A 65,684-nucleotide genomic window follows, 5' to 3' on the forward strand; every position below is an offset into this window, starting at 1 on the left:
TGGTCATTAGGACAGTCGGCAACCTTGGTGGTATATTCAAGAGGGTCAATCGTACTGCTTTTAAATTGCTGGAGTCAGCACCTTTAATTTCTGTCATTTATTTTATGTTGAGAGCCGGTGGTCGGCATGTTTTACTTTTTCGAGTACTCACGGTGGGCCTTCTCCGACAGCCCTATGGGCGTATCGCGGGATGGAGTTCACGGGTGGTACCCGGAGTATACGCGCACTGTGGTTGTAGTAGCACTAAACCAAAGACTTAGTAATGTTGATTAGGTGGAAGCGATTAAAATGAATTGCATAGCATATAGTGCATATGGTTGTGATTTGTTGTATGGACTGCTGTGTGGTCCTTCTTTTCACTTACTGAGCTAGTGAGCTCATCCCACGTGTGCACCACTTTTAGATGATTTTGCAGGTCATCAATCTGAAGGGCACGGGTCGGGCCCCACAGTTAAATTCCCTAAAGAGGATTGGTGGGTCCCCGAGGAATTAGAGCACAGCACGGATTGCTCGTGCGGGGGCTGTGCTGCGGTACCGCAGTTTTGATACCGAGCTGATCTTTAGTTTGATACCGAGTTGAGCTCTTCTTTTACCGAGCTGAGCTTTACCTTTGCTACCGAGCTGAGCTCTACTTTTTGATACCGAGTTGATATGTACCCTTTGTGTTTTTTATGATCCCTTTTGTGTACTTGATATGTAAATTGTATTCTTTTGTGTAAATATCATGCCTGCGGGCCCACATGTACTTAACTATCTATTACAATTTGGGTATCAAGTATAATGGAAATATTTACAGGTAAATTAAGTCTTCCGCTGAACTGATGAACACTTTCTTAAGTTGTGGGTATGTTGTGGTTGGATACTGTATCAGATGATCCTAGTAGGTTTGGGTTAACCGGTGTTAACCCGGTCACCAGTCCGGTTCTGTGTGAACGGGGTGTGACATGACCACTTGGTGGTGCAGTGTGGATGTGCATACGACTGTGTATGTATGTGACAATGATTACCGTGTGAGGTTTATGAGACAGCTCTGGGCAGCAATACAGGTCATGTGAGTAAGTTTCATGCAACAATAAGAATGGTCAGTAGTATACATAGCAGCTCTGGGCAGCATCAATAGATTGTGCTATTGAAGTGCAAATAATGATTGCCACATCAGGGGTACAGTTGGAAAATGAAAAAATATTTGGCACACTGATTCACCCCCCTCTCAATGTCAATCGGGACCCAACAATTCAGGTGTTTGTTTGATATTAAAAAAATGTTTTGAAATTTGCAAACATTTGAGATTATTAAAATTTCTCATTCCTTGTATAAATTTATCAGGGTTTTCTTTTTCATGCCAACAAAATATTTAGGACAAAGTTTCTCTTGATCGCAAGATAAGGTTTATCACACAATTCAAGGGTCTAGAAAGCACGCCCCTCCTCTCTCTCTCTCTCTCTCTCTCTATATATATATATATATATATATATGGCTCCAATTGCCTACAATGAATGAATTCTCATTCATCATGGGTGTAGAGAAACAAAAATCAGATCCTCTCAAGTGCACTAGTGCGTCTAGTGCTCATCTAACAGCCAAAAGTGTGTGCCCAAATACTGCCTCATATCTAATGTCCGATAGGCACACTGGTTTACTTGAGAGGATCCTGGTCCTAAGAAAACTCGATCTAAACATTTATTAAAAAATTCCATCTTTATCCTTTCTTCCTAAACAATCATATTCTTGAGTCCCACTACAAGTCATCCCCAAAACCGCCACCCTAAAAGGAGGGTCAATATTTGACTTATTCCAATTTCATTGTAGATGTCCACAATGTTATTCTTTTTTATTGGCTCAATGTGAATGCATATCCCTAAAGTCAAAAATGCATTGTGACTTTTTAATATATTGATTCTACCAGTATCGCTATCTGTAGAGGGTGTCAAGAAGTGATTCTTGAAGGTGACAACCTTCTGATTATTGATATCTTTTCTAAAAGGACTAGTCTATTCCATGACGGATTAAACCTATAATGGCCAACTGTTTTGAGTTCATAACCCACTTTCTCAGTATTAGCATCCTTGGTACTTAATAAGGAAATTTGGGTTTGACTTCTCTTCAATTCGTGGGCTACCTAATTAGTGTTTAATTAGTTATTAATCAACGGTTGGGAGAATTCGGATGTGTACCTTCAGATCCGTCAATCAATAACTATTTAAGCGACTCAATAATTGAAGAGTCTTTTTCCAGGAAATTTTGTGGCCGATAGCTTGGCCTCTTTCTCAGTAAATTCGAGGCAATTTGTGATATGACATTTTTTACCATCCCCCTTGTTTGAATCACCTTCTTAATTGTTTTTTTAGTAGAAACTTCTTAATTTTGACCATCGTGGGCTTTAGCCCACATTCTAAGGCCTTCTCCTACACAAATCTAGTAAAGACAATTTTGGGGAAGGTTTTCTAAGTAAGTAGCACGAGGGATTGCATTAATCAAGGGGTGTTTGCTCAGATCATCAAAAAGAGGCTGAGAAGGAAACATAGACATAGGAGTTGTTGATGTCATCCATGCTGACAACTTAGAATGACTTCTCTCGACATGTTTACATTTATCTACCTATATAACGTACCCAACACATGATATATAAATGAAGTTAACAATGATCTAATCCAATATGCAATTTGGATTTTCTATATAGAATACTGTTATTATAACCGAAAAAATAGAGTATCATTTTAACCCCCCCCCCCAAAAAAAAACATAACATTAGAATACTTCATCACTTCATGTTATATTATTAATCAAGAATCTCATTGTAACATTAGGTCTTTTTTTTTTTTTTCTTTTAAATATAGTGTTTGTTGTCATGAAACCGGTGAACTTAAAAGTAGTAATCTTTTTTTATTGTCTTTTGTCTTATTCTCAAAAGTTCTTAGAGTTATAAGTGAAAAATGATTTTCATTATTCTGTCAACATCGAGAATCATTATTACCATGGTTTTTTTTTAATTGACATATGAAAATTAACATGAGTAATATATATTTACTCATGTTGCCAACATGCTGACAACTTAAAAGTAATATATTAAAAATGTTATAAATAAATAAATTAAAAAAAAAAAAAAAAGTGACAAGATTTTCCCCAAGCTTGGGGATGGGCTTTTAGCTTGTGGGCAGTTAAAACAGTTGGGCTCTAGCATAAGTCTATGGAAGGCAGAGGGGTGACTCTTTTATGTCTTCACCTTCTTAATAAATAATAGTAATTTTGTAGTTAGCAATAATTGTGGTTCAATGTGGCACTTCATTTTCTCTTTAGTGTAATACCTTTCTCTAATTCGGTCGCTTCCTTATCCAGGAGGAACATATCATAGATGCCAATGACTGGAGGATTGAAAAAATAGAATACAATAGATTGCCCCACGGAATGGAATAGATCTGGCTTTACGATCAGGGAGACACTCTCAATCTCATTGCCTACGTTGAAACATGTGCATCGATTCACCTTATTTTTCAATTGAAAATTTCATCATTTCACATGTGCTAGACAATGACATAATGGTAAAAATCGCTCATTACCCTTGACATGAAATTTTTTTAAGAAATAAGAGAAAGGACAATGAAAGTAGGTTACAACTTTTCAATTACCATTTTCTACAAAAAAAATAAATAAATAAAAATTACCACTTCAGTCTGGCTTACGTTGAAACACAAGCATCGATTCACCTTATTTTTTAATTGAAAATTTCATCATTTCACATGTGCAAGACAATGACAACTCTTGATGATGACATAATGGTAAAAATCGCTCTTTACCCTTGACATGAAAAACTTTTAAAAATAAGATAAAGGGCAATGAAAGTGGATTACAATTTTTCAATTACCATTTTCTGAAAAAAAAATCAAAATTACCACTTCAGTGACAAAGAAGCACCCTTGAAATAATTAGTACTTCTACTCTGCCTTTATTTTTTTTTTTTGGAAAAGGTTGGATGATGGGCCATCAAGGTGCCTAACATTTGTCACCCTCTTTCCTCTCCCTTTTGGAAATGACCCCCTACCCTCTTGTCAAGACATGTGATTGGTGCATGCTGCTAGCTTACGGAATGCTAGTGGCATGCCCAACCCTCTCCCTTCATGTTTACAATAAGCATCTTTCTTTCTTTCTTTCTTTTTTATTATTATTTTTTGGTAGAAATAAGCTTTTTTCAAGTAAGGCTTATAGAGGGGTGTCAATCGGTCTGGAATTAGGAATTTGGTTTGGTTCCAATTTCAGTTCCAAGGATTATTAGTGTGATCCAAAACCGGACCAAGTCCCGTCTCGATTCTAAAAATTGGTACTCGTACCCAACCTATTCGGTTCTGGTCCGGTTCTGGTCCCTATTCGGGAACAAGTAATAAACGAGGGCAAAGGTCCCTAGCTCAATGGCCCATTGAGATTTCTCTCAAATGCCCAATTATCTGTAATGTGGCATATCGGATGAGTCTCAACATTATATTTATAAATAAAGAACAATAATTTCCAAGTTCCGTTTCAAGAAAATACACATATACATCAGAAAAATAAGAAAGTTCATACAAAAAGTTGTAACGCTTTTGGAAATTGAAAATCAAACAAGTGCAACGTTGTAGGAGATGAAAAACCGACCAACTGTAATGTTGTTGAGAAGAATCGACCAATTAGCCGCTGAAAAATCGTGAGAAAAGGAAGAAGTGACACTTTTAGCTATTATAATTTTGTCTAAGACAAAGAGTCATTGCTATGTTAATCCTGAGAAGAAGAAGAATAGAATCCTTCAAACTTGAAGAGTTATACTTAAAGGAGATTATTTAACTCACGGTTCATGAGTCCTAAGGCAACAAAAACTAAAAAATAAATAAAAATAAAGGTTTTTTACAGTTGGACTATAATTGTAACCCTATAAGATGATTTATCATTTAGGTGATTAATTATGTCAGGTTTCCATATTAGTTACGTCAAGTTTTTAGTTAAAGAGGAAAAAGTGATATTAAGTTATTCAGTCCGGTTTCGGTTAGATCCAACGGTTCTTGGCATAAATCCAAATCCGGACCAAACCGAATTATAAATACTTATTTCAGATCCAGGATTTAACCATATTATAATGGGTTGGATTCGGTTCAGGGTATTCAGTTTGGAACTGGATTCGGTTTTTGATTTCGGTTCTGATTTGACACCCTTACTGGTAGGTTCTTTTTTCAATGAACACTAGGATAGCCTATTGGTGGTAGCTTCGACTTGTGGAGCCGGCACCCAGGGGAGGAGGTCGTGGGATCAAATCATGTCGTATGCATTGTGTGAGTGTGTGTGTGTGTGTGTGTGTGTGTTTGTTTTTATTTATTCTGTACCCACACATGGGTTGCCCAGATGGTTAGTGCGAACTGGGAATTGTGTGGATTAGGCTCACGGTCTCAGGTTCGATTCCCCATCTATACATCTGCAATTTAAGTGAAAATTATGGTGGTGGGTTGCTATGCTAGTCTCCCTGAGGATTAGTCGGTTATCCAAATAACTCACCTAATTTTGCCATGTGGAAAGATGAAATTTCAATTTTTAACTGTTGGATATATAGGGTAAGTCTTGATTAGCAACGGTTCAAGTTTCAAACTCAAATCTAATAAAATACACCTACAAATATCCATGGATCAGTGGTCAATATGTATTTTCCTCTACACCCGATTATAATACTTGATTTTTCAATCTTTTATTTTACCGTTTCACAAACTTTGATTCGGCCGAAATTTAACATGTTATTAGATCGTGAGGTTCACTTATCCACAAGATTACAACCGGCCTGTTTGATAATACAAAAATGTGTTGCATGGAGAACTCTTTCCATAGAGGGTCTACATAGAAGTTGTACACATATTTTTGTTAGTGCTTTTCTTTTAATAAAAAAAATATTTTTCACAAGTCCTACATAAGAAGACCTTCCTCCCCTTTGCCATGTGACAGATTAATTCCATTTGTTGGATAAATAAGGTATGGGAAGAGCATACCTCCCACACCCACACGAGACCCAATCATTTCCTCCATTTTGTTATTCATAAGGGGGCACGCATTGCAAATCATTTTATAAGGAGGAAGAGAGAGACAAACACAAGAGAATTGGCGTAAGAGCTATGTTTCACATCTTTGTCTCAATTTTCCTTGCAGAAATTGTTTCATTGCAATGCTTAGTCAACCCTTATTTCATAGTTGCAAGCGAAAAACAATCTTTATAGGGCTTGACAACACCTCGACTTATGAATACAAACACTAAAGAGAGAGCGATTGTTCTCGACAAGGCCATTTATGGAAAAGTCTAACACACTCCCTAATAGAAACCGTTTTTCCATCTTCCCTCATCAAATTCAAAGTTAAATTCAATCATACAGTTTTATTTATTTATTTCAGTGATCCATTTTATTTTCAATTATTTGTATGTTTCCCACACTATATGAACCCCCAGTTGATTTCCCACACAGACTTGGCATGCTCTTTTGATATATTGATTGTTGACTCAGTCGGTGTTTTGGTCGGTGGGCCGTTCTGAGTCCTTGTGACTGGCGGCGAGCAAAGAAGACAAAAAAGGACGGTAATGAACGGACCCAGGGCTCAGCAACGGTGGAATAGACCGTGAGTTCAAATCCATTAGTTTGGAATCTTTACTAAAAAAAATTTTTTGGTGCAAAAATCTTTACTAGAAAATGGGAATTACTTGAACCCCGAATCTGAAACCATTACTTTGGAGTCTTCATAAGATAACGGAATAATATTGGAACAATCTACACCGTTGGCTTCGTCAATCGCTTTCGTACGATTATTGTAGATCCACTGGTTTTCTTTTTTCTTTTTCGGTAGGTCCTATTTATTCTATTCTATGGGAGGGGAGGTGTGAATCAGGACGCTTAAAACCAAGAGCTCTTGGTAACAATGGCTTCGACGCAGCACAAGCCACCAAGTGCACCAAGTGCGGTAGGCACTTGTTTACGTATATCTACCACTTGACAAACACAATGTGGGTTGTTTTGTTGTATTTGGATCTTTCCAACTAATTTTTCCTCTAACCCTCTCATTGTACACATTTGAACACAAGTTTGGATCTTTTACGCTGAATGGTAAGTGGTAGTGAATATTCAACAACTGGGAGGCCCTGACATGCACTCTCCAACTATTGAATACTCACTAACCCTCACTGTAGAGGACCTAGACATGCCCAACACATGGGAGAACGCAACCCTAGATGGTTGGCATGTAACACCTCTACATGCCAAGGGTTGAAAGAAGTAACGAAAAATCAATTGAATAGTATCCCAATCCTTATTCTCATCATATGAAAATCATTAGATTGGAAACATTTATTGATAGGCCAGAAATAACTACCAGACCTTGCATTAGTCAAGGGTAAGGTTTTAAGACTCGGAGCTGGTCTCAAGCAGTATCAGTAGAGATCAGACTGATGCTGCGTTTGTTAGTCATTTAGAAAAATGTTTCTAAACTTTTTTTTTGTTATATGGGAACAAAAAAAACAGAGTAAAACATTTAGGATCAACTTAGTGTTTTTTTATTTTTTTGGAACGAAAAGGAAAATAAAAAAACGCTAAAAATGCAAAATGATGGAATGATGAAACCTTGTTCCGTTATTTAAGTTCCGTTTTAAATACAAACAAAGTGAACAACTAGGATAATCGTTCTTGAAAGAGGTTCACCAAACACTATTTTTTTTTTAATTTTAAAATGATATTTTGACACAGAAACTGGAAATTTTGTTTTTAATACGAACGTCATTTTTGAAACTGAATGACTACCAAATGCAACCTGAATTTATTTATTTATTTACCATTTTATCCTTATATTTTACCAATAGATTGGTATTGGATCATCTTAGGCTATACTGATTTGATCCGGGCGATCCTATTTCTGACCGATACGTTTCGATCCAATTTTTAAAACTATGGTCCAAGCCCACCAGGGTATTCTAGTCAATTCACAGTAAAGTAAGCCAAGCCAGCACATGTCACAGTTCAGCTTTCACACTTTTCCCGAAAGCGGACCAGCGCATTCCGCACAAGCGTATAACACTATGGCGTATCCGTAACAGTGATGCATAAATCATCAAGAGCTTTTCAATTTGCTCATTTTGCTGTTGCTCAGTCTCACCTCAAAGCATATAAATAAGGATTACAATACGATGCAAGAGGGTTTTTTCTTTTCTTTTCCTTTCCTCTCATCTCTCTTTCTAGAAAGAAAGGAACTGAAAAGAAATGGTCTCATAAACCAATTCATAATATTAAGCATTGAAATTCGAGACGATCTGCAGAAACATACATGGCGCGTGTAGAGATCGTGTTCGGGTTCTCCTGGATAAGCGGCTGACCTGCAATTCGCCACGCAAGGCTCTAAGACTTCTCCGATTTTCTCATCATATCCGTAAACAGTAGTTTTGCTGATCTTTCGGTTCCCAAGAGTTTCCTTTATTAGCGCTTTTATAGCGATTTAAATTTCCTTTTGTTTTTTCAGCTTTGGTGTGTTGAAGTTTGTGTCTCCTTCTGATCAGTGCGGTTTTGCTGTATTGCGATCGACATTTTTTAGTTATTGTGGTTCAATTGGACGGTAGGTTCTCTGTTTTAGTTTGAACTAGAGGATACATTTTGATTTGAGTTCTGGAAGAGATGGAGTTGATGAAGAATTGCTTTCGTTGATGACCTAGTTGTGTTAGTCTAGTTGATGAAGGATTCCTTTGTTGATTTGGAATAGCGGAGGAATTTTTATATATTTTTGGGTTGAAGGAGTAGTTTGTTGATTTGCGGTTTTGGACGTTATTGAAATTCGGAATCGGAGGGAAGCGTGTTTTCTTTGAAGAAACGCTGAACAGTTGTCGTAGACGTATGCTGGTTTAGAATTGAAGCAACCTTGTGGAATCTTGTAAAAGTGGAATCTTGTTTTATCTGTTTTGGGTTCCTGTGAAGTTTGTTTTGATCTTGACCATCAAGGGCTTGTTAATTCATGATCGTGAGAACTTTGATCCGTAGAAGTTTTGCTTGTGTACTCTCCGTGGGATAGAATTTGATTCAACATGGTTACCGGAAACCTCTTCAACTGTAGAAAGCATTCGTGGCCTCCCGAAGAGTATGTCAGCAAGGCGACCTTGCAATTGGTGAGCTTTTCCCTGAGCTTTTAATCTTTTGAGTTTTTCTTATGTCTGATCAGATTGGCTGGCGTTTGTCTGTTACTGCTCTATAACATGCCTTTGTGATGTGCTTCGTTTCACTATTATTATCTTTCTTCCAAAAAATCTAGAACCTTTCTTTTAATGTGGATTAAAAGACGCAGAAGAGAAACAAATTACTAGGAGAAAGAAGTATGGATGTACAACAGCATAGTAACTCCAGCCATACAAGGTAGAGGGAGGAGTGGGGAACTGATAGAGGAACAGATTCACTGAATATACTGGTTGACTTTATAATGGTGAATTGTGTGAGTTAATAAAATAATAATCTACAGCCTTGAAATATAACAACCCATCAGTAGTTTGGGGCAGTTCAGGCTTCCTACTATATTGAACTCCAGAAAAAGTTAGCATTCCGAAAGTTTAGCTCTGTGAACTTCATCATACTAGTACAAAGTTTCCATTTTTATGCCTATGCTGCTTGTTTTTCTGAACTGACTTTCCTACTGTATGATGCATTTACTCTTCATTATAAGAACCTTCATTTTCATGGTTTTATCTGTCTGGCCAATTAAAGGATGCTTTGTAGACATCCCTTTGTGAGATTATTTTTATTAACAGAGGTGCCTTTGTTAGGCAAATTTATCAATCAGGTAGCTGAAATTTTCCAGTACTTCCTAAGAAGCTAGTAATGGGGCTGAGTACAAGGCCAAGATCCATTTTAAATGCCCAAATCTTGCTGTGGAAAACATGATGAGGATGGAAAGCCTTTTTTGTTTTATCCAGATTCACTTTAGCCTTCTGGGTTTGCAAGGAGTTGAGGGCTGTCTCATTCAAGATCAACATTGCATATTTCCATTTACTCCACTTTAAACATTGGCCCTTGTCATTTCACTTGAAAGTACTAACCAATGAAAGTTGGATATCAAGTTTTGATTTCCAGAAGATCTTTATGTGTTTCAGTTAGTAGTAATTGGTCTTGTATATTTTGGTCGTGAGTTTAAGCTGTGAGAGAGAGAGAGATGATGGATATTACATGATGCTTTAGTATCCCAAAAATTAATATCTTTTATTTACAAGCACTGTTTCTAGGTTCATTGACTTCAAGTTCACTAATTTTCTCTGCTTATCAATGGTCCTAGTTGGACTATGACAGTGCTGCCCCCCCACAAGAAGCATGGAGAAGGAGACTAAACAGCCATGCTAACATTCTCAAAGAATTCAGTGTCACATTTGTGGAGGCAATAAAGATGGTGAGATATTCTCTTCTTTAAATATTCATCTTATTTAACAAATGAAAAAAACAAAGCTGTGCATATCTTAACATTTGTGGTGAGTTGCTTTTGAGATATTCTCTTCATTAGATCTTCATCTTATTTAACAAATGAAAAAACAAAGCTACTCATATCTTATCATTTGTGATGAGTTGCTTTTGCTGCCTTGTTCTCACCTTCTTGTTCCTCTGCTCTTTGCAACCAAAATTTCAGGTAGGACTCGGCATTCGTCTTTGGTCATATGTCAGAGAAGAGGCTTCTCAGGGAAGGGTAATTCCCTTATTCCTAGTTGATATGTGTATGAACTTACTTTATTCCTTATCTCTGTGGGGACTTAACTCCACCTATAAGATGTTTACAGGTGGATAAATAGTCTCGACATGAGTAAGACCATTGAAACTCCTGTCTATGAAATATTAAAAGCTGAAATTTACTCTTTGCAGAAAGCACCTATTGATCCATTCACGCGGGAAAGTTGCAAGCCCTCAGCATCCCAAGGGGTTCCACTTGGGGGTATGGGGTATGTATCCAGTGAATTGTGATGTGGCCTCTTTTAGTCTACCATAACCTGTGCTTTTGATTTGATTGGGTTACCTTACCTTTATCACAGGAGTGGTAGCATATCAAGAGGTTTTAGAGGGGAGTTCAGGCAATGGCAAATTATTCCTGGTTTACGTGAAGCATCTCCTGTCATGGCTAATCAGTTCTCGGTGAATTTTTGTTCTTAGTTATGCTATCATCATGATATTATGCTTAATGTTTCTAGCAATGTAGCTACATTCTGATGTATGTTAATGCATATTTTATGATCACCTGTGCTGAATTTTCTAGGCTTTTTTGACATTGTTGTTTGAAGGCTTCATTGCTGAAGAATTTCTTCTTTTACATAAGAAAACAGTCATAAATATGATGCGCCTCAAAATTTTCAAAATGAAATTTAAAACGCAGTTCCCTCTCATAATTGTATGGGAAGCAAGACATAAAGTCTCGATACGTATTGGGCATATCGGCTCGATACGTATTGGGCATATCGGCTCGATACGTATTGTGTTAGGCACCTAGCAATACAAGATATGTGCAATACGAAATGAATAATAAGAAAAATTTGTATCAAACCATATCGAACCATCTTGGTCGATGCGGCCCAAGACGGGTCAATACGATTGAGACGTTCTTGCCAGCAGCAGTGGCCACTGCCATCGGCAGTAGCAGCCACTGGCAGAGAGGCGATGGGGGCAGTGGCATCACCATCAGCAGCCACAACAGAAGCAGCGGTGGAGAACCCTCACCTACCATGTTGCTTCTCCAATATCTCATGCTTTGTTTTATTTGGCTATTGGATCATAAATTTATTATTGGACCATTTAATTTAATCTTGGTGCTTTTCTCTTGGTGATCTGGTCCATCTTTTTGGTACTGCAGATCTTCATATCCCGAGATCGAGGAAATAAAACCTATGCATCGGTTTTAGCACCTGGACAGCATGAAGGGCTAGGGTAAGAGGCGCTGTCAATTTGTCATGAAGGTTTCATTTATCTGTTTGAAACTTAGTGACCTGCTTATTATTATATTAATTAAATTTTTTTTTTCCTTGATGGGGAGATGATCAATAATTGTTGATAATATGTTGAATAGATTCTAATATAAGTAGTGGCATGTAATGTAGTTACAAAATCATGACCTTGTGCCATTTTAGTCAAATGTTTTGTCCAGCTAATGATAGGGTTTTACACTGTACAGTACGATACTCAAGTTTTCTAATGATGGTCCTGAATCTCGGCCATCAAAATTCCAAATGAATAACTGCAAGGCTCCAAACTACTTTGAAAACTACCAATGGCGACATGGCCCTCTTGTGTACACATCCTGGTCCACTGTTGAGGTCATATATTTTGGTAATTGCAAGTTTTGAGGCTTTGCCAACTACCTCAATAAGTGCCCTTTTTGTCTTTCCCCTATCTATTTAGAGCCTTCATGTTTCTCTTATTTATTTAGTGTTTAATCTCCATAAAATTTTCCTTGTCAAATTAACTGTTGCTGCCATCATATTTTTATCACGGCACTTGGGAGAACTAGGCCATTTTTATTAATGATCACCAAGGTACTTGTCACCCACGGCCATCGGTTATGTGAAAGGCTACTAAGCTTCCATGACTCCAGGCAAGGGCATTCTCCTGCTCCAAGGTCTCATTGCCATTGTTTAGTCTTCCAAAATAGATTGAATACAATCTATCTCCAGCAGCTTGGAGACATTGTTTAATAATTTTGGAAACAACACAGGAAAAAAAATGGCTAGAGACTTATAATTTTTCTTTTCTATTATGTAATAACTATTTGGACCAGCATATAGCTTGGCTTGGCACCATTGATAATATATTTAAGCTGTGTTTGTTTCATGTGGCTAATCCTAACTGTTGGATAGATAGAACATCCATTGGACCACGACCTCTTCTTTATTATCTTATTATGTACAATATAATGGCATCAGCCAGAAACCGAGAAAATCCACCCTCTTCCCCATTCTAAGGTTTCCTTCAGTTAATTCCATTTGTTGCAGTCTTTTCTTAGGGGCCAATGAGACACATCTAGGCTTTATAATCACATGTACATGTCATTGAGTGTCAAAATAATCCCAGTTAATAGGAACAATTGATGTTATTAAAGATGGAGGGTGGTTTCTCGTTCAAAATATTAATGAAAAGAAGGCCTTTTGTACAAATGCTAGTCTGACATGCGGGCAAAAGTGATGCACAGTTTGGGAATAGGACTCACAGAATAGTTAGAGGATTAATCCAGTGTACTGTGTAATAGGAACTACTGTTATTTCCGGACTGCATTGTGCTTGTACTTCCCTATACCCCCCACCCAAAAAAAAAAAATCTTGGTGCCACTGGTACCACCTTAGAATAGGGATGGGCTTACTGCTTTAAACTTCAAGTCATCAACCTCTTTTGATTATGAGCATATTTTCTATTTTTCTTCTGTTTGTCCCACACTATCTTTACATGCACACATACATGATACATATAAGCATAAGAAAGGGGGCATTCTCCGTGCATGAGGCTCCCGTCACTGCTGGGTCCGGGGAAGGTCATCATGTCGCAGTCTTACCCCTACTTCTCGGAGAGACTGTTTCCTGACTCAAACTCGAGACCACTAGGTCTCAATGGAGCAACCTTACCATTGCGCTGAGGCCTGCCCTCATATAAGCGTAATACACCATTTATTTGTTGTGTTTATGCATCTGATTGTCATAAGTCACTCATACTCCATTAAAATGGTGCTTGCTACACCATTTATTTATTGTGCATAAATGCATCTGAATTTGATACACCATTTATTTTTTGTGCGTATGCATCTGAATGTAATACTTCATTAACATAGTGCTTGCTAGTTGCTACCATGTGTGTGAATTTGTGAATGAAGGCTTAAATTTATACACAAACACTTGCATCCATTTATTACAGATTTTCAAGTTATGTTTGTATGGTCAACAATCTATGTGGTAATTTGATGTGTAAAGTTTGTTTTCATCTTCTTTAAGGAAATCCTGTGATAAGGGTATTTCATCGTGGGGTTGGAACTTGGGTGGTCAGCATTCTACATATCATGCACTATTTCCCAGGGCATGGACAATTTATGATGGTAATCTTTCTAAGTCATCTTTTATATTTTCTCGAGACTCAAAAGTGTTTTGAGTTTCACCCTTTTCGTGACCATACATTTTAATATTTGCTTGAGAGAATTTCTTTAATCATGGTAATCTTATCTCCAGGTGAACCGGATCCAGAATTGAAGATTTCCTGTCGTCAAATATCACCTTTCATACCACATAACTATCGAGAGAGCAGTCTTCCTACTGCTGTATTTGTTTACACGGTATGTTATGTTAAGGAGCAAATCTCGTAGAGTTGTTTCCTTGTTACCCACAAAACATGCAACTATGTTTTAATTTATTTTCCGAAACTATGAAGTCTTGCATGTGGGACACTACTCAATAATACGGTGCCTTTGAGTGCAAAGTGTGGCCAGCTTGACTGGACTCACCGCTAGAAAATTTTTATCAGCCACTACATCTCAAGGGTTGTAAATTGGGACAAACTTACGCCCATAACATCGTGTGATTCTATACCCATCTCCTCTTCTATTGTGCAATTTTTTTTTCGTCCTGTAAGTTGTTGATACCCCCCGCCCCGTGCGCTGAAGATGCTCCTGTGCACCCTCCCATTGGCTCTATGTGCTGGTGTTGCCTACACCAGACTGCTGGGTTCTTTCTCCCCGAAAAAATTTGTTCATTATTGACACCTTCTGGTTAAGGTTTTTAATTGGAAATGTATCAAATCAAATTAAGGTTAGTCCGGTCGGAATATTGAGTTGTGGAATGATGGACGGAATGGAGAAAATTAGAGAAGAGGATGCACTTAGTACATCCGAGACCGCAGATAATGATTAACTTTTATCTGGAGGTGGTAAAACCTTTCTCAATCTAAAAATACATCCTTTCTTTTAGTCTTTATTTTACTTAAATAAGCATAACCTCAAAATAGTCCTATTGCTTGCATACCCATATCCATCTAATACTGATTTGTAACTGAAGTAATCAAGATACACTCGATTAATCTCTTGTTTGATCCAGACAAGTAAATTTCTATAAATCACAGAGCCAATTTGAAATGGGAATGATTCAGTTCTTAATGTGTATGTATGTGTACACACTTCATTGCCTTGTCTCCATGGATTCTAGTTCTCATAAATCACCAACTGGTATCTTACCATCTTTTCACCAGGCTTATGAATCTGAACCCCATGCAGATCTACTAACTGTGTGGATCTTCTGGTTGGTTTATGTACTTAGTTCTGTCATTGCAGTGTGCAATTTTATTTATTTATCATGTTAACTGGCAGAGATGAATATTGATTTTTATAGTCTGCTGCATGTTTTCTATTGTAGTTGGTGAACACTGGGAGAGAAAGGGCGAAAGTCAGCCTTCTCTTAACATGGGCAGTGAGTAAACTTCTTCTTGACGGTTATTGTCTCATATTGATTTAAGTGTTATATCAATGCTCTACCACCTTTATGCTGCAAGGAGTTCATCCACCATGTCTTTGTTTGACAGAATTCAATTGGAGGAATCTCACACCTGTCAGGAGATCATGTGAACGAACCCTTCATGTCAGTGCATGCCATATTTATTGGTCATCAACATTTCACTCTACTATGTTTTGAAGTTGATATCAATTGTTTCTCTCTTGTTTGACAGAGGAAAAGATGGAGTTTCTGGTGTGCTTCTTCATCACAAGCAAGTGGTCAACCCTTGATAGCTCTATTATGAAGATTGGTTAGCAGATTTCCCTTAGGTCATTTCTAATGCTGGCGAGACATGTGCCCAGCTTATGGCATCTTGTCACGACTAAATTTCTCCTTCTAGCTCTTTTATGACGAACTGCTTGCAGATTTCCTTAGGACTTCTTGTGATCTTGTCAAGTCTGTTGCCCATTTAATGGCATTTTGTCACGAGTCATGACTAAATTTTTCCTTCTAGCTCTTTTATGGCAAACTGCTTGCAGATTTCCCTTAGATTCTTTTGTCCTGTCAATCCTTTTCCCATTTAATGGCATCTCATGATACTAAGTTGTCCTACAGATGGGATCTATTATTGTTTCTTTCCGCCTTTACTTTTGGGCTCCTAACCTATTAGTGGTAGTGTCTCTTGGAATTTCAAAAAATATTGTTTTGACTCTCATCTCTTGGCCCCTTTTTCTTTGACAGTTGTTCTGCTGATTTGTTACAACTTGCATTTTTTTTTTCTTCTAAATATTATGGAGTAAGTATTTCTAAGTTTGTTGGGATAATGCAGGACCTCAAAAGATAACCCTCCAGTCACTTTTGCTATAGCTGCTTGTGAGACTCAGAATGTGAATGTGACTGTTTTGCCATGTTTTGGACTCTCGGATGCAAGTCGAGTCACAGCCAAAGATATGTGGGATACAATGGTAAAGGTAATGGCGGCTTCTTCTGTCACATGTTACTTCTATGGATTCCCATTTTTCGATCGTTTCTTTCATTATCTGAAGCTGATCTATGCCTGCTGCATCACAGCTATAAAGGTTATATGTTTAGGTCCAGCTTCCCCTCCCCAAAGCAGGAGGGAAACTCTATTTGTGGTTGTCTTGCTATTACCCTGATATGTCTTCAACTTTGCATTTTGTTCTAGTTGATAATATCCTGGAGAGTAGCAATTTGTTTTTTCACTTAAAAGACATGTCTCATTTTGGAAATTTTTCGTAGGAAAGTTTCATTTTGTACTCCAGTCTTGTATGAGAATGCACTTAGTGTGTCAAATATTGATGTACTCAGCATTTTTCAGACCAGAACTTGAACATAAGAAAATCATGTGCTTCTGTTTGAAGGATGGGCATTTTGATCGGGAAAACTTCGATGCTGGACCCAGCATGCCATCGTCACCTGGAGAGACACTTTGTGCAGCAGTTTCCGCATCTACATGGGTAGAACCTCATGGAAAGTGCACTGTTGCATTTTCTGTAGCATGGTCATCTCCAAAAGTGAAGTTTTTAAAGGGTTGTTCCTATAACAGGTAATGTTACTCTGTCCTTTTTCTGTATTAATATCTGGTAATCTGGTATGTAAGGTAAGATGGACTTCATTTCAAACTTCAAAGTATTTTTTTTTTTTGGGAGGGGGGGGGGGGTTGGATGATGTGAGTGCTCCAACATCATTGTATTCCAAATTTTACTTTGCTAGAAAAATAGTTTCTGTTGTCTTGAACCATGGTGATTACTTCCTTGATGAGGGAGGTTAGAATGTTTTTGCCACCTGGAGATATCTGTGGCCTTCATCCTCTGTTAAACCATGCAACTACTTTTGAAATCACCTGGTAGCATAGTGAGTTCTGAGATTTAGAGCTTTGGTCAAAAGTCAAAAACTGTTTCAGGGCTCATGGTGAGTATGTCCAGTTTATGGGCCAAAGAAGAAAGGAAAAGAAGGCCGTTTTAGCTAGGAACTTAGCATACCGATTAGAACTAAGTTTTTCTTAGAATAGCATGCCTTCTGGTGAACATTCTTCTAATAGTTCCTTCTGTTGCAGGAGGTACACAAAATACTATGGCACTTCTGAAAGGTCAGCTCTTGATATTGCACACGATGCATTAATTAGTAAGTGAAAAATAGCCTGGTTGATACTCTGAATATTAATTTTTGGAACTTGTTCTTGAATTATGGAGCCTTGGGAATTTCCCTATAAGATGCTCAGCTGCTAAGGCTTTTAGTCATATACTCAATTTCCAGTCCATTTCTGAGAACCGAAAAGCAGTGTCAATTATGTGTGCAAGTTGGTGGTTTGACTTAAAGGTGACTGACTTTCATTTCAATTTCTATCAGATTATAAATGGTGGGAGGAAGAGATAGAGAAGTGGCAAAATCCTATTCTCAGAGACGACAAGCTTCCAGAATGGTATTCAAAGATCTATGATTATAATTCATCTAAAAAATGAAATAGTAGATTAAAGATTCTGTTGGGTATGAATTTCATACTTGTCATCCATGTCATTTGATGGGGTATCTGGACTGTTATTATTGTGATATGTTTTAAAGGAAATTTCAAGAGGTGATCTATTTTGGTGAGCTGACCTGGGAACTAATGGCTTGATCCGTTCCCACACCCTATTGTACACTACCAAGGAAAAAAAAGGGGGAGGGGGGTGGGGAGCTCAAACATGAATCAGGCTGTTGGATCAGTCTATCTAGTTAACAAACTTGTCACTTTATTCACTTCCATATATTTATATAGGGTAACTGACACTTGGGGCGCCCAACGTTTCCAGAAATTGTATATTGGGCACCCGACGTTTGTGAAATTGTATTTAGGATACCTATTTCCATATTTCCAATTATAGCCCAATCACCAATCACCAACACCATTACCGTCACTGCCACCGGCTAGCCCCGCACAATCACCCACCCCCTGTTCCTCCCTCAACCCCCCACCCTACCCCGCAACCCCCCCTGCCCCCTGCTCTCCCCTGCAATCCCCCCCCCAGCCCCCACACCACATTCTCTTCCCTGTGCTGTCACACGACTCACACCCCCACTTCTCCCTCCTCTCCCTTTGCAACCTGCTGTCATTTAACCCCGCCAGTCCCCAACAAAAACCACTCCTATGTTATCTTTCCCCAGAATTCCCCCCTCTCCATGCACCACGCTCAAACCCCCGCTACACATTCCACACTTACCTTCCTGCTCAATATTACTCCACACAATATCCAAATCCAGCGCCCTCAACCTCGCGTGGAAGGAAACATTGGCTCCCCTGTTCCAACCAAAGAGCGGGATACAGAAGAAGTCGGCAAACTCCCTGAGCCAGAGTTTGCCGCCCTCGAAGTCCAATGCCTGTTTTCTATGACATGGGCAGAAGATGCTTTGGGGCAAGGCGGTGGCTCATGGAGACAACGAAGCATGACAGATGTTTAAAGGGTGGGGAGATCCAATAACTGCATTAGAGTACCCCTAGCCCGGCCCACCCTGCCCTTACCCTGCGCGATCCCCGCCAGATTTTCCCTTGGTAACTCCCTAAAAAATCTTCAATCCTCTAAACATCAGTTTGATTATAGATATTGAATCGTTTTCTATGAATGATTCAAAGCCCCAAGTTCAAGAAATGAAAGGGAGATCGATTGTGCAGTTGTGCTTCAAAATTTGGAAACTGAAGTACTACCAGCCAGAAGAACATGCTCTGTTTTGAAAGTGAAATGTAGATACGTATCTTAAGTATCAATTCGTATCGGTGTGTGTCGGTGCTTATCGTATTGATATGTAAGGATACACTTCGTTTTAAAAATAGTGTATTGTATCGGTCCGTATCGTATCGGTATAGATCGATGCCCATATATATCGGCTGATATGATACAATACAGACCGATACTTTAAACCATGGTTGGCAGTGGTAAGGGAAGAGCTATACAACAATGTGTTCAACAGAGAACTTTCTTATTTCATCACTTTTCTATCCATCTTGACTCTCCAAGGGTTCTCTCGAAATGGCCCATCCCCATAGTTTTTTGAAGTGGGTTTCTAATATGATTTCATTGTTGACACTCCCTAGATTATTGTCAGCATGCATGTGAAAATGTGCATAAAATTTACTACTATGTTTTGTTTTATGTCATGTGTTACTGTGTTACAATTTTATGTTTACCAAAATTCTCACCGAAATTTTTTTCTTTTTGGGACCAAAAGGGAATAGGCATAGAAGCAAATTTAAAGCTATTGTTTCAACAGCAAACTGTCTCCCCTCCCAGGAAATCAACTCTTGCTTATAAAATCATTTGAATTTCTTGGTCAGTTATCAATTTTTTTTTTGGGTGACTAGGAAGCATATTTCGATATGAGAATTGAGGAAAATGTTCCAGACATAATATGGGGGTGGTCCTAGTATGACATCATCCTCACTGTTTAGAACAAGGGTCTATACAGTTAATTTCTGTAAGACCCTGGTATTTATTTTTTTGCGTTTTTTGTCACCAGAGATATGTTTTCTTAGATGGACTGGCTACTGATGTGTAATTTCTGTTAGACATTATTAAATAAAATTGAATGTACCTTGTCCCTTCTCATGTGATACATCTATAATGATTTGTCCTATGGTTGCAGGTACAAATTCACATTGTTTAACGAGCTTTACTTTCTGGTTGCTGGAGGGACAGTTTGGATTGGTATTAATCTATTCTAACTAAAATCTCAAATTGAGAATTTGCCAGTGAGAAGTGGTCTTTGCTGTTGAAGCATTCTGTGATTAAATGAATTGACCATATTCCCCCACCCCCCAAAAAAAAAAAAAAAAGGAGAAGAAGAAAAAGAAAGAGAAGTTGAAGTGTTAAAACTTTCAGTATGCACCTTTTGTTGAGAGATTGGATGATATAGTTTCTAGTTTCTTTAATTGCTTTCTTTATATTGTTAATACAAGTCAAGATATAAGATTTGGAATATGATACATGATTACATGTTTTTCCATCTTTTTCAAATTCATGACTAAAAGGTCATGCATCAGATAGTAGCAATGACTTGTTGACCTGTCTGTACAGATTCATCACTATCACGAGCTAAAGATGATAAACTGCCTTCAGGTGGTAATCAGTGCAAAGCCACAAAAATGGATCAGACTGATAAGGGTGCAACTGTAGCCAGTGTAAACTGTGCTGAAGCTGCTGGTGTTGAGCATAGTGGCATTAATAATCATGGTAGTGCTTCTGGAAATAGATTAACAGACGTGAGATCTTCATTTCAAGATATGTCAGCTGGTCCTGTGAAAAGGGAAAATGGTGTTGCTTCTATGCATTTCAAAACTGATCCAGATAATGATAATGAAGATGTAGGTAGATTTTTGTACTTAGAGGGAGTAGAGTATATTATGTGGTGTACATATGATGTTCACTTCTATGCATCTTTTGCCCTTCTAATTCTGTTTCCTAAAATCGAGCTCAGTATACAACGTGAGTTTGCAAAAGCGGTCTTATCTGGGGATGGAAGAAAAGTTAAGTTTCTGGCAGAGGGCAATTGCGGAATCCGTAAGGTAAGGGGAGCTATTCCCCATGATTTGGGAACACATGACCCATGGAATGAAATGAATGCATATAATATTCATGATACAAGCAAGTGGAAGGACCTCAACCCAAAGTTTGTTCTTCAGGTTTATAGAGATTTTGCTGCAACAGGTGACATGTCATTTGGAGTGGATGTGTGGCCAGCTGTTTGTGCTGCAATGGAGTACATGGAACAGTTTGACAGAGATGGCGATGGTCTCATTGAGAATGATGGATTCCCTGATCAAACATATGATACTTGGACAGTTCATGGCATTAGTGCTTATTGTGGTTGCTTGTGGCTTGCTGCACTCCAAGCTGCAGCTGCAATGGCTCTTCGTCTTGGTGATAGGGCCTTTGCTGACAAGTGCAAAAGAATTTTTTTGAAGGCCAAATCTGTGTTTGAAGCAAAACTGTGGAATGCATCATATTTTGACTATGATAGTGGGTCAAGTAGCAACAGTAAATCTATACAAGCTGATCAACTGGCAGGGCAATGGTATACAGCCTCTTCAGGTTTGCCTCCTCTTTTCGATGATTTCAAAATCAAAAGCACCCTCCATAAAATATATGATTTCAATGTTATGAAAGTTAGAGGAGGGAGGATGGGTGCTGTAAATGGAATGCATCCAAATGGAAAGGTGGATGAAACTTGCATGCAGTCACGTGAAATCTGGACAGGTGTCACCTATGGTGTGGCAGCTACTATGATACTTGCTGGCATGGAGGAACAAGCTTTCACAACAGCTGAAGGGATTTTCACCGCTGGCTGGTCAGAAGAGGGATATGGGTATGCTTCTGTGTCTTACATTTTGTGGCTACATATATTCTGTCACTGAATCTACATTTCTTATCTCCACTATTGCATCCTATTCAATATTATGATGTTTTGACTTGCAACCTACCATGCAGCCATCATCCCTGCCCTTAAAGATATAAAATAAAATTGAAACAAAGGATTGACCTTTTAACCATTTAAATTATTCTCAACTCAACTCAGCCTTATCCTAACTAAATGGGGTCGGCTAACCGTCTAAATTATTCATTTGATTTAATTTGTACCATGGATGTCATGCTGCATGTTTGTCTTTTCTTATATTTGTACAAATTGCTTCTCTGTAGTTGTCTAGCTATGTTTTCCTGAATGACTAATGTGCTTATATGTTACATTTTCCCATCACACCATGAGTAGATGATGGGTCATATTGAGCTACCTAGGCTTTTTCCACTGCAAAATGTCTAGATCTTACAGTGTGATTCTGTTACTTAATGTGTTATTGTTTGTACAGATACTGGTTCCAAACTCCAGAAGGCTGGACAGTTGGTGGGCACTACCGTTCCTTGATATATATGAGGCCTCTTGCTATTTGGGGCATGCAGTGGGCGCTGTCTGTGCCGAAGGCAATTCTTGAGGCCCCCAAAATAAATATGATGGACAGAATCCACAGTGCAAGAGCACCTCACGACACTGGCGTCAGGAAAATAGCCCCCAAACCAAACTGTTTCAACAACTCAGTGTTCAACTGTTCATGCTGATTGTTAACCAAGAGAAATGTGCAGTTGTAGGTAACATTTAGTAGAGAAAAGGGTTATGTAACCTATGTAGCTCCCCAAAAGCCTCCGGCAATAGAAAATAAATTGCTCGGGGGAAGGGTTGGGTGGCTATTCTCTTCAGAAGCATGTAATAATAACGGCTAGGTTCATTGCATCTAGCTTTGTAGATTAGCTATGTTTAAAATTATCAAATATAAACGAGCATTTTCCATGTAAACGATAGTTCATCAATGGCCATCACACGATTGGGCTCATCCCATTTTCCAGTGCCATTTATATAGAGGAGGCTCTAAGCTACTTGGGTTTGACTGGGAGGGAAGAAGCACAGACATAATTGAACAGTGTATTTTTCCTCCTGTATAATTCCAGGTTGTGATGGAGACTTGACAGTTGTAAGGATCATGGATATAAGAAGTGATTTCTTGAGGTTTCTTTTTGTAGGTCTGATGATTCTCCTCCTGCTTCAGAGTTTGTTTTCAGAGTTCTATATGATTCAAGCTTGTATCATAGCATTGATCATTGGATCATTTATCCAGTCCATGGTAAACCCAACCCCTCTAACCCATGGACAGGGAAGAGACACGAGGCAACAAATACCTAATTATTATGCTTTTTTATGCCTCAATTCTTCCTTTTGTGTGTATATGGTTGTACCTTACACCAGTGAAATGCTTTAGCAGTTTTGAGTATAGTAGTGAAAACCTATCAGAGAAGAAGCAATAATTCATGGTCCAATGTCAGGAAACTAACTGAATGATTCCAGGAACAATGAAGGTGGGACCAAAATTTCAAACTGAAATTGTGTCACCACCTATAGAGAGGTAACTCACCCATTGAGACAGTGGAGGGGGACACTGTTATTGCATAGGTTTTATGGTTCCCAACAGACTATTGCCTGGTTAGAAAATATCTTCTTTCCCTCTGTCCATGATAGGTTAGTCCAAGAACTCCCCACTTCACAGTCAGTTCAAAGTAGGGTAGAGATCTAACATCAATCCTAGTTGCTACCAGAAAGGTAAACCATACCATAGGGACTATGCGTGCACTTCTGATTAAGCGTCCTGCCTTCATTTGTGCAAGTTCCACTGTTGAGAGTTTAATCCTCTTCTTCTCCTTTGGAACATCCTTGGTAGTTTTGAGTGTTTCTGGTGATAGGGGGTACACTGTGGTCACAGGTGAGATATTAAAGGCTCTAAAACTCCTTAAAACTCCACAAATCATAGAGGCCATTCATGCACACAAGCAATGCCAAGATCACGTACCAATTCCGGTGAGATTGTCTCGGTGGATTGGTATGGATCAAGGGTAAACAATTTAAAAAAAATCCGTTTTTTAAAGAAAAAAGGATAAATTCGTTTGATCTGGCCTGATTAAGGCAACCCGTATCAGTATTGGCGATTCCAATTACTAAAACCATGCTCACTAGAGAAGGCGCTTGGCCTTCACAGCCATCTACTCCACATGAACCCTCCTCTATTTTCTTCTCAAGAAGACCCGACTGAAAGACCAGATCATAGATACAACACATTCAACATAGGAATCTTGCTCTCACAATCACGGTTTATATGGAAATCCTATTGGCAACTCAAAGGGAAGAAGAGTGAGGGAGAAAATGAAGTAGAACTACTAAATTCAATTAGGGTTTTTCCTACCCTTTTCATTCTTATATAATGGAAGCTTTCTAATTGGTTTTCTAGGGTGGGGTGGGGGGAATATTCTTAATTTCCTTCTTTCCACAATGTGAGATTTACTACAAAAGGCATTCCTAGATTGCTTACAATATTTGGAAGAGGTAGAAGAATCCTATTAGGATTACTAACTAGACAGGATATTTTCATATTGTGTAATATATTTCAAGGACTTTACCAAAATACACATCCTATATATTGTACTAGTAGTATCTCCCAATGAAATAGATAATTACAAATTGATCCCTCCTTTAATCAATAACACATTATAACTTAAGAACAAAAAAGGGCGTACCCATTACACTGGGCTCCCGCATGTGCGAGGTCCGAGTGGGGAGGGGGCGGGAACTACGCAACCTTACACCCTAAGAATGTCAAGAGGTTGTTTTGACCGTTTGAGCATCAGGTTGCAACATTTATACCTTATTGTTGGACTAAGCACACCCCCTATAACAAACTTTAGAACACGTGGAGAAATTGTTGTCTCACTCCATTCTATTGTAAATTCATGTATCAAGATTCTGGTCAACCTTTTCAGGTGTTCTTGCATGTCTCCTTACTCACATTGGTACCGATTTTTTTGAAATCTCAATATACACCCAAAATTTAAACTATTCTTCTAGAGACTATACCTTGAAGGAATTCCCATGAGGATTTATTAGGAAAAATAGATAAATGTTGACCCTACTTGTGGATTCTGCCACAAAGAACCATAATCAATCTGGCACATCTTTCTCCTTTGCAAGTTGACTGAAAGCTTATTTGCACTACCTTTCAGAATCTCATTATGTATCTTTTTAATTCCTACACTATCCCTGACTTTATTTTCAAGTTTTATAATTAGGGTTATATGATACTTTATATGGTTACATGAATAAAAATATTTAAAAAAAAAAAAAAAAATCCTCATGCAATCCTATCATCTGCAATTTTGCGATTAATTCCAGCCACTCACAAAATCATGCTCCCCCATAATCACTGGTAAACCCTATCAACCAAACATCACAGTGAAACGTCTTCCAATTTTTGACTTCACCATCTTGATCTGTGCCAGTGTCTCCAATACATATCATACTATTTCTAGGTGGGCTATTTACTTCTTGCATAAGGTAAAATGTATCTCATTCACTGCTGATTATTTGTTGACAGAAAATTCTATTGAAACAAGTACACGAGGTTTCTTACTTGAAGTGTACCAAGCTTGACTGAAGGGTTGGAGCACTAAAGAAGTATGGAATAATTTTAAAGAAATTTTTTTAGTAGGATAATTCTAAAGAATAAGAACACGTTTTTTTTTTACTAGAGAACCACATAGCCTTGGAGCGTAATTCCCTTTTTTCTTGGACGTCTATAATCTTCTTCCCACCATCTCTTTTTGGCTCAATGACGTTGTTCTTCTTTTGGCTAATGTAGCTCACAAGGCTATGAACAACAAAATCTTTAGGTCGGTATGTAATTCCAACATTGATATTCTCAATATGTTACATTAATGTTATTCTCTTCTTCTATTTAATCCAAAAGGAAAAAAAAAATCTGAATCAATGTGAACCTTAAAACATTTGCCAAAACATTTGATATAAGGGGGAGGTGTTTCGAGGGAATGCAGTTCCTACTCATGCTCGAAGACCAATGAGAACACATGAGAAAACATCCACATAGATATCACCTTTTATTTCAGGGGGTGGGCTGATCATTTCACCTCACATCTCTTTGACTCTTTCATTCACGTTCGAACACTATGAATCAATATACCGATATATAGTCATGGTGATGTCAAGCTTAAATGTGCCAAAATCCATAATGCATAACCGTATTGCCATGGGTAAAAGAAAAAAAAAAACCGTACCCATCAGGTTCAAGGGTCATGAAGAACCGCATCGCTAAGGCCTTATATTGGGTAACAAATTTCTTTGGAGTAGAGTCCTCTGGTAACCGCAAGGCTTTATTGAGGTCAACGAAAAGAAATCGGAGAAGAGGAAAATATATTTGAGATACACAAGAACTGATTGTTTTAGGGGATCATGGGACTCTCATTCGTTCTCCAGGTTGTGATGGTTGGATCTATAAAGAAGTTTGCACACACACAAATTGAATTGGGGAATTTTGTTCTGTATGTGAAAAATAAATTGTGGTACCAGTCGGTCACTGGTGAGGGCTGCCACCCAGAGTTCCATTAAAAACAGACCAGTCATATCCCCTACTCGACCATAATTGGCATCCTCTTCCAATGCAGGCAAGTCTCGTGAGTACCACCCCAGAACACAACTGAAATAACTTTTAGTGAGGAAACACAACCCCTCCACCCCTGAATTTCAAAAGCCAAGTGAAAATTAAACTAGGATCAGGATTGCAAATCTACAGTGACCAGCTTCAAAGTACTGATGAAGGTATCTCATCATTAAACCAGAATGAAGGTTTCAAATGAACAAACCAAATGGCATCCACCAAAAGCTACGTAAATTATGGACTCACACTACTCAAAAACACTTTGTCTAACCAAAGTAAGAGTTAAACTATCAATAATAAGAGTTTTAAATGCAAATAACAAAATTAAGGAATGCAAGAATCCATCCCATCACATAAACAAGTTGGGCTTTGAGGCCTTGTATGTGGTTTTGAGCCTCCTGGTTGGTGGCCTAACCTTCCTGAAGACCAAGGGGAACTTGATTTTTGCGTTGTGAAACTGCTTTGTGCTGTCTCTCTTGCAAAGACTCGCTGGGACGGTAGCCGTTTTGATAATTTGGATGCAAGGAAACCTTACCCTGTGGCGAGAAGCCATCTCGTTGTACATATGCTCAACAGCACCGTTAAGGGTGGTGTCACGGAATTCCTTGTACATATTGTGATACCCAGTCCTGCTTTGGTACCGCAACCAAATCCCATAATTCTTGATCTTGGTTGGGTTCTTCTCAAAAATCTACAGTAGGAAACAAATAAAAACCCTTACAAGATTGCACAGAGTCTATGAGAAGATGCACAAGAAAGAAAATTTAAAATCAAAGAGAAATCAAATCAGACCCCCAAAAAAACTCTGTATAATGGAGATGGGTAAAAAAGACAAAAGAAAATGAAGCATGTGTGCTAACAAGGCAAAAGTGGGAACTCCCATTCAAAGAAGTACTTTCATGCATACTCATTCAACACCTCACACAGAACTGAACTGGCTTTGTAGTTGAGTGTGTAAAACTTTCAATTGTAACAAACCATATCAAGGGAAGGGTCAAAGCTGGACCCCGAATAATAGATTGCATTCACTTTTCTGTTAATACTGAATCAATTAGGAACATGTGGCTTTTGCAATGTGCACAAATTGAGATGTAACTAAAAAACAGCATGCAACAGCAAGGAAATTTATTTAGTATTGTAATCCAGTGGTATTCCCGAAGGACAATATTCTGGCCAAGCTATAACTTAATTCACTCCCAGTCATTTGATTTCTAGGAAATATATTGTCCGGAAGAATGGATATTTTTATACAAAGAAGAGTATATCTTATCACTCAATCTAGAGGAATAGAACAATATCGACAGAATATACATTGCAGGAACTTGCAAGCATACACAAACGCAGTCTATCCCTGATCATTATAATGATACTTTGGATTTTCTAATTTTCCACAAAAGATTCAAAATTGAATGTATACAAAGTAAAAAAATTAATTGAAATTAACTGCATTAAAAAAAAATTGTAACTTGTGTTTCAAGATCCAAGGAGCTTCCCAATCTATCTAGATGGATAAAAAGATTAAGAAACATACAACGTATCCATCTTCCGAGCTACTACCAACACATGTTTATAAAAATAAAAAATAAATAAAAATGCTGTAAAAGGGTTTTTTTAAGTTAAAAAAAAAAAATAAGGAAGCAAATTCCAAGGTACCCTTAAACGCAAAATGTAAATTTATGAAGGATCTATGAACACAAAAAAAAATGAGGTAAAATATCAATCTTTTGTATCCACTGGATGGAGATTTTTAAAGATTTAGGGCAGTTCCCTGAATTAAGACATGATGAGAACATGTCACACATTGAGCTGCCCCATCAAGTCTAGGCTGGGTGAAATTGAGTGCTCGCACATAAATTGCTTGATGCAAGACCCATTGGATCAGCCAAAGCAAAAACTCTACAGAAGCAACTGGCAGGCTTAGAACTTGCCCCTCCATTAGCAACCAAAGCTAACATCTAAATAAAAGTATAGATAAGTCCTGGATTTTATTATTTGGGCATTTTTTTCAAGAAACTCTAAGGCCCAAGTCAATAATACGTCAGAGGTTAAGGCTCAGTTGTAAGTTTTCTATCTTGGAAATCATCACTGAAACAGGAACCAGTGCCATCATTACGCATTGGTGAGGCACAACCTGAGTTTCAACCATGTTCAGGTTTCATTCAGCCTATTACTTTACATTCACTGAGAAACAAAAGACAACCAAAAAAAATCACAGCACTACAAAGCCCACGACTCTTCATAACTAAGCGATCCAAAAACAACATCTAAGTGAACTACCACAAGTGGTTGGGTGACTGTAAGGATGGGGGAAGAAGGCATTTACCTCGTTGATGGCAAGGACTTGTCCATTGCTCTTCTTGACCTTCTTGAGCTTCCTCAAAAAATACCTACGTATTAAAACAATAGGAAAAGAACGGTCAATACAATTACCGTAGAGATTCACAAACTATAGCCTCAAACTAGCAGATTTCCACATGGCAGCCAAATCGTAATATTATAAGAATATCAATAGCCTAAAAATTTTGCTCACCAGAACTTCGATTTGGCACGAACGTCGTTCGTTGCCCATAATTTCATCCTATAGATCTTCGGATGCTCATCTGTTGCTGAAGGGAGACCCCTCCCCACCACCTGATACTGATGAAACTGTACAAAAAGAAAAATCCAACGCAATTAACACCATTTCAGAGGAATCACACTAGGTCAAGGAGTTTGATTCTTCAGAGAACTGAAGCAAATCCTAAATCGGCAATTGCATGCATTTTTGTTAGATCTTCAGAAAATTTCACAGAAATTAATAAAAAGGCAGAGATAGAAAACGAAATTCCAAAAAATCGATGAGATGCTCACCCTGAAAGTCACCATCTCTGCAAGTACCGCTAAGAGAGGTTTCGCGACACTCAGAGACCTCTCTGAGGGTTTGGTGATCTGAACCGCCTAAAAGACTAGAGACGGCTCGCTTCCTATGATATATTAGGCTCGCGAAGAAACCCTAAAATGAACTGATGAAGAGAAAAGAGTGGTGATTCCATGATGTTGGATTCACATGAGTCCGCACTACAAATCCATTGGATATTATTGTTATGGGACATGGTGAGCATATGATTTTAATCCAACGTTTATCAAGAAAGAGGCACTATATGATTCTAATCCAACGTTTCAAAAGAAAGAGGTCTCTCTATTTCCTTTTTTTTTTTGTTGTTAGACCCAAGGACACTTGAGACTTGAGAAGTACTAAAAAAAATAAGATAAATAAAATCACTGATCACTCCCCTATATTTCAACTTTTATCTCTTCTTTCTACCCTAGTATTTTAAGATCCTTAAATTACCCTTATGTCCAGGTAGGGGTATCAATGGGTTGGTCCGGATCGGTCTCGGTCCGGATTGACTCGGTTTCAGTGTCGGAATGCTGAAACCGAGACTGAACCAATAAGGAAATTTGTTCCTTCCAGTTTCGATTTGGTTTCAGTTTGTTTTTGATTTCCTTTATCATAGTGATAGGGTTGGTTTTGGTTTTTTGTTCGATTTGGATTTGACTTTCTATACAAATGTTTATAAAACTATGTAAAATTTGATTCTTTTAATGAATTTTGGACTATTTTCGATTTTTTACCAATTTCGGGTTCATCTGATTTTTGGTGCGATTCGATTTGAGTTTAGGATTGCAATACTCCAAATCAAAACCAAACCAATAAATATTGTTATCAAGGACTCTGGAGACGGTGGGTTTTTGAAATCGACTCGTCTCCCCCTCTCTCTTCACACCACAGTACCGCCCCTCTCTCAACTACTCTGTACTCAGGTGGTTAACAGAGGAGAAGCAGTCCAAGCCGGAGCTTCAGCCATCGTTCAGCGTGGAGACGACCGATCCAACGGCTCTGGAGACCTCAACGACTCTGGAGACGGTGGTTTTTGAAAATCGCCGTTCAGCTGTCGTTCAGTTGTCGTTAAGTTGTCGTTCAGCCGTCGTTCAGTTGTCTTTTAGCCGTCATTCAGCCGTCGTTCAGTTGTCGTTCAGCCGCCGTTCAATGTTAAGCAGAAAACGCCACCGTCATTCAGCGAGTAAGTTCTTTTTTTTTTTTGGGCATATTAAATCACTGATAGACCAGGTTCAACGTTTGATTTAAGTTGTGCATCTCCTCTTGCATTTATGTTTGAAACGCTTGCAGGGGATTAAATTAAATCATTGATTTTTTTGCGCATATTCAATGTTTGATTTAAGCTGTGATTTGGTCTCCGATTTCATTTTCTCCCCATGTTTTACTTCACCGATCTGAAGCATTTTTAAAGCCCTAATGAACGTGTGCAGGGGATTGAAATCAAATATTGAGACTCTGTCTCTCTCTCTCTATGTTCGGTTGAGAATGGTAAACCCCAATAGGCTGCTTCTCATTGCCTCTTGCCCAGAATAATTACCCTGTTTTTGAGTTCAAATCTATAGAAACTGATGTGCCCTCTTCTTCTTCTTCTTCCTTCCCCTTCTAAAATCGGCATCCTATACTGAAGGATTCCATTGTCATAATTTGGGGTGTCAGATCATCTTAATTTTGCTACTCGAAAACTCATCAGTCTCATCTCTTATAATCCAGTCTGTTACACCAACATGTTTGCTCCTGTCCAAAGCTGCATCAATTTTATGACTGCAATCTTGGAATAGGCTGAAGCCTTTTGTGTATGCCTTTTGTGTATGGATATTCATAACCTGACCTGTTCCCATAATTGTCAAGTTATCTGCAAAACTTCAAACTGGAAGCATTTATAGTAACCTTGCCACAATGATTAGAATTCCCAACATTCCAAATATTATAGGAAAATGGTTTCAGCAACAGATATCCTTCATGAAGGGTATAAACACCTCCACTGTTGAATTCCCTTCACTGCATTTTGTTCTCAAGCCTAAGATTGATCCCTACACATGAAATGCAAAAGAACATTTGAAGAAAGTATGTAATGCAAATTCCATTCCATTAACACAGTAGGCAAAACAATGGCATGATCAAGATGTTTTTTATTTACAAATCTTATTGGCACCAAACTGCACCAGCAGAAGCAAAGAATAACATGCCAAAATGAATGCAACTCCTGATTGATGAACTTTCAATCAGGAACTGGGAAAGTAATACTAGTTATTAGTATTTGTAATGTCTTGATAGAATAAATGGTTGGTATAGTATGATTTGAAAGGGTCGAAACAGAATGATGTTGAACCCTCAAACATGAATGTTTTGATATGAGATGCTATCTTCAATGTCTTCTTGTCTCTTTTGTTTATCTTTGACAGCAACTTTTGCATTCAAAAGGTGTATGGCTGATTAACGTCTGTATTTTTATTGTGCAGATCAAATGTCTATCTCAAGTGTTAATTGTAGTAATCCTGATGTACTTAAGTACAGATGCATCAGCTGTCGATGTAATCGGAAAGCTACGATTAGGATCTCAGAGACTACGGAGAATTCAAATAGACTCTTTTACGGGTGCCCAGAGTTTACATGTAACTACTTCCCTTGGTGTGATCCTATAAATGCACCAACAACGGAGTCTTCGCCTAAAGAAGTCCCAATAAACAATCTCGCTCATGACTTTTGAGAGATACAAGAAGAGCTGCGGGGGTTGCGAGAGGAGGTGCGGGTGTTACGAGAGGAAGTGCGGGTGTTACGAGAGGAGGTGCGGAGGTTGCGAGAGGAGGTGTGGGTGTAACAAGAGGAGGTGCGGGTGTTGCGAGAGGAGATGCGAGGGTTGCAAGAGGAGATGCACAGTGAAAAAATTAGAATAGATGAAGTGGAAAAATTTGTTCGATTGGTGAAGGTTGTAGCTAACTTTGTATTTGTTTTTTTAGTCGGTGTATTTGTAGCAATTGTGATTGGTAGAAGAATGTGACGATGTTATGTAACTGAAAGAGATGTTAGTAATGAAATGGTGTTCTCTTTTTTGGTGTTTCATTTTGAATTCTCTCTTTATTTAATGAGTTATTTTTATTAAATGGATTATTAGTAATGAAAGGAGATGCAAGCAAGGTTTCAAATAAAATTGACACTAATGATATGCTCAACAATAGATATTGAGTCTTGGTGGATTCGAACCACCATCCCATGGTGTATAACCCATGTGCTCTTCCGATTGAGCTAAAGACTCACCTAGGGGCATAAACCATGTTAGTTTCAAAATTTAATAAAAAATTCAGCAGTGTGACATATAATGGACATATAACAAAATAAAATCAATTTCAAACACACATTAGAATTCCATAAATGCAACTAAGGCATATGTTCCCATAAGTCAGAAATAAAACTTAACAAATAAGATTGATTAGACACTATTTGAATGGGGTAAAGATGTTATTTGTTGAAGCTTGGGATGATATTCCTTGCAAATCATAAGTACCCTATGACAAGGCAACCACGTTGTCTAATACATCAATAATGAATAAATAACATGATTGTACTGTCAAATATACATTTGAAACATACCAGCAATGTAGTACTGAAACTTTGATTGTCATTCATTTGGTCAGGTTCAAAAGGCGAACGAGCTTGTTGCATTTCAAAAGGTGGAATCGAATGGTGTATTTCAAAAGGTGTACAAGCTTATTGCATTTCCTGTGAAGAATTATCCGTCATTCCCTTAACATTTTTTTCTTTTTCTTTCCTTGATTTTCCACCCAACTCTTCTTGCGTCTACCACCTTCTTTTGGACCATTTTTTTTCTTGAGAGTTAATCCATTGTTGACAATAGTATCTTTAGCTAGAACCCTTTCATCATCCTGCCCATCAAAGCTAGTATTTAAACTTTCCAGATGTGTACAGATCTCATCAGCAACATTGTCCACATAAGCATAACCCTCAGATGAATTTGATGCTATTGTTGCAATCCTAATTAGTTTAGGACAAACACGCCTATACCTTTGTGAACAATCCAAGTGGACATCATCCACAACAACTTTTCCTTCAGTATCATGTATAACTGTATCTCTTGTTGTCCGTGTCCATCTCCTCAATGTATATGCATCTGAAATATATTTAAAATCATTGACATCTAAAACTTTAAAAACATGCCGACAAAGAATGCCGAATGTCTCAAATTTTCTACAACTACAACGAATCATATACTCCTTTAGGTTGCACGACACTGTACATTCATTTTCTTTTCCAAATGTTGAGACTACATATTCATAACAGGTGGCATTCTGAATAATTTTATTGATGTAGCATGCTGGAATCCATTCATACTGTTTCTGAAGTTTTTCAAATATTTTAGGAGTGTAAACTCTTGCTGCTTAATTCATAACAGGTGACTTTATGAATAAATTTCTTGGAAGCTTATTTCTTGCATCAAACTCTGCCTTCAACTCGTTAGCACACTTGTCAGCCACAACCCTTTCGAAGTGCTTGAAAATTTGTACAAGGTCAAGAGTTGAACTTCAGTAATCTTTCATGTCACCATTTATACTTTCATTTAGTTGTGTACTCCGCATTCCTATAGTCAATGTTTCCTTCATGTAGCACTTGGCCCATTTATATTTAAGACAATAAATACGGTCTAACCATGAATTTTCTTCAACCTGATGATCACTCATTAGTTTATCCCATGCAATTTCAAATTGTGATTCATCATCATAATGAAATATACATACACTTCTTCAAGTCTACTAAAAATTTTTGAGCCATCTTTCATCATGTAGCCCATATGCTTTATGCCATTTTGCACTAGATGCCATGTACACAAGCCGTGCCATGTGTTAGGTAACACCTCAGTCAAAACCTTCCCCATTGCAGCATCTTGATCTGTGAAAAGAGTGATTGGCTTCTTTTGTCCATGAGCTTCTAGAAAAACTTCAAACAACCATTTGAACGAATCAACAGTTTCATCATACAAAAGTGCAGCCCCAAAGATGACGATTACCCTATGATGATTGAATTCAACAAATATCCCAAAAGGTCTAGACTATTTCTTCGTAGAAAATGTTGTATCAAAGCTAACAATATCACCAAACTGTGCATAATCAATTCTCATCTTTGGATCTGCCCAAAATATGTTAGTTATCTGCTCATCATTATCCAATTGCAATGAATAAGTAAATGATGGATTTATTCTAACTTGATTCTCAAAATACAATAGCAAACTCCTGGCTTCACCATAACGAAGGTCTCATTGACGCTTAGTTCGAAGATAATTCTTTTGATCTTCCTTCATGTGCCCAATACTCTGTCTGCCACCTGCATGCCTACTCATGTACTCAAACATGTCCTTAGGTCTAATACCAGAGTCGTCTGCCAGATCAATTTCAAATGCATGAAATTCAGAAACACTCCTTTGTGACTTTATCATATGACTAGTAGATGGCAAGTGAAGTTCATGATTGTGTTCTTCAACAAATTCAATGCAATTGTACATCCCATCAATATTCAATTTTATTCTCATCTGTGCAAGACAATCAGTTCTTGTCTCCGCTCGAGGCTTGACAATATTATCATCTCTTTTGTCCAGTTTTCTTTTTCCTTATTTGTTACATACAAATACTCTTGATGTAATGGTCTTGTTATCTTTGATACTCTTATGTACCCAATCTCTTCTGACACTAAACCCCTTCGTTCTTCCATATCCATTGTAGAAATCATATGCCTCTTGCTCAGAATTAAACACCATACCAACATGAGGCTTAATCTCACTATGTGCAGTCATTGGATCTTCCATATTTTTTTGCATTGGATCTTCCATATTTTTTTGCCTAAATATGAAACAAAATCTAGTTTCATACTTTCATTATTTGCCCGCATGTGTAACTATTAAATGGAAAAGCTTTGGCAAGGGAAGTCACATCAACCAAACAAACAATTGCAAGAAGCCAGTAAAAATAGTCATAGTTCAAAACAAAGACATAAGCCCAAACAATTTCATAGTGCATCCTTGTAGACTTCCATATTTAAAGTGAAAAATAAATAAATAAATACAACTGAAATCCATCAAGAATGTCTCAATCTTCTCCCGAAATCCATATGTACACAATTGATAAACATACATTCCACCTAAAGGGACCTTAACTATAACACTACTAGTAAACATGTGCTACAGCTTAATAGATAAACATACATTCCTGTTCCTACTTATTAAAGAATGAATGCACATTAAGGAGCTTAGTAGATAGACCAGTTTACTATTCAACCCAAAAATTCACAAACCCAAGCTCTGCATAATGTATTGGTTCAGTATAGGATGCCGATTTTAGAAGGGAATGGAAGAAGAAGAAGAAGAAGAGGGCACATCAGTTTCTATAGATTTGAACTCAAAAACAGAGTAATTATCCTGGGCAAGAGGCAATGAGAAGCAGCCTATTGGGGTCTAGCCATTCTTAGCCGAACATAAAGAGAGAGAGACAGAGTCTCAATATTTGATTTCAATCCCCTGCACACGTTTGTTAGGGCTTTAAAAATGCTTCAGATCGGTGAAGTAAAACATGGGGAGAAAATGAAATCGGAGAACAAATCACAGCTTAAATCAAACATTGAATATGCGCAAAAAAAATCAATGATTTAATCCCCTGCAAACGTTTCAAACTGAAATGCAAGAGGAGATGCACAGCTTAAATCAAACATTGAACCTGGTTTATCAATGATTTAATATGCGCAAAAAAAAAATGAACTTACTCGCTGAACGACGGTAAGGTTTTTTGCTTAAGCCTTGAACGATGGCTGAACGACGGTTTCTCCTCTGGCTTGGATTGCTTCTCCTCGCTGAAGAGGGAGATGAGTTGATTTCAAAAACCATCGTCTCCAGAGTCACGAAGGTCTCCAGAGCCGGTCTCCAGAGCCGATGGATCGATCGTCTTGTCGCTGAACGACGACTGAAGCTTCGACTTGGACTGCTTTTCCTCCATTAACCACCTGAGTACAGAGTAGTTGACAGTGAAGAGAGAAAGAGGGAGACGAGTCAATTTCAAAAAGGAAAAATTACATGATTACCCACTTTTGGGTTTCCCTTTACAAAATTACCCACAAAAAGTTTTGGTCAACAAAAATATCCAAAATTAGGTTTGGGTTTACAAAACTACCCAAAACAGTGATTCTCCTTCCTCTGCCTATTTGTTTTGTCATTTTTACCCCTAGCCAAGGTTGTAGCACGGCCTGATGGAGGCCGAGGTGGCAGCCCGTCCTGATGGAAGCTAAGGTGATAGCTCGGCCTGATGGAAGCCGAGGTGGTAGCCCGCGCTCCACCTCTACCTCCGTAAAGCCGTGCTGAACCTAGGCCTCCATCAGGCCGTGCTACACCTCAGCCTCCATCAGGTCGTGCTGCCACCTCGGCCTCCATCAGGCCGCGCTCCACCTCTGCCTTCGTAAAGCCGTGCTGAACCTAGGCCTCCATCAGGCCGTGCTCCACCTCGGCCTCCGTCAGGCTGCGTTATCATCTCGGCTTCCATCAGGCCGGGTTGCCACCTCGGCCTCCATCAGGCCGTGCTATAACCTTGGCCAGGGGTAAAAATGACAAAACAAATAGGCAGACGAAGGAGAATCACTGTTTTGGGTAGTTTTATAAACCCAAACCTAATTTTGGGTATTTTTGTTGACCAAAACTTTTTGTGGGTAATTTTGTAAAGGGAAACCCAAAAGTGGGTAATCATGTAATTCTTCCTTTCAAAAACCACTGCGTCAATCGTCGAGATAGTTCACGAGCCCCAGCCATTGGATCGCTTGTCTCCACGCGTTGATCATTCACGACATTGTTGGATGCTCGTTGGAGCGTCAGTCGTTGGAGAAGAGCTGGATCCTAGCGGTTCATGTTGTTTGGGTTGGACTAGGTCTGTACCTTTGGGGAATGGAAGTGAAAAAAATGGAGTTTCTAGCAATCAGTTGGGGAAGAGAGTTAATAGCAGGGGGGTTTGGAGGAACTGCACGCGTAATCTGGTTAACCTCTTGACATGTTGAGAATCCATATTCAACAACCTTCCAATCCCACCAGATCTGCCATTGGCCTCTTGAACCAGATCATCCCCTCCTGAGAGAGCTCTCGCTTATACCATGCCATAATCAGAAAAGTTTTAATCCATTAAATTATGTTTGAGAGGGAGAGAATTGATGCTCCTCCTCATATGCTATCTCTAATCAAAAGTTTTGAATCAAAGTTTTACAGGTTATAGGTGAAAAGGAGGGGTAGTCCGAGTATGTAAAAGGAGCAGGGAGGAAAGAAATGTAAAAGCCAAAGCAAGGAAAGTATCAGAAAAAAAAAAAGTAAGAGAGGGGAGTTTTAGTAAATATAGGCCAAACGTAGACTGATAATAAATTGCCCCCTCAAAAGGCAACCTCTCTCATCGAATCATTTTTTAGTTACGAGAATCTTGTTCCCAAATAGTCCCACCCAAAATACTTGGTTTCACTTGGAATTTGTAATATTTTTTTTGGTAGAAGAACTTACAGTTGCATCCACTCGTCTGATTGAAAAACTATATGGCACTCAGATCTAAAATGCCTTGGAAGGCCTCACCCCGAAACCCAACACACAGGTACACATTTCTAGCCACTTCAAGGGTTGGATCTACGATGCCGCCTCTTGTGTGCTATAGAAGAGTCCTTCCCATCGCACTCACCCTTTTGGTAATTTTTACATTATATTCTTCTAAATCACTCTTCTTCTTCTTCTTCTTCTTCTTCTTCTTCCTTTTTTTTTTTTTTTTTGTGTGTGTGTGTGTGTGTGTGTGTGAAATAGAATTCATCCTAAAGGAAATCACTCATGGATTGTGGACAACACTCTTTTTGAATCCATGGATAAAAAATGGGTCAAATTATCGTAGACAACACTTTTTTTGAATCGATGGATAGAAAATAGACCAAACTATCATACATATGAAAAGATGAAGCCCTCCATGTCTTTTTTACGTTTTTGGGTAAGAACAATGCCCTCTTTGTCGGGGAGTCAGTTAAATCGTTTATCTCCCTTGTAATATGCACGAAATTATACAATACAAAGTAGGACTTTAAGTGGCAAATATCATCTAGAATAGACATGACATGTATTGGTGGACCGCTGGTTCAATTTTGCAGATAGATTACAATGTTCTTTTTATTTGATTCTACCAAAACATGTTCCAAACTAGGGGTGTAAGTTTGGCCTTGATGGCTCGAACCTGCGCTGAGCCTGAACAAGGCCTAAGCTAAGATTTCTCACCTTGAGGGCGAGTTAGGGTTGAAAAATACCGACCCTTAGTCAAGGTTGGGCCAGGGCTCGGTTGTGGCCTATGCCCAATCTACCATGATTTTAACCCTGATTTATGTAATATAATTTATGGTTGTTATCCTATCATTTTATTCAGAATAATGAAACTTGGGTCATTAATTCTTATTGTCAGGTGCCTGAACATCTACTATTGTGTTACACTTTATAATTTTAATTGTGTATTGATCATTTGATTTATTGGTATTTTATTTTTTTAATGCATAAGAAGCAAATGGAAAAAACAGGGCCAATCAATATTAGCCCACGTACCCTTGGAAAAAGCAAGGCCAACCTAACCCAATCAGAGTCAATTAGGGCCTGGTTGGATTGGCATAAGCCCAATAGGGGTTGGGCCTATGCATAAATATGGTATGGTTGGGTTGGGTTTGGGTTGAGTTTTGGGGACCTAGGTTTGGCTGGGGTTTTAAGAAACCCAACCATGTTTCACCCCTACTACAAACGTTTAGAAATTTTCTCGAGTATCACTAGTCAAATGGATAGAGCTTCACTCTTGATTGGATTGGCAAAAGATGATGGTTCAAACATTGCAAACACTTGGTGGCCTAGATGGTCACAACAAACATGAGCGTTCTTGATAGAATTAATTGTTTCTGCACTATTACCTTATCATTTATTTGTTAATTGAACTTCATAGGCTAAGCATTGATATATTTACATTTAGTTAGTGTATTTAACCATATGCAATCAGGTCGAGTTAATTGGACTTGTTAGGCTATAGTCAATCTTTAAATGGGTTAATTGGCTGCTTGGATTATAAAAGAGGATTGTAAACAGACCATAAACGAGCTGATCAAGCTATAAACGAGATACTTTGGCTTGTGGTGTTGCCGTGTTGGTTGGGTGCCATCAAGCTACAACCAAGCATTATAAACACCGAATAATAATCAGTCTAGGCCTAGCATGAACTTGTTTATTAATCGGTCCATCGGATTTTGGGCTTTAAGAGATTGATTCTGATCGTGCAGATTAACTATCATATTATGTAAGTATTCTATGTATATTTCTTTCCTTGTATTGAGTTTCTTAGTTTCTATATTTTCATATTAAATGACATTCTTGTGTATTTATTTTCATTTCTATATATTGAAATACATACACAGTTTTGACCAAAGTTAACATGGCATCAGAACAGGTTTTCTTCAGTCCTACTATAGGTGTTTCTAGACCTACGTTTGTTCATCTATGCAAGTGTACGCAATTCCGTATCACCTACACATGAGAGGGAGTATTGGGAGACTAATCTCACATCGGTTATCCGTGAGACCTTCTATCTCATCATATACTTGTGAGTCCCTCCACCCAATATTGTGAGCTTTTGAATTAAATATTTACAGAATCATAACAATGAAAGCTCAAAAATAAACAAAATTGTTACCTTACCCAGATAGGATATCAATGAAAAGAACTAGCACAGGAATCCAAATACTGGTCAGGACTGTTAATGACTATTAATGTAATGCCCCTGACATTTTTTTTAAAATTATTTCATTTATCTCTTGTATATTACCCTATCCTGCATTTATATCTTATAGTATTCATGTATATATTATCTTTACTATATATGTATATAGGTATATGTATTTTTTTTTATGATTGATTTGATATTAGTCAATCAACATGTTATAATTATCCTCATCCTAGTAATAGGATTACCTATCTTATTTGATTGGACACAAATTGATGAGTTATTTAGGTAAGTATGTGAGTGATTGAAAATAAGATAATTTGGTTGAAGACAAATTGATGAGTTGTTTAGGTAAGCATGTGAATGATTGGGAAGGGGATATTTGATTAGAGAAAAATTTTGTGACTTATTTAGGAAAGTATGTGAGTGATTGGGAATGTGATATTTGATTGGATACAAATTGGTGACTTGTTTAGGAAAGTATGTGAGTGATTGAAAATGGGGTAATTTGATTGGAGACAAATTGATGAATTATTTAGGTAAGTATGTGCGTGATTGAGAAAGAGATATTAGATTGAAGACAAATTAGTGAGTTATTTAGGTAAGTATGTGAGTGATTGAAAAAAGGATAAGGTCATGATTCATAGGATGGATTTAGAATATTTTTTAAGGGTGATGATTTGATCACCCAAACTCTCATCAATCATATCCCTTATTTTACACTTCTAATTAGGAAAGATTATAGGCTGATTAGTATTTTTTTCTCCATAACTTAGCTAGCGATTATCAATCATTATTTTTACTAATTTGAAAAGAGGAAGAGAGAGAGAAAGAGAGAAAAGAGAGAAGAAAAGAGACTAAATGTAGGCTACCTACAGTATATATCCAACGGAAAAGAAGAGGAATAGTAGAAGGAGAAGAATGTCTTATAACCTAGGCTGCATCCACTACCAGTTTACCCTCCGAGGGAAGAGCTCGAAGACCTTTATCTAAGGGGTGAATCTAACTACATTATCAACCAGTGAGTAGAACAATCATACTCTTTCTACATATGTTTTCTTTTTTTTTTACCCTTCTAAATTTCGAAGAAATGTTTAGGACTTTACAGCCTTGTAGTTGCCATATCGCATATTTTTCGTACTTTTTATCTCTTTTGTATATTTGCATGAGCATACCTTTTTGGTGTACCTAACTTTTTGTATATATATATTGCATGCTATATATAAATTTTAGGGGTTGATTGGTACTCACACTTGATTTATACTATGCTATCTAATATTCGATTCTAAGATGTTGTTAAATGTTATTCTTGATGGATTACATGCTATATAAATATTCTATATTAGGTATTGTTTTAATGATTTTATAAGGGGCTATTAGTACTATTAATCAGTCACTTCTATTCCATTATATGTGATCCATGTTCGATATTGTTTTAGTGATGGTTTTAGGGGTTGTTAGTACTATTAATCAATCACTTCTATTCCATTCTAACTGATTCATGTTAGGTACTGTTTTAGTGATGATTTTAGGGGTTGTTAGTACTAATAATCAATGATTTTCATTTCATTCTACTTGATCCATGTAAGGTACTATTTTAGTGATGATTTAGGGGATGCTAGTACTATTAATCAATGATTTTCTTTCCATTCTACTTGATCAATGTTAGGTACTACTTTAGTAATGATTTTAGGGGTTGTTAGTACTATGAATAAATTAAATCATTTTTTTCTTAAATGCTCCATGTTATGTATTGTTTCTATTAATGGGTTAAGGGTTGTTAACGATCCTATTTGAATCAAATATATATATCAACTTGATTTTTTATGGTTAAGGACTATTTAGTGTTCCATTTAATAAATTTTTTCCTACTCTAATCTAAGATTTATAGGGGTTGTTTTGGTACATTCACTTGAATAAATTGGTCCCATTTCAGCTTTATGATGATAGGGATTGATTTATTGTTTCTTATCAATTTAATTAGACATTATTTTGATTTCATGATTTTAGGGGTTAAATTAGGTTCGTGATTTGATTAAATCTATCATATCATAAACAAGCTATTTAGAGGATGATTTAACATTTCTTATTGTCTTGGTTCATTCCTTTGTGAGTATATGAATTAGGGGCTGCTTACATAATCATGTGTAGTATTGGATGAGTAAGGGTTGATTTCGTAATTTTCTTATTACTTTATATGTTAGTATAATACTCTTTAAATACTCTATAATACATAATATGTGTGTATGGGATGAAGTGTATGTTTTGAATTATGTATGAGAAATGAATCACTTAGTTTTTAAAATTATGTGTTATTGCACGTGGTAAAATGTGCACTTGGTTATTTGCTCCATCACATGTGCATTTAAATGATAAAAATAATAAATGAGACATATAACATTTGACACTTTGAATTTTTGGGACCAAGGAGGGATATAGGTTGTATGGACCATGGGTTCAAGTATTGACCACAGAACGTGTGAAAGATTCCATGGATTCAGCCCACAGAGCGTGCGATACAAGTTACATTTCCTACCCTTTGAGTCACCCCATTTTGTTTAATGATCTACTGGATGTTAAGATATGCATTGTCCACAGAACGTGTAGGACGACATATGTACAAGCCAAAGAGCGTGTGGGGCATCTAAGGGGATTATGTGTAATGTTCGGGTACTTAGATGTCAAGATATGCATTGACCACAAAACGTGTGGGATGATGTATAAATAAGCCATAGAGCGTGTGGGATATCTAAGTGACCTTAACTTTTAATTTTCACTTGGGTGTCAAGATATGCATTGGCCACAGAATGTGTGAGATGAAATATGTACAAGCCATAGTGTGTGGAGCACTTGGGAAACAAAGTAAAATGAATTAATTGAATATATAATGTTCGGGTACTTGGATGTCAAGATATGCATTAGTCCTAGAACGTGTGGGATGACGTATAAACAAGCCACAGAGCGTGTGAGGCATCTAAGTGACCTTGGTTTTTAGTTATCACTTGGGTGTCAAGATATGCATTGGTCACAAAGTGTGTGGGATGATATATATACAAGCCATAGAGCGTGTGGGGCACTTGGAGAACAAAGTAAATGAATTTAATTAAATGGACATGACTGAGAATAATTGGACCTTGTAAACTTCCATAAATGCTACATATTTGATTTTAATATATCATTGCATGTGTTATTGCGTTATACCGATGTTTTCAAACTTGTGAATGTTGTATGCGATTTTATTTGCTGAGTTTCTTTCTAAAAACTTACCCAAATCATTCCCCAAATGGAGAGCACTCTGACATGCTGGTTAGTAGCAATAGCCAAGAGATTGATGGGGACGTGCAGAACACTTACTATTTTAGTTGATGCTGGATTTTATTATTTGTCTTAAAGATTTAAATTATGGATGCAATATTTCTCTTAAAGGATTTAATTGGTTGTGGATAATATTGGAGACTTTTATGATTTTTAATTATTAATTTGAAGATTTCCGCTGTTATTATTCTAAGGTTCTATATATATTCGAAATATTGTTCTTTTTTTTTTTTTTTTTTATTTACCACTCAATTGATTCTTGGTTTAACCCTAAGAAATATGATCCTTGGACCGTTAACCTCTATATCTCCTCTACGGAAGATGGGGCGTTACAATATGTAAGGAGGCAAACAGTCGATTAATTTACATCTGGTAAGTCTATAGGCAGGATGACCAACAACAGGGTCATAACATTGATCTCTTTTGGTCGATTGACTTTTGTCTTAACTTTCATTGTTGTGGCAACCATTCGTCAATGGACACTTTTTCAAATGGATGTGAAATATATCTTCCAAAATAGTGGTATTAAGGAAGAGGTGTACATGAAACCACTACCGAGATACCTTCATTAGGTGTGTCATTTACTGCATGCCTTGTATGGTTTCAAACACGTTCCCTGGGCACAGTTTGCTAAGTTCAATTCCACAATCTCTGAGTTTGGTTTCTCATTGAAGCTACATGACAATGCTATTTTTATTCATTGTAAAGCTTATGGGATTGTATTTTTCTGCTTTTTGTGGATGGTAGGCTTATTATAGAGTATAATATTGTCGGTATATAGTCTTACAAACTACTTCTACTTCAACATTTTTATATAAAAGGATCATGGGTTGTTATGATATTTTCATAGCTTTGAAATTTCTTCTGCCACTGATGGTTGTTTCTTGTCTTAGACTAAGTATGCGACTAATCTATTGTTTCGAGTAGGGATCACTGATTATAAAAATGTTGACACTCCTTTTGAGCTTAACGCTAAGCTATGAGTGATTGTTGTAGAATCTTCAGTCTTGTGTATTTGAAGGTCACTTGTCACTACACCACTTATGTTTTCTATCTTGGTAGTCAATTCATGATTGCCCCCCGATCCACTCATTTTGCAATTGTTCTTCAAATTCTTCAATACGTCAAGGGAAGTATCCTACATGACTTACGATACTCTTTTAACTCTCTCTTGAGTTGATGGTCTATTTTGATGTTGTATGGGCAGGTGATGTTATCGATCAACGTTCCACAACAATCTACTATTTTTCTTGGTAATTTTTCTCCTCTTGGCATGAAATAAAATGTAATTGCTCACTCTAGTACCAACGCTGAGTATTGTACTCTTGTTGATACAATTTCTAAACTTATTTGGCTATGTTAGCTTCTTTAGGATATAGGGATCACATTTTCATCTCTGACCCTCATTTATTGTGGTAACAAGAGTATTGTTCAGATTGCTAACAATGATGTATTTCTCAAAGACACTAAGCATATTGAGATAGATTGTCATTTTATTTGTTATCATTTGCTTTGTGGTGTTTTCAATCCTCATTTTGTTCCACCAGTGTATCAACTTACAGTTTGTTTACCAATTAAAAAACATTCTCATGATCATTTTCAATCATTGGTATCCAAACTCAAGTTTGTTTTCTCCGATCCACCTCGAGTTTGAGGGAGCGTTAGCTATAATAATGTGTAATCATTCTATGAGAATTTTTTTTATGGGGGAGCATGGCCCTTGCACCCAGACACATGGGGACTAAATTTTGCCACAACCATGAAAAGGAAAATGACTTTTCTATAGAAGCTTCCTCTTGCACTCTCATTGACCTTCATACACGTGTAGTAACCGTTTTCCCTCACAGGAAACACCTTATCATATTCCTGTTAGGATTTTTATGTGGGCTTAACTGATACCGATTGATCCATTGGGCCTAAGCAATTATAGACCCACTCTGATTAGGAAATTCCTAACTCTTTCCATTGTAAGAGTGGAATAAGGTTTTAGGGATTCTATTATAAATAGAATACTAACGGTCCCTGCAGCCATTACTTTTACATAATGCCTTATTGGTTTTGGGAGCACGGCTTTCTCACAAGAGCAAATGCACAGAAAGAAAGGAAACCCTAGAATAAGAGGCTGCAAAAGATCTCAGTAGAAGGACTCCACTTGCGTAGTTCATTGTCATCTTCATGGGAGTAATGTTTAACCACATGGGACAGAGGTTCATGATCTATGTTCATGGGACACAGGCACTTCTTTATTCCCATTTATGGTTCATGTCATGGTTTTCCCATTGATTATTATAGATATGGTAAATCTATATGGTTATGTATTTTAAGATGAGATACTTTATTGTTCTTGGTTTAGGGACTACACCTATGATTAATCTTTTATGATTGGTTGATGATTCTTGTATTCTAAACACTATAGGGTTATTCATATGTTTAATATGGTAAAGAATCCCCAACAATTCCATATATCTTTTGTTCCTTGTATTAATTTTTCTTGTTTATATACTACCATATTAGATGACATTCTTAGGTATTTATTTTCATCTTGATGATAAAATACATACATAGTTTTAACCAAAGTTAATGAGGCCTATTAATGTGGACTAGCTTTGACACCTCTAGAGCCTGAAGGACCATGTGATAGAGTTAACAAACATTGCCATTGGTATAGTTGTTTGGTACCCTACAACTTGGGTAGGTCCTAGGAGATTAAGGTTTAAATCGTTTACCCCTTTAGTCCCACCTTTTTCTCTCTGGTATTGGACCCTCCCCTCCTTTATCATAGCATTCCTCAAATTTTAGATCACATTTAACCTTTTATAGGATCAGACCATATCATGGTTTTAAAAATTAATTTAAAATCATAAAAATCGATCAAATTGGAATCATGTCGATGGAATTCAGACCAATTCTATGCTGGTCAATTTTAATTGATTCCAGATCAAATCAAATTGGAATCGATAGAGACTAATCCCGTGCCAATTTCAAAATTTAAATCTTGAATCTTATCAATCAATGCACCATGCTTGTATTTTTTATTCTTGTCTACAAGAAGGAATGTAGTTTCAGCTTAGAACAAGGGAGGGTGGAGGTACCTAAAGAAGGGGAAGTGCCAACTGAAAGGGAGGTGGCTATGGATTGTTGGGCGAGACTATGAATATTGCACAAGGTGGAAATGAGTGTAAGACATGATGGCTTGACCCATATGTAGATCTGAAAATTATAGAGGGCATGTGAGTTAAACATGATAAATGTGAAAAAACACATGAAATGATACAATTGGGTCATGCTTCACTAAATAATATATTATAGAGAAATAATTTATTACTGTCACATGGCTCCATGTACTATCATGTAGCAAATAGTGAAGCGGAACACTTCACTATATCAACTGAGTTTAATTTTGCATAGAATTTTCCTAGGTTTTACCATGCTTAATCTGTCACGTGATCCCACTCACTTACTACATGTGGTAGATAGAGAAGCATAACACCTTGCTAGACATAAAGATGTGTAACTTTTCCCAATTAATGAATAAGTTATATTCCGATCAATTGACAATAAAAATCATAATCGGTACATATGGTTGCGCTAGGAGTGCAAGTTTGACTTTGCGGGCCTACGCCTGCCTTAAGCCTTACAAGTTCTGGGTCTATTGTGTTTTAAAACAGGTGGCTGGGCCTAAGTTGAGATTTTTGGGCCTAGGGTAGGTCCAGGCTGGCTTGAATTGAGGCCTCAGATTCAGCTTGGACCGGTGCTATTATATAATTATACATATGGTAAAAAAAAAAAAAAACAACAAGGACTAGCTCAACTTTGCCCAGCCCTTAACTGGTAAAAATAAGGCTGCCAAGGTCAATCGGTGCCAACCGGCCTAGCCCAGCTCATTTAGAGTCAATCAAGGCCGGGCTGAACTGAGTTTAATCTGGTAAAACTGAGCCTTAGCTGTGATATCTCAACCTGACCTCGAGTTGGAATGGACCTAAATTGAGCTGATGGGACTGGCGTTTTAAAAACCAAACCATACTCTCATCCTGCAAATGGATTTTTCAGCAAATTTACTTCTCTAGGAAAGTGAAAGGCCGAGGAGAGAAGACTTAACTAAATAGTTGATGGAAATGGAATCAATTTCGAAGATTTTCGAACTGTTTGTCCGTGACCAGTGAAGTATATGGAAGAATTGAATTTCCTAAAGGAAGTCTCAAATTCTGCATTCTCCAATAAGTAAACATTTTACTAATTCAATTTATTGGATTCTAATTCGTCAAGGTTTGAAGTTGTTGACCAAGATTCAATAGAACCTATGTCTATAGTTTTAATGTACAATATGTTTATTTAAATGTTAATAATTGTCATGTAGTAAATTAGATGGGCCCAAATTTTATGGAGAAATAAACCCTAAGTTCTCTATTGACATGTCAAGTTTCAACATTATCGGATGAAGCTTTGACAACGCAAGATATGAGTGAATATACAGTGATAGGTTTTTTTTTTTTTTTTTTGTAACAAATATACAATAATGGTTAGAGTACTATATATATGTAACATATGCATGAACATACATACAAATGTATGTTCATATAGAGTTGATTTAGTTAGGCTTTGGTTTTGAAATTTTGCATATGGTCGTCCAAACTATGATTTCTCTATACAATAATCTTTTTTGGTAAAATTTCACTATACAATAATGAAAGAGTTGGGTATCAATACCTGGTTGCGTGCGCACTAGTACAGGGACCAACCAGATGATCGGACTTTTCGTCACCTCTTATATTTGAGCATAGGGGCTGGTGACCAGGTCAGAAATTTCTTCCCATATTTAAAATAGCCGTACAAGTTGTCTATGTGACAAAAGAATAGTGAGCATTTGAGAATGAGTTCCTTCCACATACATATAGAAACCATTTTCCTAATATTTTATTTGGCTTCTACCTTTGGTTTTTTTTAAATCAAATGTCATAAGGTAAAAGATTTGGACCAATAAGATTTGTCAGATTGGAATCTTTACCACCTCCAGCCTGAGAAGCCCATAAGCTTTTAAACCTCTTATGTGAATGTTGGTTCCATATAGATTTTAAAACTATGGTCTCATTTTGTATTATGGGGCAAAGTGATGGTTCTGGCTCTATGTGGGTTTTGCTAGTTGTTGTACCACATGGGATATCCTCATATCTGAATCTCATACAAAAGGGGGTTAGGAATAATAATTGGATAATTTATTTCTCTATGCTCGGAGGCCAAGGATAGATATTTTTTTTTTAACTTAATTTGAATTTGAGGAGAGAAATAGACATATAAAAATTAGGGAAAATTACATGATTACCCACTTTTGGGTTTCCCTTTACAGAATTATCCACAAAAAGTTTTGGTCAACAAAAATACCCAAAATTAGGTTTGGGTTTACAAAACTACCCAAGACAGTGATTCTCCTTCATCTGCCTATTTGTTTTGTCATTTTTACCCCTGGCCAAGGTTGTAGCATGGCCTGATGGAGGCCGAGGTGGTAGCCCGGCCTGATGGAAGCCAAGGTGATAGCGCGGCCTGATGAAAGCCGAGGTGGAGCACAACCTGATGGAGGCCTAGGTTCAGCACGGCTTTACGGAGTCAGAGTTGGAAGCACGGCCTGATGGAGTCCTAGATTCAGCACGGCTTTACTTAGGCAGAGGTGGAGCGCAGGCTGCCATCTCGGCCTCCATCAGGCCGTGCTACAACCTTGGCCAAGGGTAAAAATGACAAAACAAATAGGCAGATGAAGGAGAATCACTGTTTTGGGTAGTTTTGTAAACCCAAACATAATTTTGGGTATTTTTGTTGGCCAAAACTTTTTGTGGGTAATTTTGTAAAGGGAAACCCAAAAGTGGGTAATCATGTAATTTTCCCAAAAAATTATTGCGTAATTATGATTTCTGTCTCATTATGTTTTTTGTACTATTTTTTTTTTATCTCGCTTTCAAACATATCCATAGCAATTAAATAATTTTCCTCATAATACCTTCAAGCTTAGAATGATTATTGTTTTATCATCTTAACTACTACAAGGTTTTGTCCATCTTGCAGAAAAAATCTCATAAGTCACGATCATATTACTATCCAAACATAAGGAAAAAAAATAAAGCTACCTGGTCACATGAAGCATCTGCCCATACATAGTACTATAGAAGTACATGAAATTACTACCTTATCATTGTGCAAAAAATCCCTTAATATTGAAGCCTTTGCAGATGCTCTCATTGACCCCCACACTGGTGTATGGGCCACATGACCAGGTTTAAAGGCAAATGTAATACCCTACTTCTTAAACCTGGTCTGATTACACGGTTGACCCGATTTAACTATGCAGGACCCGAATCGGAGAGAATTAGAGCGGTTTCCTTATGGACTATGATGGCAAGGGTGACCTTAAACACCGGCTGGCCCGACAAGTCCGAGCCAGTGCCAGAAGATACGGGAGTACCCAAGCCGTGTACATGCACCTATCATAAGGCCATGTATAGATAAAGCAGGTATGTAGCCGTATATTAAGGTGCATACGTATATTACATCGTCTGCCAAGGGTGAGGTTCGCGCCGAGGCTCGAACTCTGTCAAAATCCCAAGTTTTGGCCCTCAGGTGGGCGGATAGGTGGGCGCATCCACCCACCTGAGTGACCCATCCATGTGAATTAGTTAGTTAATTAAGAAGTATATATATATAGCATTTATGATTTTCTTTTCTTTTTCATTTATGACACTCGTACGTTGGTGAGAATAGTAAAGAGGAGAGAGAAAGGAAAGGAAAGAAGAAGAGAAGGGAAGGAAGAGGAAGAAGAGATGGATTTCAGCGGCGCCGAGGCTTGATCTCCCCATTCTGGCACCGGAAGAGTGATCTTCAACACTAGATCTACATTTAGAGGTTAGCAAAGCTGGGTTCCTTAAACATTCACCATGCCCAAGTAAAACCCTTAATTCGAGTAGGGTTTCTTGAGATCTTGTAAATCCCATTTGAAATGATAAATCTAAGGTTTAATAGATGATTTATGTGTTGATCTTGAAGGATTTGAAGAAGTATTTGCAAGGTTGGAGAAGCATTGTGGATTTGAAGTGATTTTGGGGTTTTGAAGGTGTTCTTGAGCAAAGAAGGTAAGATGGCTTCCCATTCCTTAAATCTAACCTAGATCTAGGTTAGAACCATCTTATAAGACTTTGAAAGTGTGAAGAATGGATTTGGAAAAGCCCCATTTGAATCCCCAAAGAATAGAGGAAGTTGGGAAGAAACAACAGGTTTCCCGCCAAGACCGATGGGCAAGACCGGTGGGCCATCTGGCCCGCCTGTGGGCACCCGCCTGAGAGGGCAGGGCCCTCGGGCACAACCGGTGGGCCAAACCGGTGGGCTAACTGACGGGCCACCCTGCCTGGTGGTCTTAGCAGACCCCCTGCCCCAATCGATGGGCCAACCGACAGGCCAACCTACCCGCGGGTCCAGACAGGTGGGCTGTCTGACCCACCTGAGAGGCTCCGAATGTGATTTTTCCGTCCGATTGGGCCCAAATCGGACGTGTGACCTTCTTTTAGGTTTTTAAACATGATCATGTCATTGGATCGTGTTAATTTTGATTCCAAAATGGTGAAATATTAACCCCGCTCACTCATGTTAGGTTCACCAAATCCTATACGTCTCGCACCGGATCTCACCCGTACCGAATGGGAATCCTTGTACACTACAAGTAAGTGGGGAGAGGACGTTTGGCCTTATTTCAAGGCACTATTTGGCATTCATTTAATTATATCTAGTCTAGTCATGCCATCATGAAAATGCTATGTAGATTAGTCATCCTCACATTGTTATGCACGTGTGCTATGTTTACTTTCTAAATGCCAAGTGATGAGATGCTTATGCGATGAATGTTGACATCATTGTGCATGATGCATTAATAGACTAGATGCCGTAGTCAGCTTGGAAACGAGTGCATTGGTGTCCTGTGGTATGGGACGCGATGGCACTATGCAATCGTACTATTGTCATATAGGAGCATGTGGTTTAGGATTTTCACCTTCCCATGCTACGACCCTTCCCAACAGGGGTTAAGGTGTTGGGTTACCATTTGGGGGAAAGCAGTGGTCGCAGTTGTCGGGTCACTGTGGCGGTTAGACATAACGCCCGACGGGTCATTAGGACAGTCGACAACCCCAGTGGTATATTCAAGAGGGCCAATCGTACTGCTTTTAAATTGCTGGAGTCAGCACCTTTAATTTTAGTCATTTACTTTTCTGTTGAGAGCCGGTGGTCGACATGTTTTTATTTTTCTGAGTACTCACGGTGGGCCTTCTCCGACAGCCCTATGGGCGTATCACGAGATGGAGTTTCGCGGCTCGTACCCGGAGTATACGCACACTGTGGTTGTTGTAGCACTAAACCAAAGACTTAGTAATGTTGCTTAGGTGGATGTGATTTAAAATGTATTGCATAGCATGTAGTGCATATGATTGTGTTTTGTTGTGTGGACTGTTGTATGGTCCATCTTTCCACTTACTGAGGTAGTGAGTTCATCCCACATGTGCACCCCTTTTTAGATGATTTTACAGGTCATCCATCTGAAGAGCATGGGTGGGTCCCACGGTTGAGTTCCCTAAAGAGGACTGGTGGGCCCCTGAGGAGTTAGAGCACGACACTGATTGCTCGTGCGAGAGTTGTGCTGCGGGACCGCAGTTCTGATGCCGAGATGAGCTCCACTTTTGAGACCGAGCTGATCTCTACCATGTGATGCCGAGCTAGGGTCAAGCCTTTGATACCGAACCGAGCTGTAAACTCTGATTTTGATGGTTTCCTTTATGTACTTGATATGTGAATTGTACTTTTATTGTGTAGATAAAAGTATTTTAGGAATATTCACAGGTAAACCAAGTCTTCCGCTGATCTGATAATCTTTTATTAGTTGTGTGTATGCTATGGTGGAATACAGTATCAGATGATCCTGGCATGTTTGGGTTAACCGGTGTTAAACCGGTCACTGGCCCAGTTCAGTGTGAACAGGGTGTGACAGGAAAAGCCTGGGCATGTCACTGATATATCCAAATCTTTGTCTATCTCTTCTTCGTCTATTGAAAAAGTCTCCTGCGCCCCTACCATCCTAGCCCTCCCATTGGTCAATAGCTGGTTCCAAGAAAGTTGGCAGCATACCTAACCTCCTCCTTGATTAAATTAGTTTTTCAAATTTGACATATGGCTGATCTAAATGTTACACCTGTGCCCAAAAGCCCGGGCTAATTTCAACTTTTGGACATAAGTGATGTATCCTCGGTGATAGCCAGTGGTAACATGAGGATTGTCTAGCTCACTGCATGGAAATGTTACAAATTCCCGAAGAAGTCAGTATAAGTCTCTTGCTCTTAAGGAAACCCCAGTAGTGTAATACAAGGGAATATGACCCTTCACACTTGTACATGCCCCCAGAAACCATTGATGCAACAAGGTGGAGTTATCCCAACCGAATTAGACATAATTGACTCACATTGGTAGTAATAGTGTGACAAAATAGGTTAATTGGCCGTAAGGTCAAAACCCATGCACCCCTGCACCCTAGATCTCCTACAATTAAATTGATAGATTAATAGGTTAAATCACCCCAAAGTGGGCCCATTAGTGTCAATTGAGAAACTTACCCAATAATGGACAGAAAACCCAAGTTACCATATAAAGAATAATTAGCAAAACCCATATAATTCCCCAAACAATCCCTAGTGAACTCAAGTTATTATATAAGGAACTATCAGCTCATTCATTTCATTTTCTACCAAAAAAGACAAGAGAAGGAGAAAAGGAAGAAAAGAGAAGAATGAGAAGGAAGGCAAAGAAGAAGAAGAAGGTTGGAGCAAGGGAAGAGGTCATTTCAACTCACCTACACCATTAAAGGTGTGTTTCACTTTCTCTCTACCACTCATGTACAAACACACACTTCTATTGTGGTAAACAACCAAAACCTCTATATCACCCTAATTCAACTATAAATTTGCAGATATGATGTAAGATACCTAGATTAGCGGATTGAGGTGTTCACAATTGCGTTAGAGACTCAATATATGTAAACCCTAACATATTTTCCCCAAATTAAGTAACCCAATATCCTAAAATGGGGGAAATGACCAAACTTCAAATGTGATTAATTACATCATTCCTAAGATGATTAGTGTCTCCATGTATTGCATGCATAAAATCTAACCCTAGAATACACCCTAACATGTACGACCTACTTAAAATGGGCAAACCATGTGGTGGAGGTATAATCAACACCATAAAAAGAAATTAGGAGCATACATAGCTTTGACCTAAAACCCTTTTTGTTTCTAACGAATAAAACCATCAAGCAGTGAGGCTACGTGATGCAAGGTTGTCGATAGTTCACGGTTCGTAGAGACGAGAGGTGAATGGGTGTTGTGTTTTATTTTACAAAGTATTTACTTTTAATTTATTTATACATGATCATGTTGTTGCTTAAATCTATGTTACATGTAAATTTTTTTAAGTTGAAATATATGTTTTGTGTGTGTGCGTGTGTGTGTTTTGACGGTTCGAATTGTTATCTTAGTGAGAGTGAAAAGTTGGTGTTTGTGTTGGTGAACAGTGAGAGATTGTGGTTGGTGATCCAAGTAGTCCTTCAGATGCTATTGTGAATTCACCAGCCTTGTATGGTGATGAGCTATAAGTTGAAGAGTTAGTGGAACACAGACCAGGTTGCATTTGTAAGGAGCGTACCTAGGAGGCGCCATGCAAATGATAGGATTCATCCTTACCTTTTAATCATTTTGTATGTATACATGTTATGATTTAATACTCTAACATGTAACATTCATTTTATGTAATTATGCTAAATATCAGTAGAAATTCATTAGTGGTATTATCTTACTATCTATTTTATACTTGAGTCATTTCATAATTTGTGATCTTAAAGTTTTATATTAGAGATTTTGGTTGGATTGTTGGATATGAGATCATGTGCAAGTCATTAGCCTTCAGGTAAGTGAAGGTGGGGTGTGACGCTAGATCACGTCCACTTTGTCAAACAAACGTAATGAAATCATTTGTCCACATAAAAGAATAAATGCATTGTGACATTTGAAAAAAATAAACTTTTGTGAGTATATATGTTTGGTTACCAAGAGAAGAAAATAAAAGAAAAGAAAAAAATTCAAAAATTATCGAATTTTAAGATAGAGATAGACAGATAGGAAATCATTGTGTAATCAATCATTTTTTGACTTATTATGTTTTCATATTTTCTCATGTTTTATTGTATTTTTGGCAAGAAAATATTTGGGGGGGAGCAAAAGAAAATTTCACAATTCCCAAGGGAAATTTTGAATTTGAAAAGGGGAATCTTCTCTTGGGTGAAGACATACCATGTGCAAAGAAAAATCCTTAACCCAAGGTGATTGAGGCAAAATATGTCCCCTTCCTCAGCACAGCGGAAGCATGTATGCAAACCTGAACAGATTAACCGCTACATCGGCCCTTATCAGGCCGTGCTTCCACCTCCGCCCTCTATCAAACCGTGCTACCACCTCGGCCCTCCATCAGGCCGTGCTTCCGCCTTGGCCCTCCATCAGGCGTGCTTTCACCTCGGCCCTCCATCAGGCCGAGCTTCTACCTCGGCCCTCCATCAGACCGTGCTCCCACCTCCGGCATCCATCAAGCCGTGCTTTTACCTAGGCCCTCCACATGGCCGTGGTTCCACCTCGGCCCTTCATCAACCCGTGCTGCCAACTCGGCCCTCTATAAGGGCTGTGCTACAAACCGGTGCTGCAACCTCGGGCCTCATCAGGCCGTGCTAATACCTCGGCATCCATCAGGCCATTTTGCCACCTATCTCCTCTTTTCTGGATGTGCTGCCACCTCGGCCCTTCATCAGGCCGAGCTGCTACCTCAGCCTCCATTAGACCTTGCTCACACCTCGGGCTCCATCAAGCCGTGCTTTTACCTCGGCCCTCCATCAGGCAGTGCTTCCGCCTCGGCCCCTCATCAACCCGTGCTGCCAACTCGGCCATCCATCCGGCAGTTCTACTACCTCCGCCCTCCATCAGGCCGTGCTGCCGTTCGGGCCTCCATCAGGCCGTCCTAACACCTCGGCCTCCATCAGGCCAATCTGCCACCTATCTCCTACTTTCTGGATGTGCTGCCACCTCGGCCTTCATTCTTTCTGTGCTTCCACTTCGGCCTTCCATCAATCTCTGCATCACCTCGGTCCCTCCTCGTCAACAGTCACCTCGGCCCTGCTGACATATCACCTCGGCTCGGCAAGTCAAGTTAGGCACCCATAAACGTGCTCTCGTCCACTCCTACATTCAAGGAATGTAATCCCTGATCACGGGGGCAGGACTCTATCTCCTCTCACAACTTGCACCTCCGAGATCAATGGGGAATATTCTCAGAATATGCCATGGAACCCAAAATATTCCCAAAATCACCGTGCCACTCCCCTCAAGGACTCCATCATGGGGGATCGACCAATCACTCCTTTTACTGGAAAAGCTCTCTTGAAATTCAAAAACATTGTCACTGTTCTACGAGTTCATATTCTCTACAGCTAGCAATGAAGTGAGATGTGTTATTATGAGCATTAGATGATTGAGAGTGTTATGAGCATCCATCAGGCCGTGCTCCACCTCGGCCTTCGTCAGGCCGTGATATTGCCTCGGCCTCAATCATGTCGTGCTACTACCTCGGCCTTCATCATGCCATGCTCCACCTCGGCATCCATCACGTCGCACTGTTGCCTCAGTGTCCATCGGGCCGTGCTGTTACCTCAGCCTCCATCTGGCCGAGCTGCCACCTCGGCCCGTCGTCAACAACAAGTATTCCAAAAACGTGTTTTCGTCCACCCCTACATTCAAGGAACGTAGTCTATTCCGGAGGACAGGACTCTATCCACTACACGTCATCATGACGTCACATGGTTGATCTTTCCTAGTTAAGAGGGTAATATTCCAGGAATATTCCCAGAATCATAGAGCCACTCCTCTTGACGACTCCATGCCTAAGTAGGACTCTTAACAATCGTCTCCCACTTGCCCTCCATGAGCAGCCTATAAATACCAAGGTAAGCCTCCATCATAAGGGATCGATTACTCACTTACCCACAAGCCGAGGAAGAAGCCCCAGGAGAGAAGGGTCACGCCGATCAACAGATGGCCGAGCCAAGAAGAGATGACCATTAGAGCCGAATCCAGTGACTCACTGAGCGAATAGAGAGAATGCAGAGGCAGGAGCACCCGGCCGACATGATAGTAAGCCCGACCCATAATTCACTTTCCGACAAATTGATTGACGCCGAGCTGCCCTCAAATTTTGTGATACATGTCTTCAACGGATACGACGGCACCACGGATCCCTATGATCATCTACTGTACTACAGCTCGTCCATGGCAGTGCATAGTAGGTCAGACGACGTTCTCTGCCGTGCTTTCGCAGCCTCATTAAAAGGAGTCGCGCTAGTCTGGATGTCAAATTTATGGCCACAGTCCATCCGCAGCTATGAAGTACTAACAAGAGCCTTCCTCACACGTTTCCAGGCAAGTATGAAGCAGAAGCGAACTACGCAAAACGTGATGAACATGAGGCAAGGGGCGATGGAGACCTACCTGTAACCATCGGACAAGGAGCTCAGACAGCCACAACCATGGTCTCTTTCATGGTCGCCAAGATCGCCTCACCCTACAATGCAATCCTTGGCCAACCTTGTCTCAACGGTCTTGGGGCAATCGTGTCCACTAGGCACATGAAGGTTAAATTCCCAACCAGCAATGTAGTCGGAGAACGCAAGTCTAGCTAGAAGGAATCCCGGGAATGTATGGTAGAAGTTGTTGATTGCCGAGATGAGAGCCTCCTGGCCCGAACCGAACCAGTGGAGTAGCTACTTACAATCCCTATCTCAAAGTTCAGCTCGGAGAACTCTGATATTTTCGCTTGGAAAGCTGCTTAGCTCCCAGCGTCGCGAGGAAATCTTGAACTTCCTCGGTGAGAACTCTGATATTTTCTCTTGGAAAGCTTTTGATATGCCAGGAATCTCCAGGACCATAGCCGAGCACAGTCTGGACGTCAACCCGAGCTTCAGGACTGCCCAGCAAAAGCATAGGAACTTCGCGACTGAGAGGAACACTATCATCAACGAGAAGGTTGACAAACTCCTAGCCGCAGTGTTTGTGAGGAATGTGAAGTACCTGACCTGGTAGGCCAATGTGGTCATGGTTCTGAAGCCCAACGTGAAGTGGAGGATATGCGTTGACTACTCCAACCTGAACAAGGCTTGCCCTAAAGACTGCTTCCCTTTGCCCCGAATTAACTCCCTCATAGACTCAACTGCTAGCCATGAGATGCTGACCTTCATGGATGCATATTCCGGCTACAACCAGATAAAGATGAAGCTGGAAGATGAGGAGAAAACCGCTTTCCTCACCACTCAGGGCAACTATTGCTACACTGCAATGACTTTTGGCCTAAAGAATGCCAGAGCTACTTACCAGAGGATGGTGAATACGATGTTCCGAAACCAGACCGGTAGAAATATGGAAGTTTACGTTGATGATATGATGGTCAAGAGCAACAAAGGCACTGATCATGTGTTAGGCCTGAAGGAGGCTTTCGGTGTCCCGCGAAAGAACCAAATAAGACTAAATCCCACCAAGTGTGCATTTGGAGTAGCCTTTGGGAAATTCTGGGGCTTTCAAGTGTCGCAAAGGGGGATAGAAGCAAACCCCTCAAAAATTGAGGCCATTCACGAGATGCGTGCACCAAGAAACATTCACGAAGTGTAGAAACTGACAGGCTGCCTAGCTGCTCTTAACAGGTTCTTGTCCCGAGCTAGCGATAGGTGCCTTCCATTTTTCAAGCTACTAAAATGAGGAAAAGGCTAACAGCAATTTCGCTGGACAGAACTACAGCTTTACCTCGCTACCTCAGTCGTGGTCGTTAGTGCAGTCCTAGTCAGAGAAGAGGCAAAGACCCAGAGGGCCATCTACTATGTGAGTCATGTGCTCTTGGAAGCAGAGACAAGGTACCGGAATATTGAGAAGCTTGCACTGGCACTGGTCGTGACAGCCAGAAAGCTGAGGCCCTACTTCCAAGCACACGTCATTGCTGTACTAACTGATCAACCACTGAGAAAGTCACTTCAAAGCCCCAGCGTTGCGGGACGTATGGTAAGTTGGGCTGTCGAGTTAAGTGAGCACAATATTGAATTCCGACCAAGAAGCACGATCAAGGGCCAGGCACTGGCTAACTTTTTGGTAGAATGTACCCAAGCCAAAGAAGCGGTAGAACCTGAGGCCGAGCCAACAGAAAGTGGGTGCTCTTTGTTAATGGATCCATCACCACAGCACGAAGCGGCGTTGGACTTGTGCTGAAAATCCCTGAAGAGTTCACTATACATTATGCCCTTAGGTTTGCATTTCCCGCGACAAACAATGAAGCAGAGTATGAAGTGCTGATTCCAGGAATCAAACTGGCAAAGGCGATGATGACAGATGACCTGGTCGCTCATAGTGACTCCCAATTAATCGTGAACCAAGTCAATGGCTAATACGAGGCCAAAGAAGAAAGAATGGCCATGTATTTGAAGGAAGTACGTAGTCTGGTGACCAGCTTTGGCAGGTTCGCGATGCACAGATCCCACGGCAAGAAAATGCTTTGGCAGATGCCCTCTCCAAACTAGCTACAGCAGACCTCGCTGACTGCGCAAGCTTTGTCTATTTTGAAGTGCTAAACCAACCAAGTTATGAACAAGAATTACTGTGCAGGATTACTCAAAGGGTCGTGCCGAGCTGGATGGATTCCATCGTGGTCTATTTACGTGACGAGCATCTCCCGGGAGATCAAGCAGAAGCAAGGACAGTCAAAAGGAGAGCAGCCAAATACACCCTTCAGGGTGGAGTGCTTTACAAAAGGGCGATATCCTGCTGCTACTAAAGTGACTGCCCCCGAGCCGAGCTGAAGAGACACTTCGTGAAGTCCACGAGGGTATTTGTGGGGGACACATCGGGGGTAGAGCACTGGCCTACAAGGTACTACGCCAAGGATTCTACTGGCCAAACATGCAAAGAGATGTAATAAAGTTCGTGCAGCAGTGCTTCAAGTGCCAGGTACATGCCCCAATACCTCACGTCCAGGCTACAAAACTCAGTTCAGTGATCTGCCCGATCCCGTTCGCAATGTGGGGAGTGGATATTCTAGGATAGTTCAAGAAGGGAAAAGGGGGTGTTCAATTCTTGATTGTTGCTATTGACTACTTCACTAAATGGGTGGAAGCACGTCCCCTAGCCAGAATCACAGAGCAGGCAGTAGAGAAGTTCGTTAGGGACAACGTCATATTCCACTATGGTGTTCCAAAGGTGTTGGTCACGGATAATGGTCGACAATTTGACAATCAAAAATTCAGGCACTTCTGCAGCAACTTCAATATTGATTTCCGAAACACTGCTGTAGCACACCGGCAATCAAATGGTTAGGGAAAAAAGGCCAACAACATACTTCTAGATGGAATAGAGAAGAGGCCGGACTGGGAGAAGAAGAACTTGGCAGATCAGCTACTCAGTGTACTTTGGGCTTATCGCACTTCAGCTCGGACACCCACAGGAGAGACACCGTTTTGACTAGCATACAGAACTGAAGCGTTAACCCCTGTGGAGGTAACCCAAGCCTCGTTCCGATCAGTAGTGTTCGAAGCCTCCTAGAACGAAGCCGGGCTCCAAGCAAACATCGACTTCATAGACGAAGTTCGGGAAGAAGCACTTAATCGAAATGAAACCTACAAGCAGAAAGTCCAGCAATACCACAACAGGAGGGTCAAGCGATGGAGATTCGTAGTTGGGGACTTGGGGCTGAGAAAAGCAGCAGCGGCGGACACAAGTAGTGAAGGCAAGCTCAGCGCGAACTGGGAAGGCCCTTACATAGTCTCCAAAGTGGTACGCCCTGGCACATACCACTTGTAGACTCAGGGGGGTACAACTTTACCAAGGGCATGGAATGTTGAAAATCTAAAAAATTTTTACCAGTAGACAGTTTTCTTCAGTAGATTGCATTGAAATCACATTCAGGGATTTTACCTAGCAATTATTCAATTTTTATCAAGGAGCAAAATAGATTAGCAGAATAGATTCAATTTTGAAGCAATGTATTTGTCCCAAGTGCATGCCACACATCAATATACTACGAAGCTTCTCGCAAATATTTGACTCTTCTAAGACCGGGCCTTAGCTTGGCGCATTTAAGTCCGAGCTCTAACTCGGCACATCTAAGCCCGAGCTCTTGCTTGACGCCACAAGACCAGACCCTAGTCTGGCGACTCAAAGACCTTAACCAATGAGGCACAAAGACCTGGCCCTAGCTCGGCAATTCTGAGACCGAGCACGAGCTCTTCACCACAAGATTAGAACCTAGTCTGGCGACTCAAAGACCTTAACCAATGAGGCACAAAGACCAGGCCATAGCTCGGCAATTCTAAAACCGAGCACAAGCTCGACACCACAAGACCAGACCCTAGTCTGGCAACTGAAAGACCTTAACCAATGAGTCACAAAGACCGGGCTTTTGCTCGGCGCATCTAAGACCGAGCTCTAGCTCGGCACCACAAGACCAGACGCTAGTCTGGCGACTCAAAGACCTTAACCAATAAGGCACAAACATAGAGCTTCAGCTCGGTAGTAACTAAATCGAGCTCGGCAACAGGCCAGATCACGCCTCGGCACTAAAGGCCTTAAGCTATCAAGAATGCAAGCCCCAGCCCCCACTCGGCACCACAAAAGACCTTAATGCACGGCCTGATGGAGGCCTAGGTTCAGCACGGCTTTACGGAGTCAGAGGTGGATCACGGCCTGATGGAGGCCGAATTAGAAGCACGGCCTGATAGAGGCAGAGGTGGGTGAGGGGTAAAAATGACAAAACAGATAGGCAGATGAAGGAGAATCACTGTTTTGGGTAGTTTTGTAAACCCAAACCTAATTTTGGGTATTTTTTTTTTTACCAAAACATTTTGTGGGTAATTTTGTAAAGGGAAACCCAAAAGTGGGTAATCATGTGATTTTCCCTAAAAAAATTGAGCCTTACCTCGGCACCTCTATGGCTAGTCCATGTCTTAACGCCTCAAGGCTGCACCCGGACAGCTGTACTCATCCTCCTTCTTCCAAAAAGTTACTCATTTCGGTCCATGCCCGACGAGTAAGAAAATAAAGAAAGAAGCACAAGGATATCTTTCGAGTCGGTTCACTTCTTCACCGACATCGACTGAGCTGCAGGGCTGCACAAGAGTAGCATGAACAAAAATGCACCGCTCGTTGTCCGTCAGAGTGTAGCCTGGCATCTTACTCTGAATGAACAAGATGGCATCAGGCGAGCCAACCTGAAACGAATGAATGTTAACGTCATCCAGCTGTTTCTGATAGGCCTAAGGGTTCAGCAACATCCTGTTCCGGCTCCTTAGTTATTGACCCGGCATCATTGGGATGGCCCTCCTCGGATCGGGCCATTTTTTCCCGACCCCCATTAAGGCGCCTCATTGAGAAAGTGAAGCGGTGCATCTCGCATAGGATTAAATCCTCTAGCAGTTTGATTCGAACTGCTAGAGCGGGGGGCAGGTGATGAGGCAAAATATGTCACTTTCCTCAGCAAGGCTAAACATGTACCTACCTCGGCCCCATCAGGCCGTGGTCCACCTCGGTCTCCATCAGTCCGTGCTACTGCCTCGGCGTCAATCATGCCGTGCTATTACCTCGGCATCCATCAGGCCGTGCTATCACCTCGTTCTCCATCAGGTCATGCTGCCTCCTCGGCCTCCATCAGGCCGTGTTCCACCTCGGCCTCTATCAATCCGTGTTCCACCTCGGCATCCATCAGGCCATGCTACTGCCTCGGCTTCCAACATGCCGTGCTACTGCCTCGGCATCAATTAGGCTGTGATGTCACCTCGGTCTCCATTAGGCTGTGCTCCAGCTCGGCCTCCATCATTCCATGCTATTGCCTCGGCCTCAATCATTCCGTGCTATTGCCTCGGCCTCAATCAATCCATGCTACTGCCTCGGCCTCAATCGTGCCGTGCTACTGCCTCGGAATCCATCAGGCAGTGCTGTCACCTCGGCATCCATCAGGCCGTTCTCCACCTCGGCCTCCATCAGGCCGTGCTCTTGCCTCGGCATCCATCAGGCTGTGCGGTCACCTCGGTCTCCATCATGTCGTGGTACTGCCTCGGCATCCATCAGGCCGTGCTGAGACCTCGGTCTCCATCGGGCCGGGCTGTCTCCTCGGCCGCCATCAATCTGTGCTCCACCTCGGCCTCCATCTTTCCGTGCTATTGCCTCGGCCTCAATCATGCGGTGCTACTGCCTCGGCCTCCGTCATGCCGTGCTACTACCTCGGCCTCCATCTGGCCGTGCTGATACCTCGGCCTCCATCATGCCGTGCTCCACCTCGGCATCCATCACGTCGCACTGTTGCCTCGGCATCCATCGGGCCGTGCTGTTACCTCGGTCTCGATCTGGCCGAGCTGCCTCCTCGGCATGACGTCAACAACAAGGATTCCAGATACGTGTTTTTGTCCACCCCTACATTCAAGGAACGTAGTCTATTCCGGAGGACAGGACTCTATCCACTACACGTCATCATGACGTCACACGGTTGATCTTTCCTAGTTAAGAGGGGAATATTCCAAGAATATTCCCAGAATCACAGAGCCACTCCCCTTGAGGACTCCACGCCTAAGCAGGACCCTAGTTAGTTTATTCGCGTTTAAAACGGTGTCCTGTTTTTTTGCCGTTTTAAACGCCGTTTGCCGAATTTTTCACAGAAAGTCGGTAAAAAACGGGAACGAGGCTATTTGAAGTTTTTTTGCCGTTTTAAACGTCGTCCCGTTTTTTTTTTATAGTAAAAAAACGGATTTAAAAAAATATAAATGTTTTAAAATAGAAACGTTTAAAACGGGGCTATTTGTTTTGATTGTTATCTAGGTATTTAGAGAATTATTATGCCAATTTATGTCTATATATTGCCGTTTTTTGACACCGTATTATTTAAATGTAAACGTTTAAAACACGTATCGTCCGTTTTTTATTTTTTCCCGTTTTTACCGTATTTGACCATATTTTTGACCGTCCCGTTCACGTTTGATCCATTTAAAACATGCCCGTACCAAAAAGTGTTTTTTTGTCGTTCCCGTTTTAACTAACAGAGAGCAGGACTCTTCACAATCGTCTCCCACTTGCCCTCCATGAGCAACCTATAAATACCAAGGTAAGCCTCCATCACAAGGGATCGATTACTCACTTCCCATACTGTAAAAGCTCTCTTGAGCATCTGTTGTGGAAAGGTCTAACTTAGGCATCGGAGAGTCCTCTAATGGGTCAGCTCGACTCTCCTTGTCATCTCTTCTGTGCAGGTTGGCCAAAGCACCAGGAATTGCAGGAGAGAGTCCGATCAAATTTTTCCGCTTCAAGTCCTAAATTCTAATAATTTAGGGTTAAATTTCGGGCCGGATTGAGCCGGATTGTGGTCTCAACTTGAACCCAACTTAGTTTTCCAATCTTAACCCGTCCTCAGGATAAGAAAATTTGACCCAATTCCTATTGGGATTAAGGGCGAATTAGGACAAGGTTGGATTGCCTGGCCAAAACTTTCACCCTAGTTCCACAGCCCTATTTGAATGGTAATTGTGTAAATTTTTGAGATAAGGAGCCCTAATATTTAATACATAGATAAAGAGAGCGTGGTGGTCTGAACAATCTGAAATTTCCGTTATCGACTTCTCGTCTCGTCCATTACTCCATTTTGAACAACAGAGGTCGTCTGATTGGCGTGATTGTGTGAATGCTGGGAAATCAACGAAAGGACCAGAAGAAAAGTTCGACTTTCCCTCCATTTTCGTTCCTTGTCTGCGCCTTCTAGTCGTTACCGTCGACTATAATTTCTATACAAATGCTCAAGGCCAATTAAAAGCATCGTTGTTTCACTTCCTGGCTCAGAAAAAAATCTGTCGTGGCAGCAGTTTCTGCATCAATAGTTCTCCGCGCTTGAAGACCTAGAGTCTTAGATCCGACAGAAAAATTTCTCTGAATTCTGAGTTCTTTAGGTGAGATTCGCAATCGCAAAGCCTTTTGATCCCATTTTTTTTTTTTTTTTTTATAGAAGTTAGATCATTTGAGTATGATTTCTTTCGATTTTTTTCATACATTGATACTAGCTACCATTTGCAAACTCAGTTTAGCTGTAGATTGGAAAAACGGATCATGTAGTTCGAGTACTGCAATGAAAATCTTAACGAATTTCTTGCTATATTAGTAGTTACTGATCACTCGTTTGTTACCGAAAATGTAACTGTTTTTTCTTTTGTGTGGTAACAGCTTAATAAGTTTGTAATCATGTCGAGGAAGATGCTTATTGATGGCGAGCTGAGCAGCTCTAATGATGATGGGGTGAAGTATGATTTTGATCTGTTTGTAATTGGCGGCGGTAGTGGTGGCGTCCGTGCTGCTAGATTTTCAGCTGGCTTCGGAGCTAAGGTAAAAGAAAAACTATTAAATTGAATAAAAAGGAATAGCTAATCACGCAGGCCAAAGAAGTAAGATGGAAATAAAATCGGAGAATAAAAATTTGGTTTCTGGTTTTCTTTTGTTGTCATGAATTTACTACCATGTGCATGTTGTACTCTCATCGTATTACTAAATGACTTGGTTTTTTCTTCGTTCTGGATTCTATTAACTCCATTGAGTAACTTTTTAAATTCGTGGTGGTGTTTCATTGAATTAGATGGTCCACTGACTTATGTTATTGAGGACTGACCAACGATTCATTTTTATGAACTTTGATTTCGCAACTGATTTATTAATTTCATATCCTTTGACCTTTTGTTGGAGGTACTGATGCATGAAATAGTTGTGTTCTAAAAGTTAATTTTCCTCTTAACAGTCATTGATAATTCATTCTTCTATATTTCTGGTTTGGAATTCTTTTTGGAGGTTTGGTAACTTCAATGTATGTTTTATGCATTAATATTCCCTTAACGAGTGGCAGCATTTGTTTTTCAATTCCAGACTAACCATTTTGGAAACTTTGTTGCAAGGTTGCAATTTGTGAGCTACCATTTCACCCTATCAGCTCGGAACTTCTTGGAGGATTCGGAGGAACGTAAGTTTGTAGCTGACTCTTCACTGCTGGCCATACTTCCACACCCGTCCCACTACCCCTCTGGCCCCCCACCCCCCCCCCCCCCCCCCCCCCCCCCCCCCCCCCCCCCCCCCCCCCCCCCCT

The 65,684-nt window shown here is 39.6% G+C and overlaps 3 protein-coding genes and 1 long non-coding RNA gene across 4 annotated transcripts in view; 3 read left to right on the forward strand and 1 right to left on the reverse strand.

Annotated features, from left to right (window-relative positions):
• Positions 1-8,125: 8,125 nt before the first annotated feature.
• On the forward strand, positions 8,126-23,012 carry LOC122091458 (non-lysosomal glucosylceramidase). The gene is made up of 18 exons (XM_042661423.1): positions 8,126-9,136; positions 10,291-10,401; positions 10,636-10,692; positions 10,866-10,942; positions 11,033-11,132; positions 11,845-11,918; positions 13,967-14,067; positions 14,198-14,301; positions 15,374-15,427; positions 15,540-15,595; positions 15,684-15,722; positions 16,281-16,422; positions 16,834-17,018; positions 17,529-17,596; positions 17,822-17,894; positions 20,090-20,151; positions 20,521-21,808; positions 22,308-23,012. The coding sequence occupies exons 1-18, from the start codon at positions 9,056-9,058 to the stop codon at positions 22,552-22,554; spliced, it is 2,919 nt and encodes a 972-aa protein (XP_042517357.1). The 5' UTR covers positions 8,126-9,055; the 3' UTR covers positions 22,555-23,012.
• Positions 23,013-26,636: 3,624 nt separating this feature from the next.
• LOC122091904 (60S ribosomal protein L18a) lies at positions 26,637-29,497 on the reverse strand. The gene is made up of 4 exons (XM_042662147.1): positions 29,337-29,497; positions 29,017-29,132; positions 28,810-28,873; positions 26,637-27,177 (listed from the first exon to the last, which is right to left on the reverse strand). Exons 1-4 carry the CDS (start codon positions 29,349-29,351, stop codon positions 26,836-26,838), a joined length of 537 nt encoding a protein of 178 aa, XP_042518081.1. The 5' UTR covers positions 29,352-29,497; the 3' UTR covers positions 26,637-26,835.
• Positions 29,498-30,202: 705 nt separating this feature from the next.
• LOC122091905 lies at positions 30,203-32,427 on the forward strand. Its single transcript, XR_006144060.1, has 2 exons — positions 30,203-30,550; positions 31,827-32,427. It is a non-coding gene; the product is annotated as an uncharacterized LOC122091905 (long non-coding RNA).
• Positions 32,428-64,155: 31,728 nt separating this feature from the next.
• Positions 64,156-65,684, forward strand: part of LOC122091806 (glutathione reductase, cytosolic) — a 29,341-nt gene continuing 27,812 nt past the window's right edge. The window contains exons 1-3 of the mRNA XM_042661955.1: positions 64,156-64,506; positions 64,778-64,936; positions 65,497-65,561. Of these exons, the coding sequence (XP_042517889.1) occupies positions 64,796-64,936; positions 65,497-65,561 (206 nt within the window). The 5' untranslated portion in view covers positions 64,156-64,506; positions 64,778-64,795. The remainder of the gene's footprint in view (positions 64,507-64,777; positions 64,937-65,496; positions 65,562-65,684) is intronic.

Source organism: Macadamia integrifolia, chromosome 10 (assembly GCF_013358625.1).
Source record: "Macadamia integrifolia cultivar HAES 741 chromosome 10, SCU_Mint_v3, whole genome shotgun sequence".
Lineage (NCBI taxonomy): Eukaryota > Viridiplantae > Streptophyta > Magnoliopsida > Proteales > Proteaceae > Macadamia > Macadamia integrifolia.

Excerpts from the sequence above, each read along its gene's own strand:
- LOC122091458 (XM_042661423.1), top strand. The coding sequence starts at position 9,056 with ATGGTTACCGGAAACCTCTTCAACTGTAGAAAGCATTCGTGGCCTCCC. Across the intron at positions 10,693-10,865 it reads AAGAGGCTTCTCAGGGAAGG|AAAGCACCTATTGATCCATT; the intron begins GTAATTCCCTTA and ends TACTCTTTGCAG. Across the intron at positions 15,723-16,280 it reads GGTGTGCTTCTTCATCACAA|GACCTCAAAAGATAACCCTC; the intron begins GCAAGTGGTCAA and ends GGGATAATGCAG.
- LOC122091904 (XM_042662147.1), bottom strand. Across the intron at positions 28,874-29,016 it reads CGTGCCAAATCGAAGTTCTG|GTATTTTTTGAGGAAGCTCA; the intron begins GTGAGCAAAATT and ends TTTAATACGTAG. Across the intron at positions 27,178-28,809 it reads AAGTCCTTGCCATCAACGAG|ATTTTTGAGAAGAACCCAAC; the intron begins GTAAATGCCTTC and ends TTCCTACTGTAG.